Source organism: Polypterus senegalus, chromosome 1, assembly GCF_016835505.1.
Source record: "Polypterus senegalus isolate Bchr_013 chromosome 1, ASM1683550v1, whole genome shotgun sequence".
Taxonomy (NCBI): domain Eukaryota; kingdom Metazoa; phylum Chordata; class Cladistia; order Polypteriformes; family Polypteridae; genus Polypterus; species Polypterus senegalus.
In genome coordinates, this window is record NC_053154.1 from 22,407,202 (window position 1) to 22,470,998 (window position 63,797).

General features: G+C 40.8%; 1 long non-coding RNA gene across 1 annotated transcript; it reads left to right on the forward strand.

The window, feature by feature from the left end:
- The first annotated feature begins 25,747 nt into the window (after positions 1–25,747).
- On the forward strand, positions 25,748–44,092 carry LOC120523352. The gene is made up of 3 exons (XR_005632600.1): positions 25,748–25,965; positions 38,479–38,687; positions 43,910–44,092. It is a non-coding gene; the product is annotated as an uncharacterized LOC120523352 (long non-coding RNA).
- Positions 44,093–63,797: the final 19,705 nt, after the last annotated feature.

Below are 63,797 nucleotides of genomic sequence, written 5' to 3' on the forward strand. Positions count from 1 at the left end.
AGCTGTCTCTGAAGCATACAAAGTCTTATAGAAGTCCCTCACTATCTCCCTGATCTCCACTGGCTGCTGTTTCTCTGTCCCATCTGCTGCCCGCAAACAATATAAAAGTTTGTTTTGTGAGTTCTTTCTTTTAAAACTAAAAAAATACTTTGTTGGTGCATCCATTTCATTTAGGCTTTCGAATCGTGATCTCACCAGAGCCCCTTTAACTCTGGTGTCCAACAGCTGGGCCAGACCCCTCTTTTTATCTTTGAGGCTCTCTGTAAGTTGTGTGTTTGGACTAAAATCGAGAAGCCTCTGGATCTCTGTGACCTCAGCTTCTAATTCAGCCATCTCGGATTTTAAACATTTAGCGAGATTTCTAGTGTATTGCTGACACAACCCTCGAATCTGCACCTTCCCATTCCCATTCCCATCCCTTCACCATTGTTGCAGGCTGATGAACTCCTTTTTTAAGTTTCCATGTGTTCTAAAAAAAACTGAAAATTTCTTTTAAATTCTGATCTTGAAGTAAAGCAGAATTGAGGTGCCAATAAGCACGTTTAGGTGTGTAAGCTGTAAGCAGCACACTGCAGATTAGTAAACTGTGATCTGACAGCCCAGTGGGTGTGATGGAGCTCGATTTGAACAGTCCAAGATGATGTTTGAATGTGTAAAAGCGCTCAAGTCTGGCCAGTGACACCTCCCCACCACTTACTCTCCCCCACGTGTATTGCCTGCTCTCCCCATTCTTTCTCCTCCATACATCCACCATCTCCATTCCCCTCAATATCCTTAGCAGTTCTTGGGCTGAGCGAAGGATGAGGCTCAATCCCGTTATTTCTATCTATTGGTGAATCAATGGTACAGTTAAAATCGCCTCCCAACACTACGAGTTCTTCCGAACTGCACTTCTCTAAAAGATCTTCAACTTTCTTAGAAAACTGTACTTTGTCATTGCCATCATTCGGTGCGTAGACATTTATGAAGCTAAAAAGCTTCCCCTGGATTTGTGCCTTCACTCTCAATAATCTCCCCTCCAGTATGTTATCCACCCCACAGATGTCCGCATTGATGCTTTTATTCAACAGCACAGCCACCCCGGCACTGACATTGGACCCATTACTGTAAAATATCCCACCACTCCCATTGGTTTTCCTTATCAATGTGAGTTTCTTGTAAAAAGGTTACATCCATATTTTTCTGTTTTAAAAACTCAAAAAGCCAGTATTTCTACCACCATTGATATTTAAGCTCCCAATTTTAACACTGGCCATAATCACAGATGATATAAAAAAAAAAACAATTCAAGATAAGAAGACCCCAGTTCAAAAGGGAGTGAATCCTACCATTTCTATTCATTTTGGCTATTCATTTTGGACTTTCTCTTCAGTTTACTTAATATATTCTTTAATCTCACAAGCTCTTGTGAGGTGAACATTGCAGAAGAAGATGGAAATTTTCTTAAACTGCGAACTTTATGACACAAACAGATCAATGTCAGGAAAGATTTCGGACTCATCAACTCCTTTTCGCCCAGCGTTTCTAATAGAAAGTTTTTTATTCTTTGGGCACTGAAACCCCCCTGCCTTTTAGGTCTTGTGCATTCAGACACCGTGGATGAATCAGAAATATTGCCTTCCTCTTCCTCACTTTCACTAGTTACCGCGGCGTCTTCCTCCGTCACAGCTGCTAAAACTGCAAAGCTGCCTGCAGCGACGGGAAAGGCGGCCGTACTGCTCTCTCGGTCAGCAACAGGCGATTCCGCCGCGACGTTGCTGCGCTTTTTCAGAGAACCTCCTTCAACTGTACTGTAATGGCGTTTTTGATCTGGTCGTTTAAACCCGTCATTGTTTTCCGGATCTTTAACTTCTTCTTCCATTTCGATCGATCCCCAAACACTGTCATCCACAACAGCAGGTAGTTCTCCTGTAACCCCACTGCTCCCCTCCTCACTGTTCACAGTCTCATCAACATGCACGCCCTTCTCCACCAGCACACAAACAGAAGCCCCTTCACTGGCTGATCTCACCGGCACTGAGGACACCCCCTGCGCTGCACTTTCTAGGGCTGATGAGGGTCCAGCCTGCTGTACACCTTGTTCATCTTCTCCCTCTTTATGTGCCACTTTTCAGGGCACTGCCACACGCTAAACATTTCATCTCCTCAGAAGTAACAAAAATAACGTAATCGTGACCGTCAAGCCTAAACCGCATAGTAATGTTAAGATCCACATCCATCTGGTTAAGCACCATATACACCTGCCTTCGAAAGAACAATACGTGTTTTATTGCAGGAGCTTTGCATCCAAGGGGAATATATCGTATCTTTGATACCAGGCGATCGTGACGCTTCAATTCTCTTTCAAGTACTTCATTTCTTCATTATCTCAGCCTGTGTCGATAGATAGATAGATAGATAGATAGATAGATAGATAGATAGATAGATAGATAGATAGATAGATAGATAGATAGATAGATAGATAGATAGATAGATAGATAGATAGATAGATTTTTGAAAATGTAACCGAATCGTATTGAGAAATTAAATGTATTACAAATGTGAAGGCATCACAGGATGTGGTACAATGCCCAATTATAGTCGTGCACTATGTGCCCCACAGCATGTTGTTGTGACAGGATAGAGGGATGTGGTTTACATATCACATCTATCTAGTCTGTCTTCCTGTCGCTCTGTTGTTTTTTTGTCTGTTGATGTGAGTGTCTGTGGTTTTCCTTGTAATGGCACAAATATTTGTTTGGATATCATGTACTGAATCTTTTGTGTAATTTTCAGAATGATGTAAAGCTTTTTGTAGACCCAACTCATCGGCTGCTACAACTTTAGACTGGTCACAAAGCTGAATAAAACAATGGTTATCCGTTTCAATGGTGAGATATCACTGTACCCGTTAGAACAGAATGGCACCTTGGTTTGTGTTTTACCTCTTTCAACTGTAGCCCAGAGGGTAATAATACCAAATGGACCAAAAACCCATTTTTGAAAAAAATTACTTTATTCCGCAAGAATTTCAGAAATATGGGCAGGTTTTGTTGAAAATCACACTGCAGATACCCAGAAATTAAAACATGTGTCACACTTAGAAGACAAGTATGTATGATTTAAAATGATTTGGTGAGGGTGAGGACGATGTGAACCCAAAGTTTACAAAAGACAAATGATCATTTGCCCCTGGTGCTCCTGATTAAAAGAAAGTAAAAAGTCAATTACGAAGTAATGGACTCTGAGATGAATGATTTTTATATAGAGTGCTCATTATGTAGCCTTAACAGTGAAGGTTGATTCATTGTCATCTGAGAAAAACACAGGAAAGCAGCTATGGCTGATGTTGAACCTATGAAAACCTATGGAAAGTGAAACAGCGTGGAACAGCTCATTATCCAAAGCATACCACATCATCTGTAAAACATGGTGGAGTCAGGCAGTGTGATGGCTTGGGCGTGCATGGCTGCCAGTGGCACTGGGACACTAGTGTTTATTGATGATGTGACACAGGACAGAAGCAGCCGAATGAATTCTGAGGTGTTCAGAGACATACTGTCTGCTCAAATCCAGCTAAATGACGTCAAATTGATTGGGTAGCGGGCGTTTCATGATACAGATGGACAATGACCCAAAACATACAGCCACCGCAACCCAGGAGTTTATTAAAGCAAAGAAGTGGAAAATTCTTGAATGGCCAACTCGGTCACCTGATCTTAACACAGCTGAGCAGGCATTTCACTTGTTGAAGACTAAACTTCAGACAGAAAGGCCCACAAACAAACAGCAACTGAAAGCCCTGGCCTGGCAGAGCATTAAAAAGGGGAAACCCAGCATCTGGTGATGTCCAGGAGTTCAAGACTTCAGGCTGTCATTGGCAGCAAAGGGTTTTCAACCAAGTATTAGAAATGAACATTTTATTTCCAGTTATTTAATTTGTCCAATTACTTTTGAGCCCCTGAAATGAAGGGATTGTTTTAAAAAAATGCTTTAATTGCCCTTCATTTTTTTTTATAATTGTTTTGTTCAACCCACTGAATTAAAGCTGAAAGTCTGCACTTCAACTGCATCTGAGTTGTTTCTTTTAAAATTCATTGTGGTAATGTACAGAAACAAAATTAGAAATTGTCCAAATATTTATGGACCTAACTGTAGATAGATAGATAGATAGATAGATAGATAGATAGATAGATAGATAGATAGATAGATAGTCCTCAGACTAAGCTATACCTTCATTAGTGCCCGATTAAGCCTGTGATGTGAAGTTAAAGCTAGTGTTCACCACTGCTGTTCATTTTGCAAAGCAGGTCTGCTTATAGTGAATAACAGCCATCACATGTCTTAGCTCCACTGTTTTTTCACCTCTCTGCTATATTTACATTTGTACATCATTACACCTATTGTTCCTAAGGTTTCATTCTGGTTTATTATATTTATGATATGTTTATTATATTATGACGATTCATAATGTAAAAGAAAAAAAGAAAAATATTAAAACAGTTCCACACATACTATTGACCACAGCAGTCAAGAGACGAATCAAAAACAAGAAAATAGAGGAAAGGTTGTACATCAGATCATCAGATACCATCTAACTCCTTTTCTTTAACTTGCATGACTTTATCTGTGAACCAAATCCACTATTTTATGCTGAGCAGCCATAAAAATAAAGAATAAGAATCATCAGTTTATAATATCATTTTGCACAACTGTTTTATGATGTAAAAGACATCCATTATTTCTTGTCATTTTAGATAGATAGATAGATACATCTTTATTTGTCCTTAAGGGAAAATTTGGCTTTTTAGAGGAGCTCTTTAAATAAAGAAAAAATAAATTATTATACACACACTTTTGTCTGAACAAAGAATAAAATTAAAAGAAAGAAAGCAACTGACTTGGCTGTCACAGTCACAGTGAGGCATCAAGTAGAAGTATTGCTGTTGCTATAAAGGAGCCCCCCTAGCATATACATGAAGTGGCATGGTAGCCGGGTAGTAAGGAGCACCACATAAGGAGAGCTTTCTGGAAAGTGAACACCAGGAAGGCTGCAGGTCCACATGGAATTCCAGGATGTGTTTCTAAGATTTGTGCTGTGGCCGTAAGGTGGTCGGTGCCCGTCGTGACAGCAATCCCCAAATCCGTAGGTGGACACCAGCGGTGAGGGATGCCGTCAAGCTGAAGAAGGAGTCCTACCAGACCTCTTTTGTCCTGTGGGACTCTAGAGGCAGCTAATAGGTACCGGCAAGCCAAGTGGAATGTGGCTTCAGTGATTGCTGAGGCAAAAACTCGGGCGAGGGAAGAGTTTGGGGAGGCCATGGAGAATGACTTTCGTACGGCTTCGAGGAGATTCTGGTCAAGAGGGGGAAGAAGTTATGTGTCAACACTATATTTGGTGGGGATGGTGCGCTGCTGACCTCGACTTGGGACATTGAGGGTCGGTGGGGGGAGTACTTCGAAGACCTCCTCAGTCCTACTAACATGCCTTCCAATGAGGAAGCAGAACCTAGGGACTCGGAGGTGGGCTCCCCCATCTCTGGGAATGAGGTCATCGTGGTGGTCAAAAAACTTCTTGGTGGCAGGGCCCCAGGGGTGGATGAGATACGCCCGGAGTTCCTCAAGGCTCTGGATGTTGTAGGACTGTCTTGGTTGACACGTCTCTGCAATATCACATGGACATCGGGGACAGTGCCTCTGGATTGGCAGACTGGGGGTGGTGGTCCCCTTCTTTAAGAAAAGAGACCGGAGGGTGTGTTCCAACTACAGAGGGATCACACTCCTCAGCCTCCCTGGAAAAGTCTATTCGGGGGTTCTGGAAAGGAGGGACAGTCAGTTGAACCTCGGATTCAGGAGGAACAGTGTGGTTTTCGTCCTGGTCGCGGAACAGTGGACCAGCTCTACACCCTTAGCAGAGTTCTGGAGGGTGCATGGGAGTTTGCCCTACCAGTCTACATGTGTTATTTATAGACAGTAGTTCTACATTTACTTGTAAGTTTACATTAATTTGCTTAGCAGATGCTTTTCTCCAAAGTGACTTACAAAAAAAGTAAACATTATTGTTCAGTTATTATTATTTGTATCACCCCAGTCCCAAATGTATCACGTCCTAGTGAGCTGAATGACTTCCGGCCTGTTGTTCTGACGTCACATGTGATGAAGACGATGGAGCAGCTGCTGCTTCACCACCTGAGGCCACAGGTCCAACATGCCCTCAACCCTCTGCAGTTCGCATACCAGGAGAAGGTGGGAGCGGAGGATGCCATCATCTATATGCTACACCGATCCCTCTCCCACTTGGACAGAGGCAGTGGTGCTGTAAGGGCCGATTTATACTTCACGCGCAGAACGCGTACGCGCCCGTATCATGGCTGCCACACGTTCACAGCGTTCATTTCACACGTCCTCTGAGCAGGTCCTCAGAAATTAACGTGACGCGTGCGCGAGTTGCAGTACCAGCAAAAGGTCGGGGGGCGCAGTGTGCTAAAAATCGGAATGTGACATCAGAGTTTACTATCTACATGTGACAGCAAGCCTCTATGGTGATCCTTCGGGGATCGATGTGCGCGCTTTGCTGTTTGATGAATGGCTCAGATACAGCACTATACATTATGTTGCCGATGTGAAGTTGCAAAAAAAATAAATAGACGGCATAAAAGATGGTATGTGAGACTTTTAAAATGTATCGTGTCATTTATATATGTCTTTTTTAATTTTTAATTTTTGCAACTTAACAACGGCAACATAATGTATAGCGTTATATTTGAGCCACTGAGAAAAAAATAAAGGACACGGTGAAAACGTGTATTTTGTGATTAAAGTGGAAATTTCGGCTTTAATCTCGAAATGTCCACTTTAACCTCGTAGTTTACTTTATCATTAAAGCAGACCGTCGTAAACGTCATCCCAGCTTTTAATCGCTATGAGCTTCTTGGACCTGACAACAGGTAAAGTAAAACAATAAAAAATAGATGGCACAAAAGATGGTATGTGAGACTTTTAACTCTTTCAGGGCTGATGTCGACTTTTGTCTAAAATTCTGGGGTAGAGGACAGTAACCAGCTGTAAACTGCAACAAAACTCGCCCTTACGTTTTAGTTCGACTCTCTTTGCTAGAGAAGAGTTACATAGCTTTGTTGATTTATCCTCGATTCCCTACATGTGCATGAGTAGCGAAGAGCAAACAACCTCCAAAATGGCATCAACATCTGGCAAAACTGCAAAGCGAATGTGTAAAGCAAAATACTCCATGGACATTTTATGTAATTTCATCAAATAGGACTCTGACTTGTGGGCACGGTGGCGCAGTGCTGCCTCGCAGTTAAGAGACGCGGGTTCGCTTCCTGGGTTCACCCTGCATGGGGTTTGCATGTTCTCCCCGTGTCTGCATGGGTTTCCTCCGGGTACTCCGGTTTCCTCCCACAGTCCAAAGACATGCAGGTTAGGTGCATTGGCGATTCTAAATTGTCTCTGGTGTGTGTGTGTGCACCCTGCAGTGGGCTGGCGCCCGGGTTTGTTTCCTGCCTTGTGCCCTGTGTTGGCTGGGATTTGCTCCAGCAGACCCCTGTGACCTTGTAGTTAGGATATAGTGGGTTGGATAATGGATGGATGATGGAAATGATCTGGAGATATTGAAAACGAAAGGTATCAGCATCAGCTGATCGGTCCCAGAGCTGATTGTGGTGCTGAACACGTTTAAGCAGCTGATGCGCCTACAGCAGAGTTCGCCTGGGGGGACCACCATTTATGATAACAAAAAGGTACAAACTATATTGCGTCACACTGCGACCACCACCACCACCCACTTGCTGTGCGAAGATAGCCAGGCAGCCAGCCCACCGTGCATTCCTGCCCCCATTGCCGCCAGACATGCCGAACATGTGCCATCAGCAGCCACTGCACATAGCAACAGACGTTTTATATTGAATTGTGTGAAACCATTGCTTTGTGTGCTTTTCTGAAAACGGAGTTTTTTGGAAAAAATATTCAGCCCTCAAAGAGTTAAAATGTATCTTGTCATTACGATCGGGAATATGCGACGCTTGAATATAAAATCACCATGAATGCATCTGTATGTCCGCATTTTGCTTCAGCAGCGGAAAGCAGCAATAGATCGCCAAACAGAACAAATTAAATGTATGATATTCCAACTCTCTGCACATTTAGAATCTTTAGATTTATACTTGATATCACTTTCATGATGAAATGCATTAAAATGTGTATGTTACATTTTACATATAATTTCGTTTAAATAATGAATACTGTTAATAAATACACACATGGGTGTGTCACGGTGGCGGAGCGATAGCACTGCTGTCTCGCAGGGAGTTATGTTGCTGGTATTTCCTGCTTGTATTTCACACTGTGCTCCGGTGTCCTTCCAAAGATATGCAGATTTGGGGATTTGGTGCCGCTAAAATGACGCTAGTGTATGTGTTTGCTTGTATTCACCTTGCGATGAGCTGAGGCCTCGTCAAGGGACTGTTTCTCACTCGTTCCCAATGCTTCCTGGAATGGACACATCCCTGGATTGATGGATTTAATCAATAAACATCCTTTTCAGAGATATTGCGGTAAGGTGTCATCAGAATTTAATAGGTGTTCTAGGCAATTCACAACGCAGAGAAGCCGAACCTGTTCTCACCGTGATAATATCTCGCACTGCCACCTGGTGGATTCCTCCAGATTTACGTAAAGTACGCGTGCAAGTATGAACATTACAACGCTTGCGTAGCAGGAGTGTCCGCTGCAACATGCGTCGCGTTGCGTGAAGTATAACTCCGGCATTAGAATTATGCTTTTGGACTTATCTAGCACCTTCAACACCATCAAATCTCTGCTCCTTAGGGACAAGCTGACAGAGATGGGAGTAGATTCACACCTGGTGGCATGGATCATAGACTATCTTACAGAAAGACCTCAGTATTTCCATCTCGGGAACTATCTATCTATCTAAAATCAGTCAGGGGACTGTTTGGGAACAGGTATGACAAAACAAGGTTACGAAATTGATAATCAAAAATGAAGAGAGTAGAACAAAATGCAAGCGAGTAACAGTTCCTAGATTACAAAACCTACACTCTAATAACAGTTAGACAAAACTTGGCCAAACATTTAATACAATAAATGCTTCTAAGCTCATCACCAATCTTAAGGAACTGCATCCGAATAATTTACTGTACGGCAGGGTTTTGAACGTCTTGCCAGGCAGACCCCTGGTTGTTTTAGTGGGTGGCCACATTCCATCATCCCTCACCCTTAACACAGGAGCTCCACAGGGATGTGTGCCGAGTCCTTTGCTGAACTCCCTCTACACATATGACTGCTTGCTGCACATGACTCTTACGTCAGTGTCCAGTTTGCTGATGACACAGCTGTGGTGGGGATGATATCCAAGAACAATGAGCAGGCCTGCCTGGATGTCAGACTGGTGCCAGGACAACAGTCTACTCTCTAATGTCTTCAAGACAAAGGAGTACATCAACACCTTGGTGAAGAATGCACCACAACATCTTTACCACCTCAGGCGCCTCAGGAATTTCAAGCTGCCATCCAAATTCCTAAAGAACTTCTACAAATTCACCTTCAAAAGTATCCTGACATGAAGTATTTCTACCTGGAATGGAAAGTGTAAGGATCTGCAGAGAATGGTGTGATAAGCTGAACGCATCACTCGGTATGCACTCTCTAATTTTTCAAGATTTTCATAGATAGATAGATAGATAGATAGATAGATAGATAGATAGATAGATAGATAGATAGATAGATAGATAGATAGATACTTTATTAATCCCAAGAGGAAATTCACAATTTATAGTGAGAAGTCAAGCAAAATGACACCTTTTGTTGGCTAACTAATAAGATTACAATATGCCATCTTTCAAGGCAACTCAGGCCCCTTCTTCAGGCAAGATATAATACAGAAACTGGAGTTCTGTGGGTTTATATACACACCGGGACAAATAACAACATTTGAAAAGCTTTAAGTGAGACATCTTAAATGTAAAAAATGAATAGACCTTTTCAGGCTAAGTTTCATTTAGAGAGACAGGAGAACAATGTATGATCAAGATCTTTGGATAAGATAACTGTCCAACAAAGTCTTTTGAAGTTTCTGATGAGTTCTTCCATATAATGTGGGTCTGTAGACAGATTGTCTGTGTCTGTCCGAGAGATGCAAACAATCCTCATATCTGGCCATAAAACTCTTGTCTCTATTAAAGCCATGTTGTAATGTGTTCGATTGTAGCATCAGTTTGACTTCCCATTTTTTTCCCTTTTGCTGTGTTCTGAAGTTGCCCATAAGCCCTGTGACTTTAAAGTCTCTGTCACAGCGTCCATGGCTGTTGAAGTGGGCTGCTACAGGAATATCTGTGTTGCCTTGCTTGATGTGGAGCCTGTGGAAATTCATTCTTTCAAGACATTTATACTAAGAGATGTCAGACCAAGGCAAAGAAAATTATCAACGATTCCAGCCATCCCAACAATGACATCTTCTCTAGGCTGTGGACAGCAAAACACTACCACTGCCTCAAGACACCAGTTCAGAGAGACTGAAGAGGGGCACTCTCTTTATATAATAATTTTAATTGATATTTATAAAATCATGGTTGTGCTATTGTCATTTTATATTCTTCTTAAATGCACAATCTTGGAGTTTAGTAAATAAGTGTTACACTGCATCTATACTAATAAAAGGCAAAGCCCTCACTCAATCACTCACTCACTCACTCACTCACTGACTCACCACTAATTCTCCAACTTCCCGTGTGGGTGGAAGGCTGAAATTTGGCAAGTTCATTCCTTACAGCTTCCTTACAAAAGTTGGGCAGGTTTTATATCGAAATTCTACGCGTAATGGTCATAACTGGAAGCAGTTTTTCTCCATTTACTGTAATGGAGATGAGCTTCAACGCCGTGGAGTTTCGTGTGACATCATCACGCCTCCCACGTAATCACGCAGTACATAGAAAACCAGGAAGACCTCAAAAAGCGCTGAAGAAAACATGCATTATATAATTGAGAAGGCAGCTAAACAATAAGAAGCGGCGAGTGACATATACAACCATATTCATGAGTTCTGCTACTTCGGAAACAAAGCACGATGTAAACCTACACTTTAAATTAAGTTCATAGACAGGCTGCCGCTGGCGTTTGTAATTTAGTGCCTGCCCATATAAGGCCGTCCGTCAGCGGCAATCCAATAGCAAACTGCCACGGGTAAATATTCACGGGTGAAGGACTGTGCTTATGGAGAGGAAGATGAGATGGTCAGGGTGGTGTTTGACACAAACTCAGCGAAACTGCGAGAGAAAGTTTTAAGTGCCAGGACTAAGGTAACATTAAATACAGCCATGGACATAGCACGAGATGGCACCAGCACAGCTGGTGAACCTTCGATGCATGTACACCGAGTGGCTCACGTGAACAGACGCAGTGCACAGATAAAAGCAACAGTTCCAAAGAGCTGAACAAAACCGAATTACACAATTGAAAAGGCAGCAAAAATATGAAGGTCTGATACATACAAGCATATTCATAAATCCAACTACTGCGGAAACAAAGCACACGTTGGAAAAAGTCAATGTCCCGCTAAAGGAAGACAGTGTAAAAAAACCGTGCATGCAGTGTGTCAGGTCTCAGATAAAGAAGAAGACGAGCTGTTTATTGATGCAGTAAGAAACGAATCGATGAATGAAACCTGTCATCTTTACAACGATTGACAAACACGGAATGTAACTTGAACACAACACATCCTACAAATACGAACCTGATTGAAAGAAATAATGATAATCAAATCCTTGATGACAGCAACACTCAGTAACACTCACAAAACAAATACTGTATATTGACAGTCATGTTACGTTATTTTTAAAATGTTCCCTTTTCTTTTCTAGCTTTTTAACACACTACTTCTCGCTGCGACGCGGGTATATATATATGTATATATATATATCCCGATCTACATACTCGAATAATGGATACTTTATTAGCCATCAATGATTGTTTTGGTAAAGCCATACTCAGTGTATTCATTAGATGAGCGGTAAAAAGTAAGAGCGAGGGAGGATGACTTATTGAGGCATGCAGGCTGTAGTCTTGCGTCAACTCTATCTGAATTGCGATCACATTTGAAAAAATATATCTTTTCAAGTTCTATTTAGTCCATATGTGTCAAACTCAAGGGCGGGCCACATCCGCCCGCGTGTAATTATATCCGGCCCGAGATCATTTTATATACTGTATTATTGTTATTAATGGCCCGGGTATATGAAGCGCTGGTAACACAATAAACTACAGATCCCATAATGCAGCGCTTCAGCTGCCTTGCCAAACACTTACGCGTTAATCAAGTCTAGCTTATGATGCTGCAAGTTATTGCGAAGCTAGCTCACGATGCTGAAGAGAAAAGTTGATTCTGAAAATAGAGCCTTTAAAACCGATGGGAGGCTGAGTATATGTTTACTGAACCCGTGTGTCTCATTTGTGGAGCTAATGTGGCTGTAATTACAGAATTTAATCTAAGACGGCACTATGAGACAAAACATCAGGGTAACCTGAATGCAATGCAGAAGATACAGAAAGCAGAATAATTAAATAAGAATCTGACACTTCAGCGGACGTTTTACCGTGCACAATCACAAAGTGATTTCAAGTGAAGCTGCTTTTATGGGAGACACAAATGCACCAGTGCAACTTGCCCCACTTTCCCTGTTGCCAAGTAATGTTAAACCAAGTCGTCACTACGGTGTTCCCAAATCGCACTTTGCTGATAAACTGAGCGCACTGAGTTTGCACGGCGCTTTGGTGACTTTGAAGAACAAAAAGTCCGTCTACATGCGGCTCGAACCTTGTGCATGTTTGGTAGCACATATCTGTGTGAGAAGCTCTTCTCAGTGATAAAGACTAACAAAACAGCACACAGGAGTCGCCTCACTGATGAGCACCTGCAATCCATCCTGAGAATCTCCACAACACAGAACCTCACACAAACAGAAACGAACCTGTTGCCAAAAAGATGCCAGGCGTCCAGCTCTAAAATGACATATGAGCAAAGACAACTGAATGATTTGATTTGTTATTGCTGAAAGGAACACATTTTATTTATATTTCCAGGTTTTGTTATGCAGCATGTTCATATTTGAATTTGTATAATTTTGACAGGATATATTTTTATGGAGAGCAAAATCTTTTGGGATATTTAAAATCTAAGTTTATTTTTATATAAAATTACATAAGAGTAAAGAAATTTGAATGTTTGTTCTTTTAACGTTTACTTTATTTCTAACTTGTATAATTTAGACAGGATATATTTTTATGGAGAGCAAAATATTATAAGTTGTTTAAGGTTTGAGTTGATTTATTCACGAATAATATTCCTGTCTGTTTTACCATTCCTACCAAAGATATTTCTGTCGACTAAATAAAAATTCCTTCTATTTAAAATTTAAATAGAACTTGAACAAATCGATAGTTCATAATATCCACAGACTTGCACGTAAGAGCGGGAGTTATCCGTTTTAACAAACAGCGTATTGCACTGATACTGAAATAGCTGTGTGTGTATATATGTACAGTAGATATGTATGTATATGTATATATGTTTATATATGTGTGTGTGTATGTATATATATATATATAAATATGTACTTGTGTGTATATATGTAGTATATATATATGTATGTATATATGTGTGTGTGTATATTTATGTGTATATGTATAGATATGTATATATATGTTTATGTGTGTGTGTGTGTGTAAATATATATATATATATATATATATATATATATATGACAGCAACACTCATCACTCACAACAGTGTCAAAACAATTACATTGACAATCATGTTACGTTATTTTCAAAATGTTTCCTTTTCTTTTTCATTGCTTCTTTAACACACTACTTCTCCGCTGCGAAGCGCGGGTATTTTGCTAGTATTATTATAAACCTGACTTTGACATGACTAGCTCTGTAGTGTGCTCTGCAGCTCAATAGTTCCAGTGCCCCAGGTACAGATAACATGCCTGTCATAATCTGTGCTCCCTCTGTGCCTGCATTGGATTTCCTGCAGGTACTCATGTTTTTCATCCCACATCCCTAAAGATGCACTATTGTTACATAGTGACTCTAAATTGGACCATGAGTGTGAGTATGGGTGAGTTGTATCAGCAAGGGACCAGTCCACAGCTGTTCCTGGACAAGTGCTGCCAGATTAGGCTTCAGGACCCTGTGATCATGCATTTTCTATTTTCAACTTCTAAAATTTAAAAAAAATACCAGCATAAAGATGCTTCTAACCATTTGTAGCAAAACAGCAATTCTAAAAGGAATTTCAAAGAAATACATCTGCTTTCACTTCAAATGAAAAGCTATCTTTGTTTTTCATGCTAGCTGGCATTTACTTGTGCTACCAATCTCAAACCACTAAAACTTTCTAACCACATTGCTGCAGATGCAGAGACACACCTTCTTCTTCTTTTGGCTGCTCCCGTTAGGGTTGCCACAGCAGATCATCTTCTTCCATATCTTTCTGTCCTCTGTATCTTACTCTGTTACACCCATCACCTGCATGTCCTCTCTCACCACATCCATAAACCTTCGCTTAGGCCTTCCTCTTTTTCTCTTGCCTGGCAGCTCTATCCTTAGCATCCTTTTCCCAGTATACCCAGCATTTCTCCTCTGCACGTGTACAAACCAATACCAATCTTGCCTCTCTGACTTTGTCCCCCAACCGTCCAACTTGAGCTGACCCTCTAATGTCTTCATTTCTAATCCTGTTCATTCTCATCACACCCATTACAAATCTTAGCATCTTTAACTCTGCCACCTCCAGCTCTGTCTCCTGCTTTCTGGTCAGTGCCACCATCTCCAACCCATATAACATAGCTGGTCTTGCTACCGTCCTGTAGACCTTCACTTTCACTCTTGCTGATATCCGTCTGTCACAAATCACTCCTGACACTCACTCCACCCTTTCCACCCTGCACTCTCTTCACTTCTCTTCCACAATCCCCATTACTCTGTACTGTTGATCTCAAGTATTAAAACTCATCCACCTTCGTCGCCTCTACTCCCAGCATCATCCTCACCATTCCACTGACTTCCCTCTCATTCACACACATGTAGCACATCTTGGTGGTCCTACTGACCTTCATTCCTCTCCACCTCTCAAGTGTTTCCTCAACCTGCTCCCTACTATCGCTACAGATCACAATGTCATCAGCAAACATTATAGTCCACGGGGATTCCTGTCTAACTACTAATGACAAACAAATTGCAAGTACAAGTTAACAAAGCACTAGGAGGAACTCCATGTCTCCTGGCTGTTGGCATATGGACACATGGATGCTTCTCTATTGGTAAGTCCAGCTCAGCACACATGGAAACCTCTGAATCAGCAAGTTGTTGTTGCGCTATGAAGTCTTCCCAGTTGCTTGAGTACAAACAGAAGAGAAGCAGTGCATCAGTATCTCATTCCTCCCGATGCTTTAAGTAAATTAAATGATCTTCCTACTTGTAAAAGTATAAAAAACAAAGAAGGAAAAACGTTATCTAGATATGAATGAAGGACCCTGTGGCATATAAGCCTTACACTAAACCAACCTCACAGCTACATTATATATACATTATAATGACTCATCTATTTCCTTGTCATTTTAATTTACTAAGGTGACTAGATAACTCGGTGACAGGTACAGTCCCTATGTCACAATGCACAACTGAAAAATATCAGAATGTCCCATAATTTCGATATTTTGTTCCCCGAACCACTTAGTTATCACTTTTGTCTTATGGCCCGGTGCTCCATCATGCTGGAAAAGGCCTTGTTGGTCACCAAACTGTTCTTGGTTTGGTGGGAGAAGTTGCTCTCAGAGGATGTTTTGGTCCCATTCTTTATTTATGGCTGTGTTCTTAGGCAAAATGGTGAGTGAGCCCTGCACTCCCTTGACTGAGAAGCAACCCCACACATGAATGGTCACAGGATACTTTACTGTTGGCACAACACAGAACTGATGGTAGCGCTCACCTTTACTTCTTTTTTCCAAATGCCCCAAACAATAAGAAAGGGGATTCATCAGAGAAAACGACTTTCCCCCAGCAGTCCAATCCCTGTACCTTTTGCAGAATATCAGTCTGTCCCTGATGTTTTTCATCCTCTGGGGGCAACTTCTCCCAACCACCCAAGAACAGTGTGGTGACCAACAAGGCCTCTTCCAGCATGTTGGAGCACCAGGTCATATGGCAAAAGTGATAACTAAGTGGCCCAGGGAACAAAACATCAAAAGTTTGGGACCATGGCCAGGAAACTCCCCAGACCTTAATCCCATTGAGAAGTTGTGGTCAATTCTCAAAAGATGGGTGGGCAAACAAAAACCCACCAATTCTGACAAACTCCAAGTATTGATTATACAAGAATGGGCTGCCATCAGTCAGGACTTGGCCCAGAAGTTGAATGATAGCATGCCAGGACGAATTGCAGAGGTCTGGAAAAAGAAAGAAGGGCCAACACTGCAAATATTGACTCTTTGCATAAATTGAATATAATGGTCAATAAAAGCCTTTGAAACATATGACATTTTATATAATTTTACTTCACTATACCATAGAAACATCTGACAAAAAGATCGTAAAACAATGAAGCAGCAAACTTTGTGAACACCAATACTTGTGTCATTCTCAAAACCTTTGGTCATGACTGTTGTGATGGACAGCCGGGTCCCATGCCTGGCTGGGACGCCCCTGCTGCATATGTTCCTGGGGAGCCACTATGGACAGCTCAATACCTCCCCCGGGATGCTTGGTGGCAGCCTCCCTGGCCAATGTTCATTTCCCACCCTCCCGCGTGGCTCCATGGGACATGGAGTACTCCACAGCCTGGTTGGGAGATGGGGTGGCCGCTAGGGGGTGCTGCCGAGACTCAAGAACCCGGCTGGATGAGTCATCAGCCCCACCCGGAGGTGTAATTGGGACCAGGTGGTCAAGCACCTGGAACACTTCCGGGTGGGGTATAAAATGGGCCAGCCTCCACTACTAAAGGGCCAGAATCGGGAGGAAGAGGACGAGGTTGCCTGGGAGGAGTGGTGGTGTAAGGTGAAGAGTTGCTGGTGTGCTTAAAGTGCTTTTGGGACTGTGTTGTAGCTGGAGGGATTATGGGGAAGACGTGCCCTCCAGCTGAAGAAAAATAAAAGCCTGTGTGATTTTTACACATGCCTCTGCGTCAGTCTGTGCCAGGACGGGCACTATATAGTGCCTTTATCACACTGTACAAAAAAAATAAAGGACCCTTTCCTGAAAAATTAGATTTTTTTAAAAATCATTTTTGAAAAACTCTGTTACATTTGATCACAACACACTTCCATTTGTTTCATGCGTATTACCTGTGAAGTGAGGAACGGATGCAATAAGTTGAAAACATGAAACAAGATGAGATATTAGAATATAGGAAATCCCATGTGCCTCCACCCACCTTGTTTTTACTTCTCCCCAGCTTCAAAACCTTCATTTATTAGGTATATAAATACATGACGTCTTGAAAGTCACATTCAGTAGACAGAAGCCATGAACCCTTCAGGTCCTGACATGGAGAATAACAGCCGAGGTGTTTTCACTCCCGTTACTGTTGTTCATATTGATGAAGATCCAACACTGGTGAAAGATCATGTTTTATGGTCTCTGTTCAGTTTCTACTTCATGAATTACTTCTGCCTTGGACTGATTGCTTTATGGTATTCAATTAAAGTAAGTAAAATTAAAGAAAGATTTTAAAAGAACTGCTTTTAATATGCATTTATTTTGAGAACTGCTTTAATTAGATCGATAATAAATAATTAAAAGAAATACTATTGTTAGCTATGAGGTTTAATTGGGAAAAAAATAGTTTTAATTTTATTATGTAGTGAATGTATCACAAAATGAATCACTTTATATATATGAACTAACGCCAGGCAGTGTGTTGTAGTGTTTAAAGCTTTTAAGGCTGTGGGTTCAAATCCTGCGACAGACACTGTGTGACCCTGAGCAAGTCGCTTCACCTGCTTGGGCTCCAACTGGAAAAGCAAAAAGAAATGTAACCAATTGCATCTCAAATGTTGTAAGCCACCTTGAATAAAGGCATCGGCCAATAATCATTTAAAATACCAAACTAACAGATTTGAAGAAGAGTCATTTAAGAATAATAACAATAATAATAAAAGAGAGGGTGGCATGACAGCACAGAGGTTAGCATCAATGCCTGACATATCCAGCACTTTGATTATTTATTTATCTTGTGTCCTGTCATTGTCTACATGGAATTCTGCACATCCGCCTTCATGTCTTCATCTCAAAGACGTGCATGTTAAGGCGATTGGTGAATGGACATTCTGCACTGATCCTGCATGAGTGTTGGGTTTGTGAGTCACTCCTGATATGGACTGGCAGCTGTCCACTAATGGTATTTAGTGCCATATGCCCGATATGGGTGGTATAGGGTTAGGTTCGATGTGCCCCTGCATTGGGTCAAGCAGGTTTGAAAAGGTTACGGTATTACAAATTTTTTGTCTTGATTTTAGTGCACAGATTCTTAGTATATGTCTACAACTGCCCGTGTTCCATTTTGTGTTGTACTGCTTCTAAGGCATTTCTGGCATAGCAGTTGTCATTATTGACTAAAAAACATACATTTTAAAAAATGTGTTAATCTTTATTTGCGTTTCAAATATTTGATATATTTTTCATTTTAGAAATAAAGTGGTACCTCGGTAAATATCCGTAATCCATTCCAGATCTTTTGACTTATACCAAACAGGACGTATACCTAAAGAATTTTTCCCATAAGAAATAATGGGAAAATGATTAATCCGTTCCCATGAAAAAAAAAATCCTATTGTTATTGGCATATTATACATTGATGTAGTTGTATAAAATAATTTAAACACTGCTTAACACTAAAATACATAAATACAAAAGCAATTAGATGAAATAAATGAAAATGTAATCTCACTTTACTTTTTAACAACGTCTTTGTTTTTCACAATCGTAGATACCGTCGTTCTCAGTATACGGTATGCAGCAGCCAAGTCCCAGATACGCATGCCACCTTCATACTTTTCAACAATCAATTCATATTTACGCTAATAAACACAAAATCACATGAAAATTCACAGAGAGTTATAGTACGGGTTGTTCACTGAATGCTAGCAACTGGCGTACTGATGCTTGTGGGCAGTCGTGGCTTTGTCTCGAGAGAGTAGCACGCGGTGTTCTAGCACGCGAGTCATATTCCAAACAAAGGTGATATACCAAGCAAAACTTTTCGTGTCCAAACAGGACATATACCAAGTTGGACTTATTCCAAAGCGGACATATACCGAGGTACCACTGTATATTTTTCTTTATTTATCCATCGATTTTTTAAACCTGCTTATCCAGAGCATAAATACAGTGAATAATTCCCACATCGAGTGTCAGCCCACTGCACAGTTAACACACAGACAAATACACACACACACAATCAAACATACACACAAATACACTAGAGTCACTCTACATTCGCTAATCCGTTTCTCTCCCCATGAAGACTTGGCTGATCCCTATGTGGAGTTTTGTAAGTTCTCTCGGTGTCTGTGTGGAGTTTTCACCAGGTGCTCTGGTTTCCTCACAGACACATGCAGATTAGGCTTCTTAAAGCAACAAATCTCTAATGAAATAAATGTATATGTGTAGGCTTGTTTATAAGTACTGAAATGACAGATTTAAATCACTTTTTCATCATTACTCTTACTAGTTGTTGTCATTGTCTTGCTGTTTTATTATTATTAGTAATTGTTGCAATTGTAGCAGTAATAGAAGTGGTTATTATGGTGCTGATCTGAGATGCCATGCCGCTCTAAATGTGTTTTTAATTGTTTTGTTTACTGTGTTTTCTTTTTAATTTGTTGCTATTTGTCTGGAAGCATATCATGCTATCTGTTTCTTAGTGTATACTAGGTGTGTAAGCCCATACTGCAAAAAGCCCGGGCTCCTTGAAACTATTGAAATCATCAGAAAAAAAACTGAAATGCAGAGTCGGCAGTTTCGTTTTGCCGACCTGCTCATCCCCCTTGTATATCAGCAGCTAAGCAAGTTCTCTCTCCTCAGAGGTTTTGTTTTGCAGACATGGTCACCCTTCTTGTGTATCAGCAGCTAAACGAGTTTCTCTCTCCTCGGAGGTTTCATTTAACTGATGTCCTCGTCCCCCTTGTCTATCAGCAGTTCAACAAGTTTCTCTCTCCTCTGAGGTTTCATTTTGTCGATGTGCTCGCCTCGCTTGTGTATTAGCGGTTAAGTGAGTTTGTCTCCAACTCATTAACTTGGGGCCGCCTTGCCGGATCTTTCAGCTTCATGCTGTAGCCTCGCACTTCCTGGCTGGACAGACAGACACACACACTTCCATGCATAGACGTTTTATATATAAGACAACTAGCAAAATACCCGCACTTCACAGCAGAGAAGTAGTGTGTTAAAGAAGTTATGAAAAAGAAAAGGAAACATTTTAAAAATATCGTAACATGATTGTCAATGTAATTGTTTTGTGACTGTTATGAGTGTTGCTGTCATATATATATATATATATATACAGTACAGGCCAAAAGTTTGGACACACCTCCTCATTCAATGTGTTTTCTTTATTTTCATGACCATTTACATTGGTAGATTCTCACTGAAGGCATCACAACTATGAATGAACACATGTGGAGTTATGTACTTAACAAAAAAAAGGTGAAATAACTGAAAACATGTTTTATATTCTAGTTTCTTCAAAATAGCCACCCTTTGCTCTGTTTACTGCTTTGCACACTCTTGGCATTCTCTCGATGAGCTTCAACAGGTAGTCACCTGAAATGGTTTTCCAACAGTCTTGAAGGAGTTCCCAGAGGGGTTTAGCACTTGTTGGCCCCTTTGCCTTCACTCTGCTATTTTGAAGAAACTAGAATATAAAACGTGTTTTCAGTTATTTCACCTTTTTTTGTTAAGTACATAACTCCACATGTGGTCATTCATAGTTTTGATGCCTTCAGTGAGAATCTACCAATGTAAATGGTCATGAAAATAAAGAAAACACATTGAATGAGAAGGTGTGTCCAAACTTTTGGCCTGTACTGTATATACACACACACACACATAAACATATATACAGTACATATACATATATACATATCTAATATACAGTGTAGACATATCTACATTTACACATCTATACTAATAAAAGGCAAAGCCCTCACTGACTGACTGACTGACTGACTGACTGACTGACTCACTCACTGACTCACTCACTCACTCACTCACTGACTCACTCACTTACTCACTCACTCATCACTAATTCTCCAACTTCCCGTGTAGGTAGAAGGCTGAAATTTGGCAGGCTCATTCCTTACAACTTACTTACAACAGTTAAGCAGGTTTCATTTCGAAATTCTACATGTTACAGTCATAACGGTCAATAACAGTCGACAATGTCCACCATGTTGAACTTTCTTATTTATGGCCCCATCTTCACGAAATTTGGTAGGCGACTTCCCTGCGCTTACCGAAACCAATGTACGTACTTATTTCAGTGGTATTGATGCCACTGTCAGCCAGCATATTGAACTTTCCAACGTCACTAATTCTCCAACTTCCCGTGTAAGTAGAAGGATGAAATTTGGCAGGCTGATTCCTTACAACTTACTTACAAAAGGTAAGCAGGTTTAATTTCGAAATTCTACACGTAACAGTCATAACGGTCGATAACAGTCGACAACGTCCGCCATGTTGAACTTTCTTATTTATGGCCCCATCTTCACAAAATTTGGTAGGCGACTTCCCTGCGCTAACCGAAACCAATGTACGTACTTATTTCAGTGGTATGATGCCACTGTCGGCCGCCATATTGAACTTTTCAAGTCTTTGTTACTTAGGGCCCATTTTCAAGAAATTTGGTACGCAGGTTCCGAACGCTAACTGAATCCTACTTACGTACATATATACATCCATAGCCTGCAGCTCAGTCACAGTGTGAGGCGGCATTGGGTCCCCCATCCCAACGCCTCCCACGTTGTTGGCTGCCTGCCTATATAAGGCCCTCCGTTGCTCCAGTCTCTACATTACCTTCCTTGCTTCGCCACAGGATTCGCCGCACGTCTCCCTACTGATAACTACAGCCTTTTTATTTAATCCACGGGCTTCTCCGCTGTTTTATTGTTCATTTATTACGATTATAGTTATTGTATAGGTATTTTAGACTTATTTTACATTGTTCAGGTACCCATTTCCTTTATCATTCCAACCGTACCCCCATTAACATGTTTATCAAGGTGATCACTATCGATCAAATAACTGTCACTTACCGAGTGGTTTCCATGCCCGGAGATGGCACCTATCTTTTCAATTCTCTTTGTTACATATTGTACCGCTGTATCAGGCTCACTCTTGATATCCGGAGGAACATTGTGTCTTATGTATTGAATGACTGGGACAGGTTTAAGGTGTGGACTGATGATGGTACAGGAGATAATTATACTACACAGGAGCACTAGAAGAGTGAAATGCTTAAGCCCTTCACCTATGGTTCTGCATGTGAGTTGATGGCTGCCGCTGAATTGTTCGGTTGTCGCTTTCAAGTGTACCGAAATGGCCAAATATTTTACAACTTTCGACAACCGGCAATGCCTCTTAAACATCTTAGATTCACAGGTGACGATTTCAGTAGTGGACACTTTGATGTTTATGAATGTTTAAACTCTCAAAAGCTGGATGTGAAGTTATCGATGAAACCGGTTGTATACTTACAACACTTGACAGATGCCGAATGTCACTTCAACACCATAAGTCCTACAAATACTGTCGTAATTGAAACAAACCATGAAACTCAAACCGATTATGACAGCAGCAATCCAAGCTGTGAGATTTGAGACAAGATTACTGTTCACATGGCCAACTGTACGTTGCATGCTCAAGAGTAAGCTCAGCACACAGCTTGGTCATATTACAACCGGAGGGCCAAACTCACAATGTGGTATACAAAGAGATTCTTAACAAATAATTATTGGTATATTTTCCCTTAGTTTAAAAAGGTTTAATTTTCTTCTTAATAAAACTTTTAAGGCAGTACTTCGCCAATGTGAAGCGCAGGTATTTTGATATAATTATATATATATAATAATAATGTGTGTGTGTATGTGTATATATATACTGTATATATATATAGATATAGATATAGATATAGATATATATACTGTATATATAATGTGTGTGTGTATGTGTATATATATATATATATATATATATATGACAGCAACACTCATAACAGTGACAAATCAATTACATTGATGATCATGTTACGTTATTTTCAGATGTTTTCTTTTCTTTTTCATTACTTCTTTAACACACTACTTCTCCACTGCGAAGCGTGGGTATTTTGCTAGTATATACGTATATATACATATACACATCTACATATATATATATACATACATACATACATACACATATATATATATATACTTATCTACATATATATATATATATATATATATATATATATATATATGCTGTATATAGCAAAATTCCTGCGTTTAGAGGCGAAGAACTGCTTTTAAATTTTATTAAGAAGAAAAGAAAACCTTTTTAAACTGAGGGAAAATATACCAATAACTATCTGTTAAAGATCTCTTTGTATACCACGTTGTCAGTTCAGCACTCCGGTTGTAATATGACCAAGCTGTGCACTGAGATTACTTTTGAGAATCCAACGTATAGTTTTGTCCAGGAGAAAAACAATGTTGCCTCAAATCAAATGCAACCTTTTGTAGGGTGTGTCCCTGAGACTTATTACTTGTCATCGCGAAGCAGAGCCTTACTGGAAATTTGAGGCATTTGAATTGAAATGGGAGATCAGAGGGTATAACGGTGATGTCAGGAATACATTCAGAGTGTGGCGCTCTGCTGGTTTTTTGTGTAGCTGCCTTCACACAGCTTCTCCGCTGCTTTATAAACGAATGCCATATAAGGCCGTCGTTTCTCCTTGCTTCGCGGTTCTGTACTGTTTTATTGTTCATTTATTACGATTGTTATAGTTATTGTGTAGCTATTTGAGACTTACTTTACTGTTCAGGTACCCATTTCCTTTATTTAATCCGTGGCTTCTACGCTATTTTTTGTTCGTTTATTACGATTATAGATATTTATTGATTCCCTTCTTTAGCTGACTGCCTGCTCATATAAGGAGCTCCGCTGGTTTTTTGTGAAGCAGCCTTTACACAGCTTCTCCGCTGTTTTTTAAATGAACGACATATAAGGCCATCCTTTTTCCTTGCTTCGCCAAGGAAGTTGCCTTTTTATTTAATCCACGGGTTCCCCCAGCAGTCCAATCCCTGTACCTTTTGCAGAATATCAGTCTGTCCCTGATGTTTTTCATCCTCTGAGGGCAACTTCTCCCAACCATCCAAGAACAGTGTGGTGACCAACAAGGCCTTTTCCAGCATGTTGGAGTACCTGGTCTTATGGCAAAAGTGATAACTAAGTGGCCCAGCGAACAAAACATCAAAAGTTTGGGACCATGGCCAGGAAACTCCCCAGACCTTAATCCCATTGAGAACTTGTGGCCAATTCTCAAAAGATGGCTGGGCAAACAAAAACCCACCAATTCTGACAAACTCCAAGTATTGATTATACAAGAATGGGCTGCCATCAGTCAGGACTTGGCCCAGAAGTTGAATGATAGCATGCCAGGACGAATTGCAGAGGTCTGGAAAAAGAAAGAAGGGCCAACACTGCAAATATTGACTCTTTGCATAAATTGAATGTAATTGTCAATAAAAGCCTTTGACACATGACATTTTTTATAATTTTACTTCACTATACCATAGAAACATCTGACAAAAAGATCGTAAAACAATGAAGCAGCAAACTTTGTGAACACCAATACTTGTGTCATTCTCAAAACCTTTGGTCATGACTGTTGTGATGGACAGCCGGGTCCCATGCCTGGCTGGAACGCCCCTGCTGCATATGTTCCTGGGGAGCCACTATGGACAGCTCAATACCTCCCCCGGGATGCTTGGTGGCAGCCTCCCTGGCCAATGTTCATTTCCCACCCTCCCGCGTGGCTCCATGGGACATGGAGTACTCCACTACCTGGTTGGGAGATGGGGTGGCCGCTAGGGGTGCTGCCGAGACTCAAGAGTCATCAGCCCCACCCGGAGGTGTAATTGGGACCAGGTGGTCAAGCACCTGGAACACTTCCGGGTGTAGTATAAAACGGGCCAGCCTCCACTACTAAAGGGCCAGAATCAGGAGGAAGAGGACGAGGTTGCCTGGGAGGAGTGGTGGTGTAAGGTGAAGAGTTGCTGGTGTGCTTAAAGTGCTTTTGGGACTGTGTTGTAGCTGGAGGGATTATGGGGAAGACGTGCCCTCCAGCTGAAGAAAAATAAAAGCCTGTGTGATTTTTACACATTCCTCTGCGCCAGTCTGTGCTTGGACAGGCACTATATAGTGCCTTTATCACACTGTACAAAAAAAATAAAGGACCCTTTCCTGAAAAATTAGATTTTTTTAAAAATCATTTTTGAAAAACTCTGTTACATTTGATCACAACACACTTCCATTTGTTTCATGCGTATTACCTGTGAAGTGAGGAACGGATGCAATAAGTTGAAAACATGAAACAAGATGAGATATTAGAATATAGGAAATCCCATGTGCCTCCACCCACCTTGTTTTTACTTCTCCCCAGCTTCAAAACCTTCATTTATTAGGTATATAAATACATGACGTCTTGAAAGTCACATTCAGTAGACAGAAGCCATGAACCCTTCAGGTCCTGACATGGAGAATAACAGCCGAGGTGTTTTCACTCCCGTTACTGTTGTTCATATTGATGAAAATCCAACACTGGTGAAAGATCATGTTTTATGGTCTCTGTTCAGTTTCTACTTCATGAATTACTTCTGCCTTGGACTGATTGCTTTATGGTATTCAATTAAAGTAAGTAAAATTAAAGAAAGATTTTAAAAGAACTGCTTTTAATATGCATTTATTTTGAGAACTGCTTTAATTAGATCGATAATAAATAATTAAAAGAAATACTATTGTTAGCTATGAGGTTTAATTGGAAAAAAATAGTTTTAATTTTATTATGTAGTGACTGTATCACAAAATGAATCACTTTATATATATGAACTAACGCCAGGCAGTGTGTTGTAGTGTTTAAAGCTTTTAAGGCTGTGGGTTCAAATCCTGCGACAGACACTGTGTGACCCTGAGCAAGTCGCTTCACCTGCTTGGGCTCCAACTGGAAAAGCAAAAAGAAATGTAACCAATTGCATCTCAAATGTTGTAAGCCACCTTGAATAAAGGCATCGGCCAATAATCATTTAACACTAGAATTACCAGAGCCTACGAAAAAACTCGTAATTCCGTCCCACCTTAAACTGCTTCTTAAATCCCTTCACACCTCTCCGCCAGCGCCCTTTGTCTTCTAAATGTACTGATAAAGAGAAGCTAGGAGCAGCCGGCTATTCCATCCCCCACCAATTTAGAACGTGCACGAACTTCTCTCAGTTCATGCCTTGATTGAGTATCTGGGAGTGAAGTGGAGTTTTAGAGTGAAATAATAGATCGTTGTTTGGAACACACGTATTTCATGTCTGTTCAGTTTCTACAGTAATCTGTTTCAACACATTGTTAAAACAGAAACGTTTTTTATATTCTAGTAGTAGATGACAAAATGTAGGCATAAACTATATAGTGTATGAAGCCTGAAGTCCAAATAGCAAAGAAACATTTTCACAAGAATAACACAATTGCACTTTTATTCAAAAATATAACTGCAGAAACAAAAAGCCGCCTTAACATGCGACATTGACAACCAGGTTATTGTAACTGCCTCTGTGGTTCAATAGATTCAGCCCCCGCTTAGGAATCAAGGGGTTATGAGTTCGATCCTGCGCCCCTCCGTTTTGAGAAGTTTACTGCTCTTAGTCTTACTGTTTTAGAATAAAAGCATACATTTGATTTCAGTCTGTAACAGCCGGTGCAGTTTATGATCCTTGTAAAGTTTAGCTTTTTTTTTTTTATTCACTTTTCATTCTCTCAGTCGCGTTCAGAATCAATCCTTACAACCCCATCTGACATGGCTGTTTTCACTAAAGACGCGCTATAGCTCTGCAGTGTACCACGATGCATACTAACAAACCCCCAACTACCACCCCTCCCCCCGGTTTTAAAACACAAACGCTGGCGAAGCTGCCTTCTTCGTATCTCACCGTCACTTGATTTTCTTTTTATTCAGTTTTATTGAGTGTTCCTGCCAGTCCCCGCATGTTGCTGTATGCTTTTTCTTTTGTACTCCAGGACACGCAGAGGAAAGAATGGTAAAGACAAGTAACTTCGGCGCTATATGCAATCATCAGACACTCCCCATCTGCCCGTGTCGTTCAAACACAGGAACATATATTGGTGTAAAAGTATAACAAAAGTGCACTTTTATTCAAGTGCACTTTTTCCATCGCCTTTTCCTGTAAGAAGCAATGTCTCTCTATGCTGTGGTTTCTATTACACACCTGAAAGAAAGAGACAATACATATGAAAATATCCAGCATACAGCAACATGCGGGGACTGGCAGGAACACTCAATAAAACTGAATAAAAAGAAAATCAAGTGACGATGAGATATGAAGAAGGCAGCTTCGCCAGCGTTTGTGTTTCAAAACCCGGGGGGGGTGGGGATTGGGCGTTAGTATGCATCGTGGTACACTGCAGAGCTATAGCGCGTCTTTAGTGAAAGCAGCCGTATCAGATGGGGTTGTATAGATTGATTCTGAACGCGACTGAGTGAATGAAAAGTGAATTAAAAAAAAAAAAGCTAACCTTTACAAGGATCATAAACTGCACCGGCTGTTACAGACTGAAATCAAATGTATGCTTTTATTCTAAAACAATAAGAATAAGAGCAGTTTACTTCTCAAAACGGAGGGGCGCAGGATCGAACTTGTGACCTCTTGATTCCCAAGCAGGGGCAGAATCTATTGAACCACAGAAGCAGTTACAATAAACGGGCTGTCAATGTCGCATGTTAAGGCGGCTTTTTGTTTCTGCAGTTATATTTTTGAATAAAAGCACAATTGTGTTATTCTTGTGAAAATGTTTCTTTACTATTTGGACTTCAGGCTTCATACATTATATAGTTTATGCCTACATTTTGTCATCTACTACTAGAATATAAAAAAACGTTTCTGTTTTAACAATGTGTTGACACAGATTACTGTAGAAACGGAACAGACATGAAATGCGTGTGTTCCAAACAACGATCTATTATTTCCACTCTAAAACTCCACTTCACTCCCAGATACTCAATCAAGGTATGAGCTGAGAGAAGTTCGTGCACGTTCTAAATTGGTGGGGGATGGAATAGCCGGCTGCTCCGAGCTTCTCTTTATCAGTACATTTAGAAGACAAAGGGCGCTGGCGGAGAGGTGTGAAGGGATTTAAGAAGCAGTTTAAGGTGGGACGGAATTACGAGTTTTTTCGTAGGCTCTGGTAATTCTAGTGTTAAAATACCAAACTAACAGATTTGAAGAAGAGTCATTTAAGAATAATAACAATAATAATAAAAGAGAGGGTGGCATGACAGCACAGTGGTTAGCATCAATTCCTGACATATCCAGCACTTTGATTACTTATTTATCTTGTGTCCTGTCATTGTCTACATGGAATTCTGCACATCCGCCTTCATGTCTTCATCTCAAAGACGTGCATGTTAAGGCGATTGGTGAATGGACATTCTGCACTGATCCTGCATGAGTGTTGGGTTTGTGAGTCACTCCTGATATGGACTGGCAGCTGTCCACTAATGGTATTTAGTGCCATATGCCCGATATGGGTGGTATAGGGTTAGGTTCGATGTGCCCTGCATTGGGTCAAGCAGGTTTGAAAAGGTTACGGTATTACAAATTTTTTGTCTTGATTTTAGTGCACAGATTCTTAGTATATGTCTACAACTGCCCGTGTTCCATTTTGTGTTGTACTGCTTCTAAGGCATTTCTGGCATAGCAGTTGTCATTATTGACTAAAAAACATACATTTTAAAAAATGTGTTAATCTTTATTTGCGTTTCAAATATTTGATATATTTTTCATTTTAGAAATAAAGTAGTACCTCGGTAAATATCTGTAATCCATTCCAGATCTTTTGACTTATACCAAACAGGACGTATAGCCAAAGAATTTTTCCCATAAGAAATAAAGGGAAAATGATTAATCTGTTCCCATGAAAAAAAAAAAAATCCTATTGTTATTGGCATATTATACATTGATGTAGTTGTATAAAATAATTTAAACACTGCTTAATACTAAAATACATAAATACAAAAGCAATTAGATGAAATAAATGAAAATGTAATCTCACTTTACTTTTTAACAACGTCTTTGTTTTTCACAATCGTAGATACCGTCGTTCTCAGTATACGGTATGCAGTAGCCAAGTCCCAGATAAGCATGCCACCTTCATACTTTTCAACAATCAATTCAAATTTACGCTAATAAACACAAAATCACATGAAAATTCACAGAGAGTTATAGTACGGGTTGTTCACTGAATGCTAGCAACTGGCGTACTGACGCTTGTGGGCAGTCGTGGCTTTGTCTCGAGAGAGTAGCACGCGGTGTTCTAGCACGCGAGTCGTATTCCAAACAAAGGTGATATACCAAGCAAAACGTTTCGTGTCCAAACAGGACATATACCAAGTTGGAATTATTCCAAAGCGGACATATACCGAGGTACTACTGTATACTTTTCTTTATTTATCCATCGACTTTTTTTATTCAGAGCATAAATACAGTGAATAATTCCCAAATCGAGTGTCAGCCCACTGCACAGTTAACACACAGACAAATACACACACACACAATCAAACATACACACAAACACACTAGAGTCACTCTACATTCACTAATCCGTCTCTCCCCATGAAGACTTGGCTGATCCCTATGTGGAGTTTTGTAAGTTCTCTCGGTGTCTGTGTGGAGTTTTCACCAGGTGCTCTGGTTTCCTCACAGACACATGCAGATTAGGCTTCTTAAAGCAACAAATCTCTAATGAAATAAATGTATATGTGTAGGCTTGTTTATAAGTACTGAAATGACAGATTTAAATCACTTTTTCATCATTACTCTTACTAGTTGTTGTCATTGTCTTGCTGTTTTATTATTATTAGTAATTGTTGCAATTGTAGCAGTAATAGAAGTGGTTATTATGGTGCTGATCTGAGATGCCATGTCGCTCTAAATGTGTTTTAAATTGTATTGTTTACTGTGTTTTCTTTTTAATTTGTTGCTATTTGTCTGGAAGCATATAATGCTATCTGTTTCTTATTAGTGTATACTAGGTGTGTAAGCCCATACTGCAAAAAGCCCGGGCTCTTTGAAACTATTGAAATCATCAGAAAAAAAACTGAAATGCAGAGTCGGCAGTTTCGTTTTGCCGACCTGCTCATCCCCCTTGTATATCAGCGGCTAAGCAAGTTCTCTCTCCTCAGAGGTTTTGTTTTGTAGACATGGTCACCCTTCTTGTGTATCAGCAGCTAAACGAGTTTCTCTCTCCTCTGAGGTTTCATTTAACTGATGTCCTCGTCCCCCTTGTCTATCAGCAGTTCAACACGTTTCTCTCTCCTCTGAGGTTTCATTTTGTCGATGTGCTCGCCTCGCTTGTGTATTAGCGGTTAAGTGAGTTTGTTTCCAACTCATTAACTTGGGGCCGCCTTGCCGGATCTTTCAGCTTCATGCTGTAGCCTCGCACTTCCTGGCTGGACAGACAGACACACACACTTCCATGCATAGACGTTTATATATAAGACAACTAGCAAAATACACTTCACAGCGGAGAAGTAGTGTGTTAAAGAAGTTATGAAAAAGAAAAGGAAACATTTTAAAAATATCGTAACATGATTGTCAATGTAATTGTTTTGTGACTGTTATGAGTGTTGCTGTCATATATATATATATATATACAGTACAGGCCAAAAGTTTGGACACACCTCCTCATTCAATGTGTTTTCTTTATTTTCATGACCATTTACATTGGTAGATTCTCACTGAAAGCATCAAAACTATGAATGAACACATGTGGAGTTATGTACTTAACAAAAAAAGGTGAAATAACTGAAAACATGTTTTATATTCTAGTTTCTTCAAAATAGCCACCCTTTGCTCTGATTACTGCTTTGCACACTCTTGGCATTCTCTCGATGAGCTTCAACAGGTAGTCACCTGAAATGGTTTTCCAACAGTCTTAAAGGAGATCCCAGAGGTGTTTAGCACTTGTTGGCCCCTTTGCCTTCACTCTGCTATATCCAGTCTCTACATTCCCTTCCTTGCTTTGCCACAGGATTCACGTCTCCCTACTGATAATTACAGCCTTTTTATTTAATCCACGGCTTCTCCGCTGTTTTATTGTTCATTTATTATGATTATAGTTATTGTATAGGTATTTTAGACTTATTTTACATTGTTCAGGTACCCATTTCCTTTATCATTCCAACCATACCCCCATTATCATGTTTATCGAGGTGATCACTATTGATCAAAATAACTGTCACTTACCGAGTGGTTTCCATGCCCGGAGATGGCACCTATCTTTTCCATCCTCTTTGTTACATATTGCACGGCCATATCAGGCTCACTCTTGATATATATAATGTGTGTGTGTATATATATAGAGAGAGATATACAGATAGATAGATATAGATATATATAATGTGTGTGTGTGTATGTATGTACAGTATGTATGTGTATATATAGATATAGATATAGATATATATACTGTATATATAATGTGTGCGTGTATGTGTATATATATATATATGACAGCAACACTCATAACAGTGACAAAACAATTACATTGACGATCATGTTACGTTATTTTCAGATGTTTTCTTTTCTTTTTCATTACTTCTTTAACACACTACTTCTCCACTGCGAAGCGGGGTATTTTGCTAGTATATACATATATATATATATATACATATACACATCTACATATATATATACACATACATACATACATACACATATATATATATATATACTTATCTACATATATATATATATATATATACTGTACATATATATATGCTGTATATAGCAAAATTCCTGCGTTTCGCAGCGATGAAGTACTGCTTTTAAATTTTTATTAAGAAGAAAAGAAAACCTTTTTTAAACTGAGGGAAAATATAGCAATAACTATCTGTTAAGGATCTCTTTGTATACCACGTTGTCAGTTCAGCACTCCGGTTGTAATATGACCAAGCTGCGCACCGAGCTTACTCTTGAGAATGCAACGTATAGTTTTGTCCAGGAGAAAAACAATGTTGCCTCAAATCAGTGGCAACCTTTTGTAGGGTGTGTCCCTGAGACTTATTACTTGTCATCACGAAGCAGAGCCTTACTGGAAATTTGAGGCATTTGAATTGAAATGGGAGATCAGAGGGTATAACGGTGATGTCAGGAATACATTCAGAGTGTGGCGCTCTACTGGTTTTTTGTGTAGCTGCCTTCACACAGCTTCTCTGCTGCTTTATAAACGAACGCCATATAAGGCCGTCGTTTCTCCTTGCTTCGCGGTTCTGTACTGTTTTATTGTTCGTTTATTACGATTGTTATAGTTATTGTGTAGCTATTTGAGACTTACTTTACTGTTCAGGTACCCATTTCCTTTATTTAATCCGTGGCTTCTACGCTATTTTTTGTTCGTTTATTACGATTATAGATATTTATTGATTCCCTTCTTTAGCTGACTGCCTGCTCATATAAGGCGCTCCGATGGCTTTTTGTAAAGCAGCCTTTACACAGCTTCTCCGCTGTTTTTTAAATGAACGACATATAAGGCCATCCTTTTTCCTTGCTTCGCCAAGGAAGCTGCCTTTTTATTTAATCCACGGGTTCTCCGCTGTTTTATTGTTTGTTTATTACGATTGTTATAGTTCTCTATATATAGCACGTTGTCAGTTCAGCACTCTGGTTGTAATATGACGAAGCTGCGCAAGTCTCACTCTTGAGAATGCAACATATAGTTGTCTAGGAGAAAAGCAATCTTGCCTAATATCAATGGCAACCTTTTGTAGGGTCTGTCCCTGAGACTTCTTACATCTCATCGCGAAGCAGAGCCTTATTGGAAATTGGAGGCATCTGAATTGAAATGGGAGATCAGAGGGTATAACAGGGATGCGAGGAATACATTGAGTGTGAAGAAACTCTAGAGACAGCGTGTGTATTAACTTGTGGATTTGGTCAATACTCAAATACTTGAGTATTTGGTGGCAGCGTGACGAAGTTGCTTCCACAAGACCGCGTTAGCTGTGGAGCTCAGCTCGGAGCATATTCTTTTCCTACCTTGTCAATTGTGTTATGCGTTTTTTGAACAGGTTTGATGCATGGAAGTGATCACTCGTAATGCGTTCAGTCAGTTCACGTGAGCTGCTCTCTTGTGTGATGTTGCGATGTCCACGGCTTTATTTAATGTTAGCTAAGACTTAAAAGTTTCTTGCTACAGCAATTTTAACACCGTTACAAAGTGATCCAAAGTCGCGTTTATACCTCGTGTCTTCTCATTAAACTTGTATCATGCGAATAAAGTATTCGTCGAAGGCATGACAGCGGGAGCGTGTCTATAAACTTAATGTAAACTGACGGTTTACACCGTGCTTTGTTTCCGCAGTAGCTGCACTTATGAACTTATATGCATTTTTTCTTCAACGCTCAGTCAGTTCACGTGATTACGTGGGAGGTGTGTGTCATTAGCAAAGTTGCAAACTCGTCTATCTTAAAACAAAGAAACATTTTGTGTGACTTCCGCTATGAATTAGTTTACTGTATCAATTCTATCTGTCATCATTTTAGCTGTTATTGGATGACAGCACTAATTAAACTAGCACGGCTTGAGCGCAAGCAGAAGTGAAGCAGTACATCAGCACCTCCGCTCTCCTGATACATTAACTCGTAGCAGGTATGACCTTCCTAACCATAAAAGTATAAAATGGAAGCAAGGAAAGCAATCAATGCAGAGATAGAAAAATATATTGTCATGCTCATAGGTTTACATACCCTGGCAGAATTTGTGAAATATTGGCCAATATAAATAATCACACAGAAAGCTTTGCTTTTAATTAGTGAGTGAGCTCAGGCGAGGCAATAGATTATCACATAATTGTGTGCTCTTATTAAATCATAATGATAGCAGAAATCACCCAAAAGGGCCTGATCAAAAGTTTACCTATTCTTGTACGCTGGGGCAGATAAAATACACACAAGTTGACACACACAGCTACACTGACTTTGCTGGATACCAAGCCATGGGAAAAGCAAAAGAAATGTGAAAGGACCTGTGAGAAGGACCCCTGGTTGTTGATTTGTATAGAATCAGAACAAGGATATAAAAAGATATCTAAAGATCTTAAAATGCCTGTCAGTAGTGTTCAGACACTGCAAAACAGCCCACTTATAAAATGTCAAACAGCATCTAGACAAGCCTCAAAACTTTTGGAACAATGACCTTAAGGCTGATGAGACCAAAAATGAACTTTATGGAGTTCTCCACAGCCCTGTTGGCATCTGGGGTGGCCGCCAGGGGGTGCTGCAGCTGGGACTCCTGAGCCCTTATGGGGCAGTGTTTTCACCACCACCCGGAAGTGCAGCTGGAACTTGGCAATCAAGGACCTGGAACACTTCCAGGTGAACTATAAAAGGGGCCAGCAGCCACCACTCCAAGAGTCTGAGTCGGGAGGAGTGGTGGTGGAGGAGACCAGTGTGTTTTGTGTAGGGCTTGAGATGTTTTCGGGACTGTCTATTGCCTGTTGGACAAGGAGAAGACGTGCCCACAGGTGAAGAAGAATAAATGTCTATTTGGGTTTTATACGTGCCTCCGGTGTCACTCTGTGTCGGGTCGGCACCTATATAACGGCATTGTTACAATATATATATTTTCGACTTTCGCGGCTTTACTCTATCGCGGATTTTAAATGTAAGTACATCTAAATATATATCACAGATTTTTCGTTGGTTCGGATTTCATGGACAATGGGTCTTTTAATTTATGGTACATGCTTCCTCAGTTTGTTTGCCCAGTTGATTTCATACAAGGGACGCTATGGGTGGATGGCTTAGAAGCTACCCAATCAAAGCATGTATTACATATTAACTAAAACTCCTCAATGATATAAGATATGCTTCCTGTGCGGTGCTCGATTGTTTGCTTGTCTCTGCCTCTCTCTCACCCTCTCTGACATTCTCTGCTTGACGGAGGGGGTGTGAGCAGAGGTGCTGTTTGCACAGAAGCTGTTTGCCTAGTGGATACAGACGCTCCTTTACAAAATGCCGCTTTATCGCGGTGCTTCGGCATACTTAAAAGCACGTATTGATTTTTTGATTGTTTGCTTTTATCTCGCTCTCTCTCTCTCTGACATTCTCTGCTCCTGACGGCGCTCCTTTGAAGAGAAGATATGTTTGAATTCTTTTAATTGTGAGAAAGAACTGTCATCTCTGTCTTGTCATGGAGCACAGTTTAAACTTTTGACTAAAGGGTGTTATTTCATGTCTAGAGGGCTCTAATAATGTTAACAGTGTGGGAGAGTTTATAAGGGCTTAAAATATATAAAAATAACCATACAAACATATGGTTTCTACTTCACGGATTTTGATCTATTGCGGGGGGTTCTGGAACGCAACCCCCGCGATCGAGGAGGGATTACTGTACAGCCATATGAAAAAGTTTGTGAACCCCTCTCAGCTTGCATAATAATTGACTCTTCTTTCAACAACAAAGATAACAGTGGTATGTCTTTCATTTCCTAGGAACATTGAGGTACTGGGGTGTTTTTTGAACAAAGATTTTTAGTGAAGCAGTATTTAGTTGTATGAAATTAAATCGAATATGAAAAACTGACTGTGCAAAAATGTGGGTCCCCTTGTAATTTGGCTGATTTGAATGCCTGTCACTGCTCAATGCTGATTACTTACAACACCAAATTGGTTGGATGAGCTCGTTAAGCCTTGAATTTCATAGACAGGTGTGTCCAATCATGAGAAAAGGTATTTAAGGTGGTCAATTGCAAGTTGTGCTTCCCTTTGACTCCCCTCTGAAGAGGTACAGCATGGGATCCTCAAAGCAACTCTCAAAAGATCTGAAAACAAAGATTGTTCAGTCTCATGGTTTAGGTGAAGGCTACAAAAAGCTATCTCAGAGGTTTAAACTGTCAGTTTCAACTGTAAGGAATGGAATCAGGAAATGGAAGGCCACAGGCACAGTTGCTGTTAAACCCAGCAGGTCTGGCAGGCCAAGAAAAATACATGAACGGCATATGAGCAGGATTGTGAGAATGGTTACAGACAACCTACAGATCACCTCCAAAGACCTGCAAGAACATCTCGCTGCAGATGGTGTATCTGTACATCGTTCTACAATTCAGCGCAATTTGAACAAAGAACATCTGTATGGCAGGGTGATGAGAAAGAAGCCCTTTCTGCACTCACGCCACAAACCAAGTTGCTTGTTGTATGCAAATGCTCATTTAGACAAGCCAGATTCATTTTGGAACAAAGTGCTTTGGACTGATGAGACAAAAATGGAGTTATTTGGTCATAACAAAAGCACTTTGCATGGCAGAAGAAGAACACCGCATCCCAAAATAAAAACCTGCTACCTACTGTCACATTTGGTGGAGGTTCCATCATGCTGTGGGGCTGTGTGGCTAGTTCAGGGACTGGGGTCCTTGTTAAAGTCGAGGGTCAGATTAATTCAACCCAATATGAACAAATGCTTCAGGATAATGTTCAAGCATCAGTCACAAAGTTGAAGTTACACAGGGGTTGGATATTCCAACAAGACAATGACCCAAAACACAGTTTGAAATCTACAAAGGCATTCATGGGATGATTTGAAGCAGGCAGTCCAAGCTTGGCAGCCATCAAATTTAAGTGAACTGGAGAGATTTAGTATGGAAGAATGGTCAAAAATGCCTCCATCCAGAATCCAGACACTCATCAAAGGCTATAGGAGACATCAAGAAGCTGTTATATTTGCAAAAGGAGGCTCAACTAAGTATTGATATCATATCTCTGTTGTGGTGACCAAATTTATGCACCTGTCTAATTTTGTTATGATGCATATTGCATATTTTCTGTTAATCCAATAAACTTAGTGTCACTGCTGAAATACTACTGTTTCCATAAGGCATGTCATATATTAAAAGGAAGTTACTACTTTGAAAGCTCAGCTAATGATAAACAAAAATTCAAAGAATTAAGAGGGGCTCCCAGACTTTTTTATATGAATGTAAATAGCAAGGCAAACAAAATAACATCTGACTTGGAAATTAAGACAGCTTAGCTGATGCTGTCAATAACAAGATGGACAGACCATCTAAATTTATCACAGGCTTAACAGAGATAGACGAGGTCCAGATATTCTGTAAGTACATATGTATGTATATTTATATGTGTATGTAATTTTGTGTGAAGTTTGCAAATTCTTCCCATGTCTGCATAGGTTTTCCTCTTTAAAGTCATGCAGGTTATGTTAAATGGTGGCTCCTCTTGCCTGTAGGGGGTGACACTGAGCCTGAAAACCCCAGATACAATCAGACCAACATCACTCACACGATCAAAGAAATGTTACTTTATTGAAAAAAAGGAACCTTTCATGTTTCTTCTTCTTCTAAGTACCACTATGTAGCACAGTCCCAGTCACAATTCCAATTTTCAATTCTTATTGTTCTCCACTTTCCTCCAGGTAAGCCTTGTCCATCCCCTCCTGAGTCCATCTCCCAGATTGAGGTCAGATGGCTTTTTTTGTGTTGGACCCGGAAGTACTTCTGGTGCCATAGCATTGCACGACTGGAAGCACTACAGGGTCGGGTAGAAGCTCCCCAGGGCGTAGGGTTAACTCTCCCCTGCAGCTCCCTTTGACGGCACTCAGCTTCAACAACAGGGCCTCCCATCAGCATTACATCTCCCAGTATGGCCTGTGGGTGTATAAATGTGAATTCCACCAAAGGGGTGCTAACACCCAGTGTATAGGGGTAGCACATGGGCCCTGGCAGGCAGGCTCCCTCTATTCTTCTGTTAATATTTCCTCCCAAATGCCCATCCATATCATTTCACAAAGGCTTCCAGGCCAGGTAAGGGAACATCCATTCTGGCTGGGACACCAGCCAACCGGTGTCATCTGTGAACACTCCATATTGGCCAGGTATGAATGTGGGTGTCCTGTGCTGGACTGGCATCATATCCACCATTTTTCTACCTTGTGCCCAATGATGTCAGGATAGACTCTTGCGTACCCCTCTTACACTACTCTTTACACACTGTTTTTCCATACAGTCTAAAAATGCTATGCTATTCCAACATAAGCACCCTCATAATCTCTCTCTCTCATTGGCTTACTCATATATGGCCAATTTTAAACTTTTATGCTTTTAAAGTGTTGCTTTTCTTCTTTTTTATTCAACAGTCCAGAGACCAGAAAGTGGCAAGGAACATACAGCTAGCAAGAATGTATGGAGAAAAAGCAAAATGCTTTAATATCATTGTCTCGGTTATGGCAGGTGTTACCATCTTCATTACATTTATTGTAGTAATTTGTGTAACACAGGCAGCAGCACAGGCAGCATACAGTTATACCAGAGTGCCATCATACAAATGGAATTAAAATAGTCTCAGGTAAGTTATAAATCATTCTTTTTATTATCTTATAAGCAAGAATAATACATTAACTTTCAGTAATCTATTTTATTTATAAAGGAATAAATATGTCCCCCACGGCTTCGCCCACGTAGTAGTGAAACAGAACAAACTTTAAAAATCAATAAACAAATCGGTATCGTTAGCTAAGTGGAGGTGAGGTACCCTCCAAACTGCAGAGGTAGACTGACTCAAATGGAGGCTGCCATGTGAGTGACGAGAGCTCTGCCCGGCTTCCCACTCCTGACTTCACGCATCCCCTCCGTCTCAGATTAGCTGAAATATATCTCTCCTGCAAACGAACTATGATTATTAACGTGATGAGAGAAGTAGCAAAATGATCCGGAATGTTCAAGCAAATTATCGAAAAAAAAACAAAAAACGATCTAAATCCATTAAGTAGTTCTCTCGTTCGCTAGCTAAGCAGAGGTATGGTACACACCCCGAGGCTGGCACATGAGTGAGGAGGGTAATCGGCACGCTGCGTCTCTCTCGGATTCGCACATAAATCAGTACCACAAGTGAACTATGATACTTAGCGCGATGAGAGGAGTCACAAAATCAACTGGAATGTTCAAGCAAATTATAGAAAGAACCCGATCTAAATCCGTTAAGTAGTTCTCTCGTGAAAAGCAGACAGACAGACATTGGATTTTACATATAAATGAATAATGAAAATAATACAGATTGAATACCATTAATGCATTTTCATTGCACAAGCATAATGCTAGCATTATCTTTTTTTATATGTAGTGATTTGAAGTAAAGGTACCAACACAAATTCTTTTTTTTAGTAATAATAAAATGTGTCCTGGGTCTGCTGCAGGATCTCCATGTAGTTTAATGTGCCTGGAACCGCTCCAGGGGGAGCCTCCAAGGGGGCATCTTCCCAACGTGCATAAACCACCTCAAATGGCTCCTATCAACTCTACTCTTCCAAGTTGTCACCCTATCAGCCCAAACACCCTGTGAAGAAGTCTCATTTTGCCACCGCTCAGATCATGTTCATGATGAACAAGATCCTGAGGCACTTGAACTCCTCCACTCAGTGGCGTAGCTAAGGGTGGGCAGAGGGGGCGTTTTTGGTGTTTCTCACATTACTAATGACAGTAGTCAAGCAATCAGTTCAAAGCTGGTTGTGCTGTAAGCTGCTGCAAGAATACGCATACACAAAAGCATGCCAGTGCCGACTCACACTGATGACATCACCATGTGCTGCGCCAGCCCACTAACTAACATCTCTTAACAATTGGCCCTGTAAGTAGCAGAGTACGGGAAAATATCACTCATGAATGAAAAAAATGAAATTCTCTGATTTTTATCCACAAATTCTTCAAAAATAATTTTCAGACTGTCCTTCTGTGACGGCATCAGACACAACAGTTGAAATTTATAAGGCGATAACAAAAATTAACATAAACATTACACTGATAATAATTTCTAGTAAGATGATAAACAACTCATTTACAATTTATAATTTAGTTTCGTTATCAATCTGAATGCATTCTTGCTCTGCGCAGAAAACATCCTCACCTATCACTTGTACACTACACTGGTTCTGGTTTTCGCAGCGTAATTATATTAAACTAATAATTAGAACACGGCTTATCAGTGCGTCCATACTATATTCTTGTCTAGCTGATGCTTATAATTATATGTGAAAAATGATTGCTGTTTCTTGATATATGAATAAATCTATGCAAAAGTTATCTTCATTTTTCTCTATACGTCATTTTAATTTTCTATTTAAATAGGTTGACATATTCAGATTTCTGCGGTGGGTTGGCGCCCTGCCCAGGATTGGGTTCCTGCCTTGTGCCCTGTGTTGGCTGGGATTGGCTCCAGCAGACCCCCGTGACCCTGTATTCAGATTCAGCGGGTTAGAAAATGGATGGAGGATTATTCAGATTTGTTGGTGGGCGGCAAATTGAAGCACCGCCCGAGCGGCCCGAAGTCGAGCTACGCCACTGCCTCCATTAAGGGCAGGAGGAGTTAGAGCAAGCCACTCTTTTCTGAGAGAAGACCATAAACTCAGTCTTGTAGTTGATGATCCTCTCACCAGCTGTTTTACACTCGGCAGCAGGGCCGGACTGGGAAGCTTATTCAGGCTGGTAATCCCAAATGTAACCCAAGGACACACAAAATACATCACTAAAAAAGCAACAAACCCTTTTGTGTTGTGGATTTTTTTATGAGGGTGGCATGGTGGCGCAGTGGGTAGCGCTGCTGCCTCACAGTTAGGAGACCTGGGTTTGCTTCCTGGGTCCTCCCTGCGTAGAGTTTGCATGTTCTCCCCATGTCTGTGTGGGTTTCCTCCTGGTACTCCGGTTTCCTCACATTGGCGATCCTAAATTGTCCCTAGTATGTGCTTGGGGTGTGTGTGTGTGTGTGTGTGTGTGTGTGTGTGCGTGCGCCCTACAGTGGGCTGGCTCCCTGCTTGGGGTTTGTTTTCTGCCTTGCGCCCTGTATTGGCCGGGTTTTGGCTCCAGCAGACCCCCGTGACCCTGCAGTTTGGATATAGCAGGTTGGATAATGGATAGATGGATGGATTTTTGTATGACTGAGGAGACAGTAGATTCAGCTTTTACATGTACATTTCACTCTTAAATATTAGTCTCAAGACAACCTCTGATAAAGTGTGGAACAACACTTCATAAAAGTAAACACTTCATAAATAAATAAACCATGTAGTTCTATAATATTTATATCAAAACAAATGTGCAAAAAGCACTGAACCACAAAAAGTAGTTGTCAGTGGAATCCGCAGTGCAGAGATTATGATTGTCTGGATGGTAACACTGAATACTCTTCCACAACGATTGAAGTGTTGGTCAAAAAAGACCGCTTTGCATCTCTTCAATAGACAAAAGACTCAAAAAATGTGTCAATGCCACAGAATTTCTGTTCTTCCAGAATTTCGCATTTTTTAAAGAATGCACTTAGTTAGTAAACAAAAAACTATGAAACATTTTGTGTAGCCTACTCATTGACTCTCTGATCATAGCGCTAAGGTTTAACTGTCAGAGCGCGAGAGACACACTTTAAAAATATTAAAATAAAGTAAAAACAAGACACATTCATTGACAAACTTATCATGAAATAAAGAACAACGGGTACATTTAAAAACACATATTATCCCATTCACATATGTGTCTCATTAATAAAAAAATGAAATGAAAAATTTTGTGTAGCCTATTCAGTGACTCCCTTATCATAGCGCTAAGGTTTAATTGTCAGATTGCGAGAGACTCACTTTAAAAATATTATAATATTAACCTATTATGAAATAAAGAACAGGTAAATTTAAAAACACAAATCATTCCACTCACATACGTGTTTCATTAATAAAAAATTCATTTCGTGTGGCCTATTCGTCACTCTGAATGAAAAAGAAAAACAATGTTAAAAATGTGACCATACGCTACACTTCATTAACACTTGAAACAAATAAATACATACAGTAACAAATACCAAAACCCACACAACATCCAAATATAAGTCAGAGTACAGTGGTACCTCGGTATACGTCCGCTTTGGAATAAGTCTAACTTGGTATACAACCTTTGTTTGAAATACGACTCGTGTGCTAGAACACCGCGTGCTACTCTCTCGAGACAAAGCCACGTCTGCCCACGAGCGTCAGTACGCCAGTTGCTAGCATTCAGTGAACAACCCGCGTTATAATTCTCTGTAAATTTTCACGTGATTTTGTGTTTTTTCGCGTAAATTTGAATTGATTGTTGAAAAGTATGAAGGTGGCATGCGTATCTGGGACTTGGCTGCTGCATACCGTATACTGAGAACGGCGGTATATATGATTGTGAAAAACAAAGACGTCATTAAAAAATAAAGTGAGGTTTAAATTTTCATTTATTTCATCTAATTGCTTTTGTATTTATGTATTTTAGTATTAAGAAGTGTTTAAATTATTTTATACAACCCCATCAATGTATAATATGCCAATAACAATAGGATTTTTTTTTCCATGGGAACGGATTAATCATTTTCCCTTTATTTCTTATGGGAAAAATTTGTTGGGTATACGTCTTGTTTGGTATAAGTCAAAGGATCTGGAACGGATTCCAGACGTAGACCGAGGTACCACTGTATATTCTAAACTTTTAAACAATCTTCATATTTAATTTTAATCACAAAAGCACCAGACGTACGCACCTGTCATCATTCTGCTCCTGTTTAACTGTCAGAGCGCGAGAAGCACACAAAGTCAAAACTTGACTTGAACAAAAACAAGAAAGCACCCAACCAGAAACCAGAAAAGAAACCCACCAACTTTAAAAGGAAAGGATTTGTGCCCATTACAGAGCAATAATGCCCCCTCTTTTTCCAGCATAATAACATTATATAATTTCATCATTAGTTTATTTCTCTGGTTGCTCTCAATGCCAGGCCAGGCAGTTTGGCCACCGGGAAAGTCCCCGGTGATTGTAATGGTCAGGCTGGTTCTGCTCGGCAGCGAATGCTGAAGATCACAGTCAGATGAGACGATGAGGACAATATCATCAACATCATAAAATAAAGATGCTATGCCTAACAACCCTAAAAGGAGACCCTCGCCTACTCAGCTGTACTTGATATCCTGTTCATGAAAACCACAAATAGGAGTGGTGCCAAGACACAACCTTCATAGACTCCAACAGCCACAATAAAAAAGTGTCAGAAATGGCTCTCACTGCATTTCTGTAGCAAACGAATAGCACAGAAGAAAAGCCGTATTGTTATCTCATAATCCTACGGCACCCATCACAACACATGCTGAGGGACCCAATCATATGCTATTTACAAATTTACAAAACGCAAAGGAACGTTATACACCTTAGCAGAGCGCCATTATACTTTTTACACAGCTCAATAAATCTCTGCACATAATGAAAAATGACTTTTTTTAAAAAAATAATGATTGGTGTCAATTACTTTTAGTCAGTTTCAAGTTATTTCAGAGACAATTCTGTGTTCTTTGTTTTTCATGGAGGTCTACCATCAAAGTAGGCCACGTATGTAAACCTTCATAAATCAACATGCGGAAGAGACATAGATGTTAATGTGGGCAAAAATAAGCATCATACTGAAACTAATAATGTATTTTAAAAAGATAAGTCCTTAATTTTTTCTGTGTGGAACTACTGAGTGCTTACAAGAGAGCAGAATATTAACTTCTTTATGTTTATTTTGTTTTTTTGAAGCATTAGGGACAAGCAGAAGATCATACTGAGGAAAATAAATAATCCATGCCTGCCGTTTGCTACTCTGAAAGTGAAGAAGTCCTCTATTTGAATGCTTGATGTCAAGAAACAAATAAACAGCTATTATTGTATACTTTGTTTTAGTAGCAATAAAACCCATGCTTTGCCAGAATGTTAACAGAATCCAGTTTATTGCTTCTTAATTTCTGTAATCTTAATCTGCTGTAATCATTATCACCTGCAGTTTGGTATTATGAAAATTGGGGATGTGAATTAAAATGGTATTATCAATTCATTAATGGTTGATGGGCGGCACGGTGGCGCTAATTTTCTATTTAAATAGGTTAACATATTCAGATATGCTGGAGGGCAGCACATTGAAGCACCGCCCCACCCTGAGTGGCACGAAGTTGAGCTACGCCACTGCCTCCACTAAGGGCAGGAGGAGTTAGAGCAAGCCACTCTTTTCTGAGAGAAGACGATAAACTCAGTCTTGTAGGTGATGATCCTCACCCTAGCTGTTTTACACTCGGCAGCAGGGCCGGACTGTGAAGCTTATTCAGACCGGGAATCCCAAGTGTAACCCAAGGCCATCACTAAAAAACCAACAAACCCTTTTGTGTCATGGATTTTTTTTATGAGGGTGGCACGGTGGTGCAGTGGGTAGCACTGCTGCATCATAGTTAGGAAACCCGGGTTCGCTTCCCGGGTCCTCCCTGCGTGGAGTTTACATGTTCGCTCCGTGTCTGCGTGGGTTTCCTCCCACAGTCCAAAGACATGCAGGTTAGGTGCATTGGCGATTCTAAGTTGTGTCTAGTGTGTGCTTGGTGTGTGTGCCCTGCAGTGGGCTGGTGCCCTGCATAGGGTTTGTTTTCTGCCTTGTGCCCTGTGTTGGCTGGGATTGGCTCCAGCAGACCCCCATGACCCTGTAGTTAGCATATAGCAGTTTGGATAATGGATGGATGGATTAATGGCTGATTGTGTTTATTTAATTGAGCAATTTAAGGTTTTCCACAAAATAGAACTTCAAAGAAAATTAGGGGGATGTCAATTCAAGATAAAACGACACTCTCTATTCTTCATTCAAAAAAAGCTGAAGGAATCTGAAAGAAAAGAGGAAAGTCATGAATCGTTACAGAAGACTAGCTGTGCTAAAATCAGGCCAAAAAATGTGTTTATCTCTTGCCCTGTGTGTGTTGTAGACACCACCTGGCGGCACAAGTGCAATGAGTGCATGATACTGAAATTCAGAGGAATTAAAAACAATGAGGACAGGAGACACAAACATCTTGTGGTTTTTATGTTTTGAGTTATGTTCTACAAAATCTAACTTGCGCAGCTAATAATGATCTCTGGCTCACCTGTGGTCTTACACTACCATGCAGTGGTATGGGGTGGTATAGCAAGGTGGGCTTACTGAAGGTGCAGCATACTACGTACTGAAGTAGGTTACAGTCAGAGTGGGAGCACAATTTCTAATCATGGTTTGCTGGTTTCATTATTTGTACCTCACGTCTCAAAAGTCTAGCTGCCAAATGTCCCTTTAATACTTGGGGTACATTACCGGGTGTTGTGATGTGAAATTTTGCATACAAGTTGATAAATATTTTGTATGTCTTTACTTGTAACTTAGACAAAGCAAATGCAATATTAGTGTTATATTATTAATAATAATAGCAATGGCTTGATGGTTTAAGAACCACGTTCTCCCTTTAGGACTGAGTCTCTTTGTAATTTTACGACATTGTCAGGGGAAGTGCTTCAAACAAGTTTGACTATTATTTCTCTGCCGACGGCTGTCAGTCAACCCCCACAGGAAAGCCAGGCTGCCAAGCTTTACCTTAACACATGGTTTGGAGGGCAGGTGTGATGGTATTCTGGATAAATTGGTCTGAATTGTTGCTGTTTGGGATTGGCTTGTATCAAAAATCTTTTTTTTTTTATTTATTGATTTTATTGTAATCATTCCATACAAACAGATCAATTTTTATAACAAATAGGATTGAAAACAAATCAACCCCCAAAAGCCTTTAAGTACCACAACACCCTATTGGCTCTAGGGGTTGGACAGAAAAATCTATACATTTGCTTGCTTTACGTCACCCTCTCTCTCTCTTACTAAACTGATGAAAGACCATCACACACCATGAACTGAAAAGGACAACACAATGAAGAGCATAGCTCGGCAGCCATATTGAGACAGGCAATGCGGCCTGTTCTGAAGAAAGCTGACCACAAATGAGGACTTAACTGGAGACATTTTATGTAACAAACAAGTCATCTGTGTGCCGCCTGAAACTACACATCACCATTTATCAGGTTGGTTGCCAATATTCAAATGTACTTTACATATTGCTATTATTTATGAATATTATCAATAATACATTATTTAAAGTGTAACTTAACTCCTGCTTGTCTTTTACTACACCTAATTGTCTGAGGTTATATACATGTAAAAGGGAAGATGGGGAGAAATTATATGGTACAATACGTTATAAACAGTGGTAAGTCTGTGAGATGTGAGGATTTCTGACAAAGGCTACATATTAATAATAAAAAAGGGGAAAGCACAGCAATATATTACTCTATCAAGACAAAACACTGGGTATTTTCTGGGACTGTCCCATGGTGTCAGCTTCCTGGTCTACCATATCTGACTCTGTTTTTACTAGTCTCTATGTATTAATACTACATTCTTGCATCATATATTCCTCATCCTGGACCTGTCTACTCTTTCCCTCACTTCTGTCCAATACAGATTTTCCTCTCTGAGCACAATTGCTGATAAATTAGTGTTGGCCTCTTGTTGGAAATTCTCTGATTCTCTCTCTCAACTTTTGGTAATTGCCTGAAAGATCTAAAGCTCTGTGGTGTGGATCACTGGTTCATCCAAATCAATATGATCCTCTCAGCTGTCCTCTGTATGCACTGCAGAGTCTTGCGCTTACGGGCTATGCTGTTCCCAAACCACACAGTGATACATATAACAAAGATATTAATAAAAGAATCAAGGAGCAGACAAACTACTACAAAACAACTTTTAACAAGGGGGCAGGAATAGAGTTCAGCAAACAAGCATCAGAATTTAGCTGGATAACAGCACAAGTAAGGACTGTCACAGAGACCTCCGAAAACCTACCAAAGAAATGACAAGAGCAGGGCTACTCTGCACAAAAAAGTGTTCAACATCATCATTGGCCGCTGTAAATCTGAATATAAGCATGACACCTGAGCGGGACTGAAGGAGTGACAACAGCAGGGCTACGCTGTGTGAAAGCTGTAGGCTTGAATTGTTTCCTAACATTTCTAATCTTTGTTTGAAAGTGCCATAGGTCCCACTTTTCACTTCCACATTCCCTCAGTTTACATTCTTTTCTGACTTTGGTTGTTTTTTTTTTTGTTTTTTTTTATTGTTCATTGAAATTCCAGATATCCAATAAATATCTGTTTGTGCACAGCTCTCTTAAGATCCTGCCACAGATTTCAATGGGGTTGAGGTCTGAAGGTTGACTTAACCTTTCCAAAACCATGACTTTCTTCTTTTTTCATTCTTCAGTTGTAGATTCGCTGGAGGGCTGATCATTAATGCCTTGTTGCATAATCCAATTTTGGATAAGCTTTACTTGTCAGACGGCTGGAATCAAATTAATTCCTTTAAAGTGCACAAGTGTTGGATCTGCAGCTGTATAACAACACCAAATCTTCACTACTCCACCACCATTCTTGACAGTTCAACCCAGAGGACCTTGAAGGTTCAGAAGTCTTGTAGTTTACCTAAGGCATATTGCATTGGTTTTTTTTTTCTGAGGAACATGCTTTCTCCTGGCCACCTTTCCATGAAAGTCATACTTGTTTATTCTTTTCCTGATTGTCAGAAACTCCAACATTTACATTTACAGAGTCATGCAAGTCCCAAGCTGGAATACCAAGTTCAGAAGATATCAGCAACTGTTTGAATATAAATAATCCCTTCTCTATGGAGAATGAAATACTAGACCCTTCTTTGAAAATGGGCTTATAACCCTTCCAAAACTAATAAAGAACAACCATTCCTTCTCCGAGGCAATTGTAGATGCCTTTCATCCATATCATGGTGTTACCACAGACCTTAAAGCTTCAAACTGAACTGCCAAATGCTTCAGCTCTTACTGTGATTATTCAGGGATCGAATAACCATTATTAGGAACCCCATACTTTCCCAGCACCACCACTGTATCCCTTGAGGAATACGGTCATACACCTTCTCTAAGTTTACAAAACATATGTAGACTGATTGGGGTAAAAGGCTTGTCCACCATTCCACAGACTAGACAGAATCACCAGCTTATAGTGCTGGAAAGGTCTTAGTGCCCCTGTGACCCACAGAGCCATTTTGTCCAGAACAAAAGCTTCTGGTAGGGCCTTCCAAGACAAAATTGGTGCCAGGTGAGGGGTCAGACAAAGAGAGATTCATAGCCCCTAATGATACAGCTCCATAAAGATAAAAAGAGCACCTCATCCAGTGAGGGGTTCCTGGGGTCTCCTCCTGGAGCCAGATCTGGGAAAAGTGCCCACAGGTGAGTGTCTGATGGCCAGGGCTACCGCCGGGCCTGGTTGAGCTCATCCCGAAAATGCACCAGGGGACTGCCTTCCTGTGGATCCATCACCTGCAGGAGGAACAGGAGACGGGTACAATGTGACTTGGGTGACAGTCGAAGGCAGAGGTCTTGGCAGAGCAGAACCCAGACACATAAACTGACTCTTGGAAAATGGAATGTCACCTCATTTGGGGATGGAGGAGCCACAGTAGTGAGTAAGGAGGAAAAATACTAGCTAGATATAGTTGGACTCAATTCCACTCACTGAAATAATTCTCAAACCAAACACCTCGAAGGAGGCTGGAGTTGCCCAGGGGGTAAGGCATTGGAAAAAAGTGAGCTTCCTTCTGAATCCCTACCTGGTCGATGCCATGGTGGAGTTTTTCCTAGACATCAAGAGGACTGCTTCTTTGCGGCTTAAGGTCATGAAGTGGAGTACTTTGACTGCCATATGTGCCTATTAACCAAATGTCAGTTCAAAAGTACCAGGCCTTCTTGTAGTCCCTGGAGGGTATCCTGGAAAGGGTACCAGCTCTCAGTTCTATAGTTGTGTTGGAAGACTTCAACACTGACATGGGTAATGATGGAGACACCTAGAGACGTGTGATTGGAAGGAACGTCCTCCCTCATCTAATCTCGAGCAATGTTTTGTTATTGGTCCTCTGTGCTAGGTATTGTTTGTTCATAACGAATTCCATGTTTTAGCATAAGGTGACTCCAGAGCACCTTAGGACAAAAATCTCTAATCAATTTCATAACTGTATCAACTGATGTCCTAAGTACATGTTCCAGATGGGCCAACTCAGGAAGAAGTCACACTCTTAGTGATCCGAGATGTGCCGAGGGACCACTTGACAGTTAATGGTGAGTTTTTGGGCCATTGTTATGACATTTCTAACTTTATGTCACTGTTTCATACAAATTTTACAAACCTTTCCTTCACATGAAGATCAATTGACAAATAAGAGGTTTGTTGGCATATGTTCCAGACACTAAGGTGAACAGCGGGACAGAGTTGTCAACTGATTACCACCTGGTGGTGAGCTGAGTCAGATGATTGGGGAGATGCCCGGACAGATATGGAAAGCCCATGAGAATTGTGAGGGTAGCCTTGGAACATTTGGTAGAGGCCCCTGTCCAGAAGACTTTCAACTCCACCCTCTGAAAGAGCTTTTTCTAGGAAAGGCCAGGGACATAGAGTCGAATGGGACTTGTTCAAAGCCTCCATTGTGGAAGCGGCTGCAAAGAGCTGCGGCCTAAAGGCCATCAGTACCTGTCGATGTGGCAACCCAAGGACCCAATGGTGAACAGCTGAGGTGAGGGATGCCATCAGGCTGAAAAAGGAAGGCTTCCATATATGGCTATCACGGGATACTCCTGAAGCAGCAGCAGAAAGGTACCAACAGGCCAAAATGGGGAATAGTGTTGGTGGTCAGGGAAGCAAAAACCTGGGTGGGGAGGAGTTCATAGAGACCAAAGAAAGTAATTATCGATCAGGCTCAAAGAGGTTCCGGTTAACCATCAGGCAAGAATGCATGGATTCACTTAGGCTGTTCTCAACAAGGTTGGAAAAGTGCTGACCTGGACTAAGGATGTTGTCTGGAGTTGGATGGAACACTTTGAGGAGCTCCTGAACCTGATGGACATGCATTCTGTAGAGGGCCAGAAGCTGATGGGGGATCAATGCCCATTTTCTTGATCGAGGTGACTGAGGTAGTCAAGTAACTCTGCAGCGCCAAGGCTCTGGGGTGATTGAGATCAGCCCATAAATGCTGAGGACTCTGGACAATGTTGGACTGTCATGGCTGACACACCTATTCAATGTTGATTCATGAACGGGAGCAGTGCCTCTGGAGTGGCAGACCTGGGTGGTGGTCCCCCTTTTTAAAAATGGGGACAAGAGTATGTGTTGCAATTATCTGAGAATTAAATGACTCGGCCTCCATGGGAAAGCTTATGCCAGGGTACTAGAAAGGAGACTCCACCCAGAGGTCAAACCTCAGATCTAGGAGTAGCAATGTGGAGTCAATCCAGGCCATGGAGTGGTAGATCAGCATTGTCATCCATTTTGTATAATAATAAAACATTAACACTTCCATTTACAGGTACTACACCTTTTCAACTGATATCAAAGTAGTAAGTGTGTACTTACTTTTTCACACATGGGCAGCAAAAATTGGCTTATTTTTTTGTTTTCACTACCTCCAAATTAGAAACTTTTTTAGACACCTCCCACCAACATCTATTCCGGAAAATATATTGATCACTCTTTAGGACTCAGACAGCATTTCTGTAATATATAAAACGTTTTTACAGTCCCCCTCCCTTTCAAAGATCCCAGAGTACAGTGGGAAAAGGATCTCTTACTCAACATTTCAGAAAAGGAATGGAAGGCAGCCATGGCTAAAATTTACTCAAGCTCCATATGCGCAAAGCATATAATTATTCCAGCGGTGGGCTGGCGCCCTGCCCGGGGTTTGTTTCCTGCTTTGCACCCTGTGTTGGCTGGGATTGGCTCCAGCAGACCCCCTTGACCCTGTTGTTAGGATATAGTGGGTTGGATAATGGATGGATGGATATAATTATTCAACTTAAAATTATATATCGAGTGCAACTCTCCCGTTTAAAATTGTCCAAAATGTTTCTAGGGCAAGATCCAACCTGCGAACGTTGCAATCAAGTTCCAGCCTCACTGGGCTACATGTTTTGGGCCTGCACCAAATTAACATCATTTTAGACCAAAATCTTTAAATGCCTATCAGACAGCCTTGGTGTCAAAATCCCTCCTAATCCATTAACAGCTGTGTTTGGTGGGCTCACATAGGGGCTTAAAGTGGAGAAGGACAAGCAAACTGTGATTGCCTTTACTACACTATTGGCACGTAGACTTATCTTGCTTAACTGGAAGAATCCTAACTCACCTGTTTTAAGTCAGTGAGTAACTGATGTTTAAGGGCTCATTTATACTTCACACTCAGAACGCGTACGCGCCCGCATCATAGCTGCCATGCATTCCCAGCGTTCATTTCATGTCCTCTGAGCAGGTCTTCAGAAATTAGCGTGACGCGTGCGCGAGTTGCAGTACCAGCAAAAAGTCGGGGGGGCACAGTGTGCTAAAAGTCGGAATGTGACATTAGTGCCTCTGGTTACTATCTACATGCGACAGAAAGCCTCTATGCAGATCCTACAGGATGAATGCTTCGATGTGGTGAAGCAAAATGCCGACATACAGATGCTTTCGTGGTGCTTTTATATTCAAGCATCGCATATTCCCGATCGTAATGACACGATACATTTTAAAAGTCTCACATACCATCTTTTGTGCCGTCGTTTTTTGCAACTTAACAGCAACATAATTAATAGTGCTGTATTTGAGCCACTGAGAAAAAATAAAGAACACGGTGAAAACATGTATTTTGTGATTAAAGTGGAAATTTCGGCTTTAATCTCGAAATGTCCACTTTAACCTCGTAGTTTACTTTATCATTAAAGCAGACCATCGTAAACGTCATCCCAGTTTTTAATCGCTACGAGCTTCTTGGACCTGACAGCAGGTAAAGTAAAACAATAAAAAATAGATGGCACTCCCTGCACATTTAGAATCTTTAGATCTGTACTTGATACCACTTCATGATGAAATCCTTTAAAGTGTGTATGTTACATTTTACATATAATTTAGTTTAAATAATGAATACCGTTAATAATTACACACATGGGGGTGTCACGGTGGTGGAGCGATAGCACTGCTGTCTCGCAGGGAGTTATGTTGCTGGTATTTCCTGCTTGTATTCCACACTGTGCTCCGGTTTCCTTCCAAAGATATGCAGATTTGGGGATTTGGTGCCACTAAAATGACGCTAGTGTGCTTGTATTCACCTTGCGATGAGCGGAGACCTCCTCAAGGGACTGTTTCTCACTTCAGCCCAATACTTGCTGGAATGGACACATCCCTGGATTGATGGATTTAATCAATAAACATCCTTTTCAGAGATATTGCGGTAAGGTGTCATCAGAATTTAATAGGTGTTCTAGGCAATTCACAACACAGAGAAGCCGAACATGTTCTCACCGTGATAATATCTCACACTGCCACCTGGTGGATTCCTTCAGATTTACGTAAAGTACGTGCGCAAGTATGAACACTACAACGCTTGCGTAGCAGGAGCGTCCGCTGCAGCATGCGTCGCGTTGCTTCGTGTGAAGTATAACTCCAGCCTTATACTATTTGAAATTGGAAAAGATCAAATTCACAAAACTTTTTCAAAACTTGGCAGGATCTTATCAATAACATATTAGAATAAGTATTTAAATTGAGGAAGTGGATTGTCTTCCTTTTTTTTAATTCTATTTATTTATTTATTTATTTATTTATTCTTCCTACTATCAAAATTTTACTCTGCTGGCCTAGCTGTCTTTCTCATGGGTTGATTTGTTTCAAACCTAGTTTTGCAAAACTTGACTTGCTTGTATGGGATGTTATTTGATTTTAATAAAATGTTAAAAAAAATAATAACAGTCAAACACAGGATCCTACAAACCTACACAATCCAAATCAGAGTCACAAGGATTGCGAGCCCACCCTGTAAGCTTTGGATACAATACAGTAAATGACTGAAGGTCCAACTCCTGCACACACCCACGCTCACATAGCAAAGTAAAATCTGTTAGGTGTTGTTTCCTTGGCATTGCATATTAGATTTCCTTAATTTAATAAACAACTGTTAAATATTCCTTGATACATAACACCAGAGAATTAAAAGAGGGTGTACATTCCTGACTATTTCACATTGCTGTATATAAAGCTGTTAACATACGGCAACAGGCAACCCAGTAGCTGCTAGTTCTTCTAATTTAGATCACATTTTTGGAGTCTGGTGGTCACTTTCACCTGGTGCCTTCATACTTTGTTCATGTTATCCTCATCCTGGAGGTAACCTGAAGGTGGGTATGACAAATGGCTTACTGTCAGTAAAGTCTCAAATGGCAGCAAAGAATGTTTTGGAGAGAAAGAGAAATAAAATGAGAGAAGCAGATGTTTTTTGTTGTAAGGAATGAGCTTATGCGAGTGAGCCCATGATTGTCTAGTCAAAACAAGAAAGCAGGAACACTTTGATTTGGTGTTTATATCTTTTTTTCTGTCAATTGTATTTGTTCCATGTGCTATAATTTGGAATGGTGCTCTGCCGTGGAAAATTGATTTTTTCTTTGGACAATTTCAAAAACCATTCTTTCATAATCTTTAACAATGGAATAGAATGCCCACCAGAGGGTGCTTTGGTACTGTTCTTACTGTTTGGTCCATAACAAGTACATGGAAAAGACATTTAGATGCCTTAAGGCTTATCCTGATCATCACAAAAGAAACACATCCTGGAAATGAGACATGATGAACATACACAGGAGGAATAACTAGATTTTTCTGGGAAATGGTTCAGCCAGACGAGAGGTAAAACAGGGATCTCCAACTCTGGTCCCGGAGGGCCCCAGTTGCTGCAGGTTTTCATTCTAACCCTTTTCTTAATTAATGACCTGTTGTTGCTGCTAATTAACTTGATTTGAATTAATTTGAATTGACTTGTTCTTGAAGACTCCTTTATTGTTTCTCTTTCCTTAATTAGCATCCATACAATAATGAGATACAAAATGAACCAACATGTGACCAGCAAACTGTGACAATCATACACTATCTGAAAATAAAGAAAAATGAAGGTCTCGGGAATGTTGATCTGGTGAGGTCTACAAAACATTTTACCAGTGCTCTTAGAAAACAATTTTGTAAATGTCTGCTATTGCACAATGAGAGCAGCAACAAGCCATGGAATTAAAGAAAGGGTTTAATTAACAACAAGAATTGGTGCCTAATTAAGCAACTGGTTGGAGTGAAACTGGTTGGAGTTTGAATCCCTGACTTAGGTGGTCTTCTGTTGGCTCCCTCAATTTACATTTCATTTTTGTTTGGGTGTCATTTAAGGAACGAAACAAAGCAATTCAGAGGAACAATGAAGACATTCAGTGGAACAAATCTTAAAAAAACAAGTCAATTAAAATGAATTCAAAAGAAGTTAATTAGGAGAAAATACAGGTCACTAATTAAGAAAAGGATTAGAATGAAGGTCTGCAGCCACTGGGACCCTCCAGGACCGGAGCTGGGGAGTTAAAAGACACCACGTTCAGTCACATGTCCCAAAAGGCGCATACAAAGTTGACCAGAGCGATGGATAGGCAGTCCTCCTGTGATTACTGAAACAAGTGCAACCCCACCTGAGAGGGCGTACATAATATTTAAGAGAAGATCTTGCCTCTGTTAACTGAACTGTTGGAAACTTGTGAAGGGTAAACTTCGCACAAACAAATGGAAGTTTTTCTTCAAACAAAGAACCGCAGACACACAGAATAAGTAACCAAGTAGTGTGGTAGACAGTTGGACTTTAGGGACTCTCAAAACGAGACTTGATCTTTTATTAGAATAATTAAGTGGATAGAACTGGCAAGCATTGTTGGACTGAATGGCCTGTTCTTGATTGTTTTAATGTTCTAATGAAGACGTACAGTATATTAGCTCTTAGCCTTATTGATGTTCATTTTCTAAAGGCATTTCCCACTCTGTCAACCTAGAAAAGAGGACAGCCTTATTGATGATTATGGCCTGCCGATCACAAAAATTACCTTAAAGTTTTCCTATCACATACCGTTTCATTGCAATCGCCTCTTTTAGTGATTTCTTCTCATAAGTATCCACAACAACTTGAACTGGAATGTCTGTGATGACTTAAAATTTGTGGCACTGCTGCTACGAATGAAGATTTATATACGCCCCCTAAGTCTTGTGAATGTGACTACCATGCTAAAGAGTCTCATTACATTAAAAAGAACTGGTGTGGCACATAAACTGCTTGTCAACCCAACAAGGATATTTTTGCCCCCTTCTTCATATAAAATACAGACTGATAAAAAGTTTTATGAAAGTGATGAACAGGAAAGGTGAGAGATTTCGATATTCGAGACAATGTTTCCAGAAATAACTTATGCCAGTATTAAGGAAGGCATTTTTAGCTAAAATCAGACGTAAAATCATTCAGTGTGTTTACATGAACATCCATAATCGGGTGTGACAGTAGGGGGCGCTATTGCTCCCTTGAACCCTCAGGTACCACGCCAAACACCAGGTAAAAGTCCAATAATTATTATCTTTATTATAGTAACTAGCAGAATACCCGCGCTTCGCAGGAGAAGTAGTGTGTTAAAGAAGTTATGACAAAGAAAAGGAAAAATTTTAAAAATAACGTAACATTCTTTGCCTGAAAGAAAGTGAACGAAATAAGTATAATTGTAATAAACAAACAAAACAACAGCAGCAAAGCCGTGGATTAAATAAAGGAAATGGGTACTTGAACAGTAAACTAAGTGTAAAATATGTACACAATAAGTATAATAATCGTAACAAATGAACAATAAAACAGCGCAGAATAAAAAGGTTGCCTGCTATAAGCAAGGATAAATGACTTTCAGATATGTCGTTCGTTTATAAAACAGCGCAGAAGCTGTGAGAAAGCTGCTTCCTTGTTGAAGCAAGGAAACCAATAAAGACACAGCAGCGAAGAATGGCCTTAATATGGGAAGCCAGTCAATTACATGGGAGGCGTGGTGAGTTGCGCAGCAGCCTTACATACAGTATGAATATGCTAAGTGTTGACTAAATAGAAGTTGAAAAGATATATTTTTTCAAATGTGATCGCACAATTCAAACTTTCTGCGTTAACCTCATATTTTTTCATACGTCTCAAACCAAGGGGATGTGAGGCTAAAATGAATCGGTAAGCACACGTACATACTCAGTACATCCCCTCTTGGGAATCGAACGCCGCCGCTAGAGGCGAAGGCTCTACTATTGTGCCACAGCATGTAGTTTGTCTATTTGAGCGTAGCAGTGTAATTCGGTTTTGTTCAGCACTCTTTGGAACTGTTGCTCTTTGTCTGCGCACTGCGTCAGTTCACGGAGCGCTGAATATGGTTTTATATGTCACTCGCTCACTTCTAATTGTTTCACTGCCTTCTTAATTATATAATGTATGTTTTCTTCATCGGTTTTTGGAGTTCTTCCTGGTTTTCTACGTACTGCGTGATTACGTGGGAGGCATGATGATGTCACATGAAACTCCGCCCCTCCATGGCTTTCGAGCTCAACTCCATTATTACAGTATATGCAGAAAAATAGGTTCCAGTTATGACCATTACGTGTAGAATTTCAAAATGAAACCTGCCCAACTTTTGTAAGGAAGCTGTAAGGAATGAGCCTGCCAAATTTCAGCCTTCTACCTACATGGGAAGTTAGAGAATTAGTGATGAGTCAGTGAGTCAGTCAGTGAGTCAGACAGTGAGTCAGTCAGTGAGTCAGTGAGGGCTTTGCCTTTTATTAGTAAAGATAATGTGCACCAAGCACCACTAATCCACACTACTACCATACAATAATTCAATAATCAGTCAATCCTCCACTCCTCCCAGCAGCTCTGTCGCACTTCCTCCCAACTCCGGCTCGTCGTCTTTTCTGGGTCAACTCCACATCTTCCTTCCTCCAGTGCCCTGGAAGTACTGTGGACTTCTGTCCTCGTGACCCCGAAGTACTTCCGGGGTGGCGTAATCATAAAAGTCCCCGGGTTCTTGGTGAGCTCCCCCTAGTGGCACCCACGGTACCCAACTGGGCTGAAGAGACAGACTCCATATCCCATGCTGCCCTGCGGGAATCCAAGGATTTATTTCTATCCAGGGGAGCTGCCATCTAGCGTAGGGCTGTTCGATATAACGATATATATCGGATGACAATATGAAAACGTCTATCGCTGCACATTACGATATCGTTTGTTTCGTGGTGTCGCAAAATAAACTGTTTACGGCAATATTTTTTTCATTGTTTTGATGGCCACCACGTGGATGCAGACACACTAGCATGGCTGATGAAGATGAGGCAACACCAGGTAGCTCCACACAGAAGGACCTTGTTCCTAAACGAGGGGCTACCTCTGTAGTATGGAGATGGTTTGGATTTGAAGAGTCTGACACGGACCAGAAAACGGTACTATGCAAATTATGCTGCAAACCGATCGCTACCACAGACTCCAACACGACAAACCTCTTCTACCACCTCCGCAAAAAGCACGTGAGTGAGCATGCAGAGAGTTTACAACTGAGAGGCAGGCCACGTAGGATATTACAGTTGTAAAGGTACTATTTAAACGAGCATGTTAAAAGCTTGGAAGATTAATTGCTACCAAAACAATTTGCTTAAGGCATAATTTTCCCTGCAGCGCTTGCTGTCAGCGTTAATCTTGTTAAAATTACGCTTACACCACAAATGATTAACGGCAAATCTCCGTTAACAAGTTAGCGGATCGCCCTGCTTGGGGCTGGACGGCATCAACACGTTAGCCGCCCAGTCCCACGCACGGGGCTGATCAGCTGTAACTCATTAACGGAGATTTGCCACACTACGATGTGCAAAGTAACATTTTACTAGAATGTAGCCTAAAAATATTATATTTAATATTATATATTTAATATATTTTTGTCGTAAGCCTTATTGCTGCTACAGTTTGAAGTACAATGTTTACATTTGGTTTTGACAGTTAATGTTAGACTTGTATTTATTTTGTTTAAAGGGTTTATTGGCCTTATATAGTTTAGTTGTTAGTGCTTTGATCCTTTTATATTTAATATATGTTGTGAGAGTTATTGCTGCTACAGTTCACATTTTGTTTATGTCAGGCATTTTATATAGCAGTATTTTACATTGGGCCTTTAGTAATTTGTTTTTGAAAAGTGTTTTATATTTGATACATTAACATTTTATGTTTACATTCTAAGTCAAACATTTGCTCAAATGCTCTAAATAAAAGAACAGAAATAATTACAAGTTGAGTACTTCTCGATTTTGATTTTTTTAATTTAAATGAAAAAAAAAAGGAGTGGTGATTATATAAACTATTCACTCAATACAAAGAAAATGTACTATATCATGATATCAGGATATGAAATGAAATATCGGGATATAAGATTTTGGTCATATCGCACAGCCCTAATCTAGCGTTCTGGGGGATGTAGTGTCCTTTAGAGGCTGTTTTTCCCAGTTGAGGGATGTCCTGTCCGGAATGAAATGTCGGCTGTCCTTCACACGGGTTAATAACCTGATTAAACCAGAAACCTGATTTCTCAATAATGTGCATTCTTCTAGAGTTCTCCTTTGGCAAAAAGTTCCAGCATTATTAAAGTGCATAAAAAAAGACTTCAACTTTATCATTGGCTGCCTGAGTGGGACTGAAGAAGTGACAACAGCATGCAGAGTGAAAGCTGCGGTTTTAAATGTTTCTGAACATTTCTAATATTTGTTTGAAAGTGCTTTAGGTTCCTCTTTTTTACTTCCACCTTCCATCAGTTCACATTCATTTTTGGCTTTGTTTTTGTTTAATTTGGTTGGGGAAATACGGTCAACTCCTCTGAACCTTGTTTAAGTTCATTGACATCTGTTTTCATCTGCTGTCACACACGTGCACATGGGAGGCAGCTAAAAGGCTCAAAAAGGAGGTAGTTCAACTCCAGACTGCACTGATCCTTACTCTTTTTCATCGGCACACCGTCCATGGGAAATTTCACGAGGATGTGATGACATCAGTTCCCCTGCCTGACTTTAAAGCCACCATGTTTCCCTGTCTGTTTGTTCTTGTTCTGGTCTGAAGTCTGGAAAACTTTGAACCACAACCTTCACTTTTGGCAACCAATTTCGAGTATACAGGAGGCTGCCCTCAAACCTTTTTCTGTGTTCATTTGAATCCTTTCTCACTGTTTAAGTATAGCTCTTTTAAGGTCCTGCCACAGATTTCATTGGGATTAACATTTGGATGTTGACTTGGCCATTCCAAAATCTTGACTTTCTTATTTGTTGTTGTTCACTTCTTCCTGGGTATGATGTTTATCTGCATCCAGACACTGTAGAAAAACCTCACACTGTTCCAGTGTGCTGAGGTGTCACCCATTACACAGCTACAATCGGTCCCAGTCCAGATGGTTTGTCATGTGGTGGGTGCCGCAGTCCACTGTAAAATCAGAACATGCTCCCAACCTCTCTCTCTCTGTCTCTCTTTCACCTGTTGATTCGCTGGAGGACTCGTCATCAATTTCTTGTTGCATAATCCAATTTCGGATAAGACAGAATTCTGATTTCTCAATAATCCACATTTACATGTGAAAGTGATCCGCTGGAGTTCTCCTTACAAGAGAAAGAGAGCAAGTTACTTCTTATCTATCCTTTTTATCCCCATGACTGTAAGTGCCAACAAAGCAATAAGCTCCTTAGCCACAATAACTTGCAATAATATAAAATCAAGGTTAAAGCTAATTTACGACAAACACTCTACTTTTGTTTTTTTCATTGTCTCATCCCTCAGAAAACCTACCATGAAGAATAAAAACTTTGGACGGTGTTTTCTCTTGCCCGGACGGGAGTCACCAGGGCCCCCCTCTGGAGCCAGGCCTGGATACATGTCTCGATGGCGAGCGCCTGGTGGCCGGGCCTACACCCATGGGGCTCAGCCAGGCACAGCCCAAAGAGGCAACATGGGTCCCCCTTCCCATGGGCTCACCAGCTGTAGGAGGTGCCAAGGAGGTTGGGTGCAGTGTGAGTTGGGTGGTGGCCGAAGGCGGGGACCTTGGCGGTCTGATCCTCGGCTACAGAAGCTGGCTCTTGGGACATGGAATGTCACCTCTCTGAAGGAGGAGGAGCCTGAGCTAATGTGCGAGGTTGTGAGGTTCCAGTTAGATATAGTCGGACTCACCTCGACGCACAGCTTAGACTCTGGAACCATTCTCCTTGAGAGGGGCTGGACTCTCTACCACTCTGAAGTTGCCCCCAGTGAGAGGCGCAGAGCGGGTGTGGGCATACTTATTGCACCCTGACTTGAAGCCTGTTCATTGGGGTTTACCCCAGTAGACGAGAGTGTAGCCTCCCTCCGCCTTCAGGTGGGGGGACGGGTCCTAACTGTTGTTTGTGCGTATGCGACGAGCAGCATTCTGGAGTACCCACCCTTTTTGGAATCCCTGGAGGGGGTGCTAGAGGGCATACCTTCTGGGGACTCTGCTCTGCTGGGAGACTTCAATGCTTATGTGGGCAATGACAGTGAGACCTGGAAGGGCGTGACTGGAAGGAATGGCCCCCCCGATCTGAACCTGAGCGGTGTTTTGTTATTGGTCTTCTGTGCTCATCATGGATTGTCCATAACAAACGCCATGTTCAAGCATAAGGGTGTTCATATGTGCACCTGGAACCAGGATACCCTAGGCCTTTGTGGTCGTATCGTCAGACTTGCGGCCACATGTCTTGGACACTCGGGTGAAGAGCTGTCAACTGACCACCACCTTGTGGTGAGTTGACTTCGATAGTGGGAGAGGATGCCGGTCAGGCCTGGTAGGCCCAAACGTATTGTGAGGGTCTGCTGAGAAGTCTGGCAGAGCCCTCTGTCAGAAGTAGTTTCAACTCCCACCTCCGGCAGAACTTCAACCACGTCCCAAGGGAGGTGGGGGACATTGAGTCTGAATAGGCCATGTTCCATGCCTCTATTGTTGAAGCGACTGATCGGAGCTGTGGCCATAAGGTGGTTGGTGCCTGTCGTGGCAGCAATCCCCAAACCCGTTGGTGGACACCGGCAGTGAGGGATGCTGTCTAACTGACGAAGGAGTCCTACAGGACCCTTTTATCCTGTGGGACTCTGGAGGCAACTAATAGGTACTGGCAGGCCAAGCAGAATGCGGCTTCGGTGGTTGCTGATGCAAAAACTCGAGCATGGGAGGAGTTTGGGGAGGCCATGGAGAACGAATTCCGGACGGCTTCAAGTAGATTCTGGTCCACCATCTGGCATCTCAGGAGGTGGAAGCAGTGCAGTGTCAACACTGTATATGGCGGGGATGGTGCGCTGCTGACCTCAACTCGGGACGTTGTGGGTCAGTGGGGGGAGTACTTTGACCTCCCCAATCCCACTAACATGCCTTCCAATGAGGAAGCAGAGCCTGGGGACTCAGAGGTGTGCTCTCCCATCTCTGGGATTGAGGTCGCTGAGGTGGTCAAAAAACTCCTTGGTGGCAGGGCCCCAGGGGTGGATGAGATATGCCCGGAGTTCCTCAAGGCTCTGGATGTTGTAGGACTGTCTTGGTTGAAATGCCTCTGCAACATCGCATGGACATCAAGGACAGTGCCTCTAGATTGGCAGACCAGGATGGTGGTCCCCCTCTTTAAGAAAGTGAACCGGATACTAAAGAGATTGGCCACGGAGCGTCTCGCGATGATGTAGAACATGAAATTCTTGCAAGACACGCCCTACTTACAACCAAATAAGAGCACGGGCAGCAACACACTCAGTCATGTTTTGGCTTTGAGCACACACAGATCCAGGGCTCTCAGCGCATATAAAGCATATAAGAACAATACATTATAAATGAAACGTAGACAACTAAGTAAAGAAGAAAGCAGCGTGGAGAAAACAGACTCAAAAGCGTTGAAGAGACAAAAAAGAAAAAGAATAATCTAGGTGCAAATTCAGAAAATAAGAAGAGTAATTAGCAGCCTGGAACAAGTTGAATTGAAAAAAAAGCACGTCCAATCCGGACGTTGGCGCTATACACATGTAGAGCAGGTTAGAGATTATGAAAGCAGTGAAATTGGAAAGGCTACAAAAAAAAAAAACACTCGCAAGATTCATATTCTTTAACTTTCTCCACATGTGTAAGTAGGAAAATTAGAAAGTATAAAAAAAAGATCGCAGTAGCACAAACAAACGGAAATTATTACTCAAAAAAGGGAAAATAATCACCACGGACCAGGTGTCATTGAAACAAAAGCAGGATAAAGTGAGGTCAGAAATAAAAGACAAAGCAGAAAACAAAATAAAGCATTATAAAGATGTTAAAAAACAAGGGGGCCAAACACATGCAGAGCAGGTTAGAGGTAATGAAAACTGGAATTCAAAAGACTCAACAAAAACGTAGGCGCACAGAATATGAAAGCAGCAAACAATGACAGTGTCAAAACAAAGAAAGTAAACATCGCATTAGCGCAAAGAAAGAGAAATTGTTACTCAGAGAAATAACGAAAAGGCGAATAGAGATCGAATATATGGACATAGGTGATATGTCAGAAGTATGTAAATATTGTAAGGCTTTGAAGTTTAAGTCAAGAGAATTTCAAAAACGGAGTTTACCTCACAATCATTTATTGGTTCCTTTGCAAAAAAAAATTATTAACTGCTGATGAGGTCGATCGTTTTGTCTGTGCAGAAATTCCAGACAGAGAACCTTATCCTGAATTATGGTACAAAGTCATTAAATACGTCTCACTGACCACGTTAAAAAGCACATTGGGACTCAAAAGATTCCAAATATTGTTTTTACAGAAGTTCTGAAATAAAAGTGAAACTAATCAAATAGCAACAATTCAAAGAAAAAAAAATCTTAAAAGTGTGTATCTCGGCAAAACAAAAATGGAGGTTGCCGAGCGAAGCGAGCAGGGGGTGAAGCCCCCTAGTCTATACTAATAAAAGGCAAAGCCCTCACTGACTCACTCACTCACTCACTCACTCACTCACTCACTCATCACTAATTCTCCCACTTCCCGCGTAGGTAGAAGGCTGAAATTTAGCAGGCTCATTCCTGACAGCTTCCTTACAAAAGCTGGGCAGGTTTAATTTCGAAATTCTACGTGTAATTGTCATAACTGGAACCTATTTTTCTCCCTATACTGTAATGGACTTTAGCTCGATGGCCATGGGGGGCGGAGTTGCATGTCAAATCATCACGCCTCTCATGTAATCACGTGAACTGACTGTGAACGCACAGTACCTAGAAAACAAGGAAGAGCTCCAAAGAGCGCTAAAGAAAAACGCATGCAAGCTTATTCATAAGTGCAGCTACTGCGGAAACAAAGCACAGTGTAAACCATAAGTTTAAATTAAGTTTATGGACACGCTCCCGCTGCCGTTTGTCATGCCTTCATTGAATACTTTATTCGCGAGATACAAGTTTATTGAGAAGACACAAGGTATAAATGAGACTTTGGATCACTTTGTAACAGAGTTAAAATTGCTGTAGAGAAAAACTTTTAAGTGCTGGGTCTTAGCTAACATTAAATAAAGCCATGGACATCGCAACATCACACAAGAGAGCAGCTCAAGTAAACTGACTGAATGCAGTACGAGTGATCACTTCCATGCATCAAACCTGTTCAAAAAACGCATTACACAATTGACAAGGTAGGAAAAGAATATGCCCCAAGCTGA